At 40.7% G+C, this 72,089-nt stretch overlaps 1 protein-coding gene, 1 long non-coding RNA gene and 1 other non-coding gene across 12 annotated transcripts in view; 1 reads left to right on the plus strand and 2 right to left on the minus strand.

Annotated features, from left to right (window-relative positions):
• Window positions 1-6,151: 6,151 nt before the first annotated feature.
• LOC139165792 (uncharacterized) lies at window positions 6,152-36,135 on the minus strand. Of its 2 annotated transcripts, none has more exons than XR_011558807.1 (3): window positions 35,846-36,135; window positions 25,364-25,467; window positions 6,152-6,592 (listed from the first exon to the last, which is right to left on the minus strand). It is a non-coding gene; the product is annotated as an uncharacterized lncRNA (long non-coding RNA). The 2 variants fall into 2 exon arrangements; XR_011558808.1 differs by lacking the exon at window positions 35,846-36,135 and adding an exon at window positions 34,233-34,412.
• Window positions 36,136-66,194: 30,059 nt separating this feature from the next.
• TRNAR-UCU (transfer RNA arginine (anticodon UCU)) lies at window positions 66,195-66,279 on the plus strand. The gene is given in 2 exon segments: window positions 66,195-66,231; window positions 66,244-66,279. It is a non-coding gene; the product is annotated as a tRNA-Arg (tRNA).
• Window positions 66,280-69,629: 3,350 nt separating this feature from the next.
• DNTTIP2 (deoxynucleotidyltransferase terminal interacting protein 2) overlaps window positions 69,630-72,089 on the minus strand; it is a 16,147-nt gene continuing 13,687 nt past the window's right edge. For all 9 annotated transcript variants that reach the window (XM_070746500.1, XM_070746499.1, XM_070746504.1 and 6 more), the window contains one exon: window positions 69,630-70,090. In XM_070746500.1, coding sequence (XP_070602601.1) covers window positions 69,997-70,090 — 94 coding nt within the window. In that variant the 3' untranslated portion in view covers window positions 69,630-69,996. The remainder of the gene's footprint in view (window positions 70,091-72,089) is intronic.

The following is a 72,089-nucleotide window of genomic DNA, read 5'->3' on the forward strand; positions in this document are numbered from 1 at the left end:
TCAGGTTAACAACTCTGGAAGCCTTTTTGGCGATATCCCTGATAATCTGAGACATTTTTGCATACCCTGAAAAATAGTAGTGAAATCACTGCTTCACTATCCTGTGATTTCACTGCTAGTGAAATCACAGGGTAGCAGAATTTTATCAGTCTGACAAAATAATTTAAATTATTTTTCACATTAAAAAATTGGTTTCTTACTTCTAGCCAGGGGTGGGCTGCTGCCCGAACAGGAGGGAATGCAATGGGGTAGCAAAAATGGAGCTCCACCCCAGAGCACCCAATGTGCACTGAAAGATGTTGAAAGAAAATGCAGGGCGTCCTACATAAGCCACGCCCACAGTGTGGTAATAAAAAATTTGGTAGCCCTTCACTGCGTCTAGCCTATTACATTGGACATCAAGAGTGACAGAGCTTGGAAAAACATTTGGAGAGAAATGAGATGCCTCCTTAAGATACTTTTAGTTCATAAAACAACAACAACAAATATTTTGTTAGCTTCTAATTAAATGCAAGAATATACATGCACAATAATTATTGACTGATTTTGGTCATGCTGGCTAGGTCATACTGACAGGTATATTTCAATTCATTTGAAGGACATATGTCTGAACTTCTGAATCTTCAAAGCAGAACAAGTAACACAGCAAATGGAAGAACTAACACAGAAATGGTGAAGAGTGAACTGTTGCTAATGCCACTGCTGGCTATTTACAGGATTTCCAGGAGCAGGAGAATTCTCTCCCATGTTAATATATATATTTAACCAGATAGGAAATGGTCAAGAAATGAGCATTATTCCCTAATAGAGAGTTTGGATTGAATTATTGCTTGCCTGCTTGATATGTAACGATCCTAACAAAAATAATTACAATGGCTAGATTCTGCTACAGCAAGCCAGACCAAAACAAAGCCTAGTATAACATCATGTGATGTATTGATTCTATTTTATGGGTGTCAAACTCATGTCGACATGGCAGCATTATATAATATATCTGGACTGTTTTCCTCTTTGCTAAACCAGGTGTGGGTGTGGCCAGCATACGGCCCATCTGGTCCGCAGACTGAGTTTGACAGCTCTGATCTAAATATATCTGTGCACATTTGCATGAATTCCACCATATTAGCAATATCTGCTGAAACACAATCTTGTTTCTACTTATGTCTCTATTAATACCATGTGTATCAAGCTAATGCAATCCATCAGAAATACCTGAGCAACATCCCCTATTCTTGCTTCCTGCTGGGCAGATGCACTGGTGAGACCCAAGTGGTGTTGCCCTTCCCTGTGGAAGTGAAGGGGGTTTTCTTGTTGAAGGTGTAATAGAAATTATATTCTAGAGCAGCGGTGGTGAACCGTTTTTGGGTTAGCTTGCCAAAAGGGTCTTTGTGTGTGTGCTAGCACATAGGCACATACCCACACCCATTTTCTCCCCCCCCCCATGCATGCTCACACCCTGTGCTGCCCAATCCCACAATCCCCCCGGCCCCATCCATGTGCTCAGACCTCAATGATGCCTGGCACAGTGAAGAAACAGCCAAACGGGCAAACCTGAAGTTCAGAAAAATGGACTTCTGCTTTGCCCGTTGTGCTTCCTGAAGCCCTGGAGTGCAAAAAACAGCACAACGGGCAAACCGGAAGTCCATTTTCCATACTTCCAGTTTGTCCATTGAGTGGTTTTTGCACTCTGGAGGGTGAAATGGCCTTTCCCAAGGCTGCAAATCAGCTGGCTAACGCATGTATGTGCACTGGAGCTGACGTAGGGCAACGTATTACGTGTCCCCCAATATGGCTCCATGTGGCAACTGTGGCAGGTGTGCCACAGATTCGCCATCACAGGTCTAAAGCAATAATTCTGAAATATTTTGGCCTCTTAAAGCCTTCCTAAAAATTATTGCAAACCCCAAGGAGCTTTGTTTTGTGTGAGTTATATCTGTTAATACTTATTGTTTTGAAATTAAAACTGAGAATTTAAAAAATATTTATTTATTGACTTCCTGAAAGTTCTCACACTTTGAGATTCTGTTCTTAATTGTGTCTATCTCAAAACCCAAGAACGATAGGTGGTGATTTTTCCGAATGAATTTCTTTACTGTTCTACACCGATAAACAGAATCTTGTCAGATTAAAGTCCTCTGCTCTCTATCTCAAGCATATACTCTGTGAACTATTAGGGAGCAACTGTTTTCACCCTCTTTCTTTCACACGAACTTTCTGATCTGAGCTGCCTCTTATTCCTCTGGAATGTACCTCCTATACCATCACCAATATATTCTCCCATCTAGTCACAGGCAAATATTGGCAAAACATTGGATGTTGCAAAGTCCACAGAAGAGCAATGTTAGCATTTGGAGCTGGGCTGTTGTTGTTTTTTCTCCCTCCCTGGTCTGGAAAATCACATTAGTGAAAAACCATGACAATTGTGTCCAATTAGAATAGAAATGATAATAATTTTTTTATTTGTCAACTATGTATGGGTTATACATAAAGAAATAACACTTTATATACATGATATTGGTGCTAATAAGAGAGAAACCTAGGACAGTGACGGTAGGCACGCTGATGCACTTATACACGGCCCTTACTGATCTCTTAGGAATCAGGTGAGGTCAGGGGTTGGTTGCTGCCCGGATGGGGGGGGGGGAACACAGTGGGGTAGCAAAAATGGAGCTCCACCCCAGAGCACCCAATTTGCACTGAAAGATGTTGAAAGAAAATGCAGGGCATCCTGCATAAGCCACGCCCACAGTGTGGCAGTAAAATTTTTGGTAGCCCTTCACTGGGTGAGGTCAATAGTGCATAGTCTAAGGGTAAAGTTTGGTGATGAAACAACAGAGTCCAGTAGTGAGTCCCATGCATTAACAACTCCGTTGCTGAAGTCATATTTTCTACAGTCAAGTTTGGAGCAGTTTACTTTGAGTTTGTATTTGTTATGTGCTCGTGTATTGTTGTGGTTGAAGCTGAAGTAGTCTTTGACAGGAAGGACGTTGTAGCAGATGATTTTATGAGCTATGCTTAGGTCGTGTTTAAGGCGACAAAGCTCCAAGCTTTTTAGGCCTAGGATTTCAAGTCTGTTTGCATACGGTATTCTATTGCAAATAGAGGAGTGGAGGACTCTTCTTGTAAAGTATCTCTGGACGCTTTCTAACATATTTATGTCCAAAATGCGGTATGGGTTCCAGATAAATGAGCTGTATTCAAGGATTTTGAATACGAAAGTTTTGTATGCTCTGGTTAGTAGTATGAGATTACTGGAAGAAGAAGCTACATAGGACTACGTTAACAACTTTTGATGCCTTTTTGGCAATGTTCTTGCATTGAGCTTTAGCACTTAGGTCATTTATTATTATTTTTTATTTTTTTATTTATTGGATTTGTATGCCGCCCCTCTCCGCAGACTCGGGGCGGCTAACAACAATGATAAATCCAATTTAATAAAACAACTCATTTGATATGATTATTCCAAGGTCTTTCACGGAGTGAGGATTGTCTGTAAGGTCTTGTTTATCCAGCTTGTATTTGATGCTTGGATTCTTTTTGCCAATGTGTAGGACAGAGCATTTTTTGGTTGAGATTTGGAGTTGCCGGATGTTTAACCATTCAGACACAAAGTCAAGGTCTTTTTGGAGGGTAGTTGTGTTGTTGGTGGTGTTAAAGAGTTTTACATCATTGGCGAAGAGAACACAGTTGTTTGTAATGTGGTCGCAAAGGTCATCTATATAGAGTATGAAGAAATAACGCAGCAGCTTTTTCTCTACCAGATATAATTAAGCCAGTGCCATCTACTGCTTCAACCGTATAACAATACTATCCACAGAGAGGCGCTTACCTGGGCTTTTCTTCTGCTGTACATGAAAGTCTAATTTTCCATGAGCAAAATTAGACTTCTGCTGTGTTGCCTGATTAAAGATTTCTCTCTTTTTGTCTGGCCTCACAGATTTCTGCTTACGGATGTACAAATCCCCCAAAGGATTATGATTTCTCAGCAAGAAAAACCCTTGTTCTAACCTGCTTACATGCTAAATATTTTACGCACATGGTTGCTCAGGGTCTGATGTCATATGATGATCAGTGTGTCAGAAAGAGAACCACGGAAACGTGCCTGCCAACCACATTGCTGAGGTTGTGCATTTTCAACAGACTCGAGGAATGGAGAAACCTCAAGGAAAGCATGACATAATGCAGACTCAAGACAACTTCAAGTGGATGGATGTTTTATTACTGGAAAACTCAAACAAGCCTTTGAGTAAAAAAAACAACCCCTCTTTGCAAATTTTTGAAAACTAGCATGGTTTTCGTCTTGAACTCACTATATTCACATCATTTTTATGTCAACTGCCGTTTCTGGATTCTAAGAGAAGCAAACAAATAAAGCAGATCTTACACATTAAATTATCTGGACTAAATCCTTCAGAATAGATAACAAAATGCCTCCTAATGTAATGGCTAGGAAGCACAAGAAAGAGAAACCCTGAATATTAAAAAGATCATTGTGGAAATTGTTATATAGCGCTGTATGCAAATTTTTGCTATCTGTTGCTTGTCGCAAATGTCTGAGGCCATTCCAAATGAAGATGGGGATGTATTTGATCCACAATATTTGGGGTGAAATTCAAAAAATTTCCCTACTGGTTCTGTGGGTGTGGCTTGGTGGGTGTGGCAGGGGAAATATACTGCAAAATCTCCATTCCCTCCCTGTTGTGGTTGGCTCTGGCCCAGCTCCTGCCCCAGGGAATGTGGAGGTGGATGCAGGGGAAACTTCAACATGTCACAGGCCTGTGTTATTGCCGACAGAATCAGTTCAGAGTTTAGTTTCCTCGGACGAAGAAGAAGGTGGGAGTGACTCGGCAGAGGGGGGCTTGGCACACAGCCCAGGCAGTCAATCTCCCTTATCTTCCATTGATTCAGATGAAGACGTTTTGAATCCACGCAAGCGCAGAATTATGCGTAGAAGAGACCAAGTAAGAACATATTACAGGAGATAAGTGAGGCCACCTGTTTTTGGGTGGGGCTCCAGTAATTAGGGCTGCTGCTACAAATAGCAGCATGTGGGTTTGGTCGTTGTGGAAGAGTATCTGATCGCAGTTCATCAGGAATCCTGTGTTTTCTGGACTTGGTTGCTTTTTCACGCCTTTGAAAACAAAGCAGAGCAACGTGTGTGTGCGTCTCACTTCGTTGGAAGAAGAAGGGGTGTGAAGTTTCTTCACAGCTGCTAGCTAAGAACTTAATGATTGCTTAAGGGAAATTGTACAGACTACCCGGTTGTTTGGGGGCGAGTGCTCTTTGCAATACAAAAAGGGTGCTTAGTTTATTTTGAATTTTGTGATAAAGAACATTGTTTTGAATTTTCAAACGTATGTGCATCTGAAATTTGTACCCTTGAATTTTCAGGAGGTTCCTACCAGAGAGCCTGGCAGAACACTCCCCTCTCCTGGGGCAATGGCATTGCAAAATCTCCATTCCCAGCCCACTATGGGGCCAGCCAAAGGTGGTATTTACTGGTTCTCTGAACTACTCAAAATTTCCACTACTAGTTCTCCAGAACCTGTCAGAGCTTGCTGAATTTCACCCCTGGCAATATTCCAATAAAGTCCCATATTCCAATAAAGTTTTATTGCACTCCAGTGATGTGGAGAACTCAAAATCCGCAGTGATCTAATGCAAATGTTTTAAGATAGCAGGCTTCCATCCTCTCCCCATCTTCATGTGACCATGTGAAGAAATCTAAGGTGCTAGCATAGCTTCTATAAGAAACTTAATTTTCAGGTGTGTTGGCAAGATGTTCGACGATTACAAAAATTAGAGAACAGACACATGGTATGATTAGGGTTGCTACTGCTACCTATATGACGAATCTGGCCTAACCCAAAATTGTAAAGGAAAAACCCTGAAGCCATAGAAATGTTCATGATTCACCTCTATTAGTCATTGATACTATGGCAATGCCAAATCCAGACAGCAAAATCATCCAACTTGGATCAGTAATTTGTTCCTGATGAACCCAACTGTATTCATTCTACAGCTCAGGAAGAGGAAAAGGCTGAGGCTACAAACTTGAGTTGAGAAAATGTCCTATAACTCAGACATCCATCATCCCCCCTCCCCCCCCCCACTTTCTTTCTCTGAATGTAAAACAAAAGAAATGCACTTTAGCTGGCTAGACAAAGCTGACTGATGAATTTTGGGTGTTGAAGTCCACAAGTCTTAAAGTTGCCAAGGTTGGAGACCCCTGGTCTAATGCAAGAGTGTCTGAGGAGGATGAGAAAGAAACAGGAAAAACTTTAAACATGACAACAGATGGGAGAGGACTTTTGTTTGCAGCTGCTTATCTCATAAGCTTCAGTCAAGGCTGAAAAAGTCCAAAAAGAAAAGATTCAAAATATTCAAGAGATTCCTCCTTAATGAACTCATCAATAAAATCAGGTCTGGAGGTTCCAATTGCAGTGTTCAAGATTCTGTATCTGACCCCTAAAACTTGCATTAAAAACTCCCAGCCGAGGCCTGTGGTACTTGATTCCTTGACTGTAGAACATGGCATGATAAGAGAATCCTTCTGTGCTGTTCTTCAATTTGTCCCCTACAATGGCTTCTTCTGAAAAGTGGAGAAGGATGGTCAAAAAAATGAGGAACAACATCTACAATTTCCAAAAAAAAATATTCACTCCAAGATACAATTTCTTGATCTCCTTTAGCATGTCTATGAATGTGAACAAGGTTAAGTGGAACCTTCCCTTCCCTAAGGTTCTGAAAACCCACCTTTGCCGATAGGCTTGGTCGAGCTGCTACTATCTGCTCAGCTGCTAATATCTAGTCCCAGCCAATGATTGAATGTATGTATGGATGTGATTGATTCATTTAAAGTATTGGGGTTTTAAGACAGTATTTTAAATATAGATTTTATTGTAGATTTGTAACATGTTTTGCATAAATTTGCTGTAAGCGGCCCTAAATCTCAGAAGAAGGGCGGCATAGAAAACGAGTAAGTAAGTAAGTAAGTATGTAAGTAAGTATGTAAGTTAATAAGTAAGTATGTAAGTAAGTAAGTAAGTAAGTAAGTATGTAAGTAAGTAAGTAAGTAAGTATGTAAGTAAGTAAGTATGTATGTAAGTAAGTAAGTATGTAAGTAAGTAAGTATGTAAGTAAGTAAGTAAGTATGTAAGTAAGTAAGTATGTAAGTAAGTAAGTAAGTAAGTATGTAAGTAAGTAAGTAAGTATGTATGTAAGTAAGTAAGTAAGTATGTAAGTAAGTATGTAAGTAAGTATGTAAGTAAGTAAGTAAGTAAGTATGTATGTAAGTAAGTAAGTATGTAATTAAGTAAGTAAGTAAAGTAAGTAAGTAAGTCAGTATGTAAGTAAGTAAAGTAAGTATGTATGTAAGTAAAGTAAGTATGTATGTAAGTAAGTAAGTATGTAAGTAAGTATGTAAGTAAGTAAGTATGTAAGTAAGTAAGTAAGTATGTATGTAAGTAAGTAAGTATGTAAGTAAGTATGTAAGTAAGTATGTAAGTAAGTATGTATGTAAGTAAGTAAGTATGTAATTAAGTAAGTAAGTAAAGTAAGTAAGTATGTAGGTAAGTAAAGTAAGTAAGTAAAGTAAGTATGTATGTAAGTAAGTAAGTAAGTATGTAAGTAAGTAAAGTAAGTAAGTAAAGTAAGTATGTAAGTATGTAAGTAAAGTATGTATGTAAGTAACTAAGTAAGTAAAGTAAGTAAGTAAATATGTATGTAAGTAAGTAAGTAAGTAAGTAAGTAAATAAATAAATAAATAAATAAACATAAAGCTGTCAGTTAGATTAAGAGCGTTATTGCAAGAAAAAGTGATAGTAGGCACCAAACCAACCATGCTTACATGAGCCCTATTGAAGAAAGCTTGCCTACTGAGCTGGTTTTTCAGAAAAATACTTGAAATACTTTAGAGCAAACCTTTAAGAAATGCAAGTTAAATACTATAAAATCCATATAATTTTAAATGTAGAACTTTGAAACAAAGTGAGTTGGATAACCCAAAGGATCATCTAGCTTGTCATTCTTCTTCCTATAGACATCAACTGACTCTCGATCAATACATGAGCAAATTCATGCAGATTTCTTGGAAAGAAAATGGAAGTGATTTGCTACTGATGGTGTCTGGGATATATTTTTGGAGTGTGTAGCCTCGGATTTTCCTTTTGCCTCCCAGTCAATCCTTAGTTTTCAAACCCAGACAAATACCTGCCATGTCCATCACCTGAAATTTTACTCCTCTGCTCTTTTGGTTGAAAGATTTCACTTCCCCATGTTAACCTTAATTCTTTTTAAAAGGATTATCTCCCTATGGGAGAATTAGAAAGCCCCGAGCCACCCAAATTCTCATCTCTATCAAGAGTGAAACCCAAGGTTGTCATAAAAAATTCCCAATCAGTCAGCCTTTTGACATTCTTGCCCTAAAGCATGTCATTAAAATAAATTTTAAAAATTAAGTTATGTCGTATAAGCCTCTCAAATGCTGTCCTTCTCTTATCCTTTTCTCTTCATCCTAGTTCAGAGAGTTAAGCCTTCCAGGTATGGAGCATGTCTTCATCAATAAAGTGTTTCAGGCCTTGATCCAGCCAAACACTTTAGAACATGCTTAAAGTACATCCAGAATTTATGAGATTTGCTGCTGACTCTGTGATTTGGAAGAGAAAGTGCACATATTGATAAAATGTAAGGTGCTGAATTCCACTGTAGGCTGCAAAACTCTGGGCATTAAAAATGCTAATCAAGTCAAATTCTTTATTATAGATCTTTGACCAATGATGGGCTCCTACAGGAACGGTCAGGAATGCAGTTCCGGTAGCAAAATTTGGAGATCCACCTCAGAGCACCCAATTTGCACTGAAAGATGTTGAAACAAAATGCATAAGGCACGCCAACAATGTGGTAGTAAAAATTTTGGTAGTTCTGTGACCCTCTCCCAGACTATCAATCAATCTGAATAGAGGTGGAAGGGACTTTGGAGGTCTTCTAGTTCAGCCCCCTGCTCAAGCAGGCAACCATATACTATTTCAAATAAGTGACTGTCCAGTCTCTTTGAAACCTCCAGAGTAAATAGAACTTACTAAATAAAATGACAAAATACAACTTACAAAGCAGAAGATACAAAATGAAATAGTTGTTGTGGGAGATAAAGCAGAGGAATTGTCCTGGAGGTTTTGTTTGTTTTGTAAGAGTATTTGAGGGGGTAGGGAGTTAGCCTATTTTAGGTGTGCATTAAAATATGTACAGGTATTCAATAATAATAATAATAATAATAATAATAATAATAATAATAATAATAATAATTTCTTAGATTTGTATGCCGCCCCTCTCCGAAGACTCAAGGTGCAACCACAATGGAGTCCAATATTTATGTTGCTAAGTGATACATTTGTTAACATTTAAGTTTTGCCTCTTTCTATGATATTTCTTGCCACCGGTCATTAAGAGAATCACTGCAGCAGTTAAGTTAATAACATGGTTGTTAAGTGAATCTGGCTTCCCCATTGACTTGGCTTTGTCAGAAGGTCGCAAAAGGTGATTGAGTAACCCTGGGATTACTGCAGTCATCATATACAGTGGTACCTCTACTTACGAACTTAATTCGTTCCACAACCAGGTAGAAAAGTTTGTAAAAGGCAATTTTTCCCATAGGAATCAATGTAAAAGCAAATAATGTATGTGATTGGGGAAACCACAGATGGTGGAGGCCCTGTTTCCTCCCAGGAGATTCCTAGAGAGGCCCTACAGAGGCTTCTCCCTGCCTTTTCTGGGCCTGTTTCCTCCCAAGAGATTCCTAGAGAGGCCCCACGGAGGCTTCTCCCTGCCTTTTCCAGTTACAGTTTCAGAGGCTCAGGTTTGTAAGTGGAAAATGGTTCTTGAGAAGAGGCAAAAAAATCCTGAACACCCGGTTCTTATCTAGAAAAGTTCGTAAGAGAGGTACCACTGTATACGAGTCAGTTGCCAAGTATCTGAATTTTGATCATACGACCATGGAGATGCAGCAAGGGTCATAAGTGTGAAAAACCAGTCACAAGCCATTTATTTCCAGTGCTGTTGAAACTTCGAATGGTCACTAAATGAACTGTTGTAAGTTGAGGACTACCTGTATTCAGAAGGTAGTCCTCAACTTCAGAATAGCTAGACACCGAAAATGGATGGTATGGTTAGAAGCCCTTATAGGGGTTATAAATAATTCACTCTTGGCTTAGAATCCACGTAGATAAAACCAGAGCTTTGATATCTGTTTCATCAGTAGTGGTGCCTAGGGCTGAAGAGACAGATAAAACTTAAGAGATGCCTTGTCTCTTCAGCACAAGAATGGCTATAAATAAACAGGAGTAAATACACCAGGGTACCATGGCTACTTAGAATGCTAAAAAGATGGAATGTACAATATTCGATGATGAAGTAGAATGATTTATTCGAAAGTATTCCAAGAGGGGGAGGGGTTTGAGCCGCTTGTCAATGTCATTAAATACTGACCAAAACATAATCCTTAGAAAGTGTTTGAAGTGGCAAATCTAAGGCGCGTGACACACACTTCGCAATTAGGACTTACTGCAGCTTGTTTAAAAACATGCTGCACTTTTAACCCCGGGACAAAGAGGAATCCCAGAATTCAGGCCAAAAAAACAAGAGCAGAGCTGAACAAGTAACTAATAAACAATCGCTATCTAATCGGCTTGGACCGGCTGCATTTGCTCAGCTATAAACGCTAAAGAAAACCCAAAGGCAAATTTAACAAGAATTGTACGAGTAGACCTCATAAAGTACCAGCATCTGCATTCTTAACTAGTTTATTTCAAGTTTTAACAGAGCTTTATTTTCTGTATAAGCGGCTTAACTATGTTCAAGGCAGGCTTTCTTGGGATAAATATTTCTTCTGGAGCTAAACAAACAGGGCTAGATGTTGATTTCAACTCTGAGGGGTGGTTTGATTTTGCTGCCCTTTAAAGGCAAAGAATAGCTAGATGAACAATGTTAATCAGAGATAGTGAGGATCTACCATAGTACAGTGATACCTCATCTTACAAACGCCTCATCATACAAACTTTTCGAGATACAAACCCGGGGTTTAAGATTTTTTTGCCTCTTCTTACAAACTATTTTCACCTTACAAACCCACTGCCACCGCTGGGATGCCCCGCCTCCAGACTCCCGTTGCCAGCGAAGCACCCATTTTTGCACTGCTGGGATTCCTCTGAGGCTCCCCTCACTGGGAAACCCCACCTCCGGACTTCCGTTGCCAGTGAAGCGCTTGTTTTTGCAATGCTGGGATTCCCCTGTAGCATCGCAAAAACACAGAAGTCCGGAGGTGGGGTTTCCTATGGAGGGGAACCTCAGGGGAATCCTAGCAGCACAAAAATGGGCGCTTCGGCTGGCAAAAGGGGTGAGTTTTGGGCTTGCACGCATTAATCGCTTTTCCATTGATTCCTATGGGAAACATTGTTTCGTCTTACAAACTTTTCACCTTAAGAACCTTGTCCCAGAACCAATTAAGTTTGTAAGACAAGGTATCACTGTATATAGTTATGATGGCACACATGTCACAGCTGGCAAGCAAAGCCCTCTCTGTGGTCACGTAAGCCGTCAGCCAGCTTAGCTCCACTGCACATGCGTGCGCATGCCTCCCACAGGCCAGCTGACCTGGGAGATGCACACATATGAGGGAATCACATGCGCATGCTTGGGGGTTGGGTTGTGTGTGCATGCACATGATGGGGGTAGTGCGTCCCCCATGGCCCATTTTTGGTGCCACGAGACTTTAAGGAGGCCTACTAGGCCCAAAACAAGAGGCAGGAGGGTCGCATACGTGAAGGATTGGGGCGGTCACATGTGCATGCATGGGGTAAGGGAGCATGGGGGTTGTACGCACATGCACAGCGCCCGCATTGCATTAGGGGTTCCAGCACACATGCGTACTATTACACACACTTTTGGCATGCAATGACAAAAAGGTTAGTCATCACTGCTATATAGAGTATAAAATTTAATATACTGCTCAAAAAATAAAGGGAATACTCAAACAACACATCCTAGATATGAACGAATGAAATATTCTCATTGAATACTTTGTTCTGTACAAAGTTGAATGTGCACAACAGTATGTGAAATTGATTGTCAATCAGTGTTGCTTCCTAAGTGGACAGTTTGATTTCACAGAAGTTTGGTTTACTTGGAGATATATTGTGTTGTTTATTTTTTGAGCAGTGTACATTTAGAGAGAGAGTAGGGAATGGAGAGAGTATAGATGTATAAGCATAGAGGAACAGAAGTAACCAACAGTCTTCATGCTGAACCTTCTGAAAATCTTAATGCAAGATTCCTTCAGTGCTGGTATATGTCCAAGAACTGCAAATTCAAGGAGTGCAATAATACTGTATAGTTTTTCAAAAAGTAATTTAGCCAGTTCAATTTTAGAAAAAAATGCAAAAAATTGATTACAAGTTTTTACTTTTGATTAGATCCAAAGTTGCATTTCAGACCTATTAAATTTAGTATGGATTAAATGCAACCAATCTTGATCTAACTCTTTATATTCATGTCTATTAAGGTGGCAAAATTAGTTAATATTCTAATCTTTTCCCTGGAGAAAAGTCATTTGGTTTATGTGGTCTTTATAGAATATTTGTGGTTTAAAATAAATTTTGAGAAGAACTGGCTGTCTTTTAAACTAGTTTGGATAATTGATGGCTGCCAAACAATACTGATTTGGTTATGTAAGTTTTGTATATTTTCAGAGTATATTGCTGAGTGAATGGTGCATTGTAAAACTAAATTATATTAAAAAAAATTATATGCAGAGTAATTTACATCATGACTTCAGAAGACCAAGTGATATTCAGATTCCTTCAACAATTTGAAATCTCTTTCCTGGCCCAAATTGTACGATCAAGTAGTTGATCTTTATGCTGTCATAAATATGAACCAAGTAAGCTAATTTAAATAAAGAAATTTCATTTACTGTGAGTAAAAAAGAACACCTTAAAAAAATGAAGTAACCAACAGTAGGCGGAGCAAAATAACTCCTATGGGAGGAACCTAAACTAATCCATTGTGTCATGTGATAGAATTCCTCTGGTATGTCACGCATATTGAAGTTGACACACCATAGTGTTTTGGATGATATGCTAACGTTCACCAACTATTTTCAAAAGCACATCCTGTTTTCTGTGATTTTCAGAGGCTGGGGGTGTAGTCTTGCACAGTCTCCCAGCCAACTTGAAGTCATGTGAGAGAGCCATATTTTTCTACATCCTTTCAGTCTCCAAAAATTATTTGAGTACAGCATGTGCTTTAGCTCCAGTTTTTGGAGGCTGTGAAAGAGTATTTTATGAACCTAAAAGAAAAATCGAATGCCTTGTGCAATCTGAGCAGTTCTGGATAGGTCACAGAAGCCAGTCAACAGGAAAAGAGCACTGCCTGAAGGTAAGTAGTGCATGGCAGATCCTGGTGGCCATTGGGCCAAGGGGGCATTGGTGCCCTTCCCCAAGGTTCACACACAATGTGGAATGGCATGTGACCTTTTAAGTGGCAGCGATAGTACTAGGGCTAAAGTCAATGCCTTTTTTGATGCATCACCACATTCATTTCCCCCAAGTTTTGAATGTAACTGTCCACATTACTGTGGAATAGGGTTTTTGTCTATTTTATTCTGTGCAATGTAACTATCTACAAGGATTATCCAGAAATAAAGGTTACAAGGCACATAGCTATTGCGGGGGATGTTTGCAGGAGAAGTTGATATTATTATTATGTAGCGGGAAGCCAGCGGAAGAGAATGAGCAGTGCCAGTGGCCAGTAGATCATCAACTGACGTTGTGGTGAAGGTTAGAGATGTTTCCCTCCAAATGCGAAGTGTGTGCTGTAATACACTACCTGAATGCTAAGGGCATGAATACTGCTGCGATGGGTGACCAAGAAGCTTACTGAAGTTCACAAACTCTAATAAACAAATAAAATTGACAGAGTCATGCCCACCCAAGAATCCTTGACCATTTCAACATTGAAGGTGAGGTTTTTCTCAACTGTATAGTGACAGGAGATGAAATTTGGGCTTATCACCATACTCCAGAGAGCAAATGTCAATCAATGCAGTGGCGCCATACCCATTCTCCTTCAGCCAAAAAAAATCAAAACTCAGCAATCATCGAGAATAATCTTGAGCACCCATCATGCATAAATCTTGGGCACCCATCGCAGCAGCGTTCATGCCCTTAATGTTTAGGTGGCGTATTACAATGCGCACTTCACACTTGGAGGGAAACGGAATGAGGACGCTCATCTCTAACCTTCCCCACAATGCCAATCAATGATCTACTGACCACTGCCACTGCTTGCTCGCTTCCACTGACTTCCCGCTATACGATAGTAATACCAACATTCCCTGCAAACATTCCCCATGAGAGCTACATGCCTTGTAAGCTTACTTTCCAGATAACCCTCGTATTTTGTACATATTATTTTTAATAACTTTACAGTTCATCCTTCACACATACTGAGACTAGAACAAAAGCATGCATCTATACCTATAGTTCATCTAACCCTTGTCTCAGCTGCTGTCAGATCCAGGGTTAACCACCCCAATCAGTCACCTTAGTAAAGAAAAACCCCTGGTCCATTGTTTACATCAAGAATTTGCCCAGGTTCACCTGGTGCACCAGTTGCGGCCCTATCTGGACCGGGACTCACTGCTCACAGTCACTCATGTCCACATCACCTCGAGGTTTGACTACTGTAACGCTCTCTACATGGGGCTACCTCTGAAAAGTGTTCGGAAATTTCAGATCGTGCAGAATGCAACTGCGAGAGCAATCATGGGCTTTCCCAAGTATGCCCATGTTTCACCAACACTCCGCAGTCTGCATTGGTTGCCGATCAGTTTCCAGTCACAATTCAAAGTGTTGGTTATGACCTATAAAGCCCTCATGGCATCGGACCAGAATATCTCTGGGACCGCCTTCTGCCGCACAAATCCCAGCGACCGGTTAGGTCCCACAGAGTTGGCCTTCTCCGGGTCCCATCGACTAAACAATGTTGGTTGGCGGGCCCCAGGGGAAGAGCCTTCTCTGTGGCGGCCCCGGCCCTCTGGAACCAACTCCCCCCAGAGATCAGAATTGCCTCCACCCTCCTTGCCTTTTGTAAATTTCTCAAAACCCACCTCTGCCGTCAGGCATGGGGGAATTGAAATATCTTCCCCAGGCCTATATAATTTATGTATGGTGTGTTGTGTGCATGTTTTTTAAATTATGGGGTTTTAATTTCGTATTATTAGATTTGTATTGTACATTGTTTCTACCACTGCTGTGAGCCGCCCCGAGTCTACGGAGAGGGGTGGCATACAAATTTAATAAATAAATAAATAAATAAATAATAAGAGTATAATTTACTAAGTCAAACTGGTTACAGAAGTAACGTAGCTGAATCTGGCAATTTCATGCACAAGCTAGACAATTAACTTTTACTTTTCCCTAGCCATCACCATGTTATCAGTCAATGTTCAACTAGATGCTCTCCTATTGTTTGGGTAACGTTCGTGGGCTTCCCAGCTCAGCAATCCATTGGGTGACCTTCAGAAGGCTGGCATGGCTTGGTCCCCATTCCTCCCTGCATTCCAGTCTCTCCTCTGTCCCCTTGTCAAGCTGTTAGCTTGCAATGTGAGGCTGGCAGGATGACAGCCATGACACACAGCTGGTGACCTTAAATTGCTGAGATGAGGCTTGCTGTTTGAGACCTTGGGATATTCTGTCAGTGCAGTAGATGCTCACTCAAGGATCAAAAGAGGACATGAGGGCAGTGGTGAGATTCGAAATTATAGCAGGATTTAGTGGTGGCTTACTTATCAGGATTTAGAACTGGTTCCCCCTTGGTTTCAGACTGGGCTAACAAATCAGTTTGATAATACAAGCTTCCTGTGAAAATGGATTATTTTAATCAGGGGCCAGAGGCGGTATATGAGGCAAAGTATGTTAGAGGAGTCTGCAATCCCCAAATTTGTGCAACCTAGTCTATAACTATTAAACGAGAATGAAAGTTCATCTACCCCAAAATTCTGCCTCTAATTGGATTTCAGACACATATTTGTTGCGTGCTTCATTGTGCATGCCAAAGTTGTGATCTCACCAGGAAGACTGAATATTTGATGAATTTTGATCAAAATTACTTTGTTACAAAGACTGAAATTCAGATTTTGAGCCAATGCCATCTTGAAATGCCATCTTGCAAGAGCCCATGAGAGCTATCATTCTCATATCATTCTCAGCTGTCAATCACCGCTATTATTCTTATACTGCACAGGGAGAATGAGGACAGTGTGAGACAATTCTCAATTATAGAAGAACATGTAGAGACGCTGCTTTAATCATACCGCGTTTCCCTCCCAAAAGTATACATCAGGATTTAGAACTGGTTCCCCCTTGGTTTCAGACTGGGCTAACAAATCAGTTTGATAATACAAGCTTCCTGTGAAAATGGATTATTTTAATCAGGGGCCAGAGGCGGTATATGAGGCAAAGTATGTTAGAGGAGTCTGCAATCCCCAAATTTGTGCAACCTAGTCTATAACTATTAAACGAGAATGAAAGTTCATCTACCCCAAAATTCTGCCTCTAATTGGATTTCAGACACATTTTTGTTGCGTGCTTCATTGTGCATGCCAAAGTTGTGATCTCATCAGGAAGACTGAATATTTGATGGATTTGCCCTCTGATTGGCAATGTATTTCCTTTCGGTGTGTCCTAGTAGATGATAAATTTCTTTAAAAAACAATGCCAACAATGCCTTAGAAATTTTGGCAAAAGCCAGCGGATATTAGAGTATACAATGACAAATGTTTTATATTCTAAATAAAGCATCCTGTGAATTGGCAGAAGCTGGTCTCTGAAATTTAAATGAGATAATCAAGGCCCTTGGAACAGAGTTAGCACACAAAGAATCCAAAGCAGACATGGTTGGTATTCAAGCGGTTCAGGACGATTCAGGCGAACCAGTAGTAGCAACCAGTGGGTGGGCCAGCCCAATCGCTCTGGCACTATGCCATCCCATTTAAGCACATTTTGAAGCCACATGCATGCATGCTAATCACATGCATGAGCACAGCGTATGCATGGAAGGCCACGCGCATGATTGTGCTCACATTTGCGATCTGATAGGGAAGGGAAGGGAATACAATTTGTGATCCAAAGGCAGTCAAAAGGTTGGCTCATAATTAAAACCTGCATAACTACTTGAAGGTGGAGCACTTTGAGGGTAGAGTTTGTGCTCTCTTTCATATAGAGCAAGTGGCTTTTCCTAAACTGTGGTTTTTCTTCTGGATAAGCCCCAATTGGCTTAAAACAACACATTAAATTATGCATCATGGTTTGTTTGCAAACCCACAAGTAAGCCAAACCCAAATAGACAACATTGCTATTTAGCACAATGTAAGAGCCTGTAATAAGTCTCATCGGGACTATTTCAAATACTTTCTGGCCTCATCAAGGCAAAATACCAGAAGAAGCTGAAAAGTCTGGACACCGGTAGTCTTAAATCAAACTGGTTTATTCATGGCAAGAGAGAATACAAACACTGGAACGGTAGAATTGCCGGAATGAGGGCAACGGCTAACCCGTTGCCCTTTTATACTCTTTTTAACGCGGGCTTTTACCAACTGACACACATTTAACTTTCGCGGCTATTTTCTGAATAGCCGCGTCTTAACCAATCGCAGATTTTCTGCGAATATTTTTAAACAAACACAACACCCCTCCCTCTTCGGCTGAGACCATGATTACGTGTTAATCCACGTCACATAGTCCTGCAAGCGGATTGGTGGTTTCACAGATCTCTGGGACCTGCGCAGTTCATTTTGCTGGGAGCTGCTTGCCTGGACGGCTGGCTCCGTTGCTCCGCTAAGGCTAGTCTCTGACGGGCCTGGTTGCGATGATGCATTTTGATCTTCGCCGGCCGCCAGGGGCAACAAGCAGCCATCGCTGGAGTCTCGAGGTGGTTCTGGTAAGTCCTCTATTGGTTTGTCTACAGTAGGTAAAATGTCTGGGTTAGTCTTCATTCTTTTGCGTAGTTGGTCGACATGCCGATGCCAACTGCGCCCATCTGTTAATATTACAACGTATGTTTTTAAACCTGTTTTATCCAATACTGTGCCATCTTTCCATTTATCGTTTGAATCATAGTCTTTGGCATAAATTAAATCCCCGATGTTAAACTGTCTCTCACTTTGCATTTTTATTTCTTTTTGGTCATTCTGGTAATTTGGGTGAATTCTGTCTAATTTAGAACGAAGGTTTCTGCCCATTAAAAGTTCTGCCGGGCTTTTGTTTGTTGACGCTGACGGCGTAATATGCTGAATGGTTAAAAATTCATCAATTTGTTGTTGCCAATCTCCTAGTGGTGCTTTGTTTAATGCTTCCTTTGTGGTTCTAACCATTCGTTCTGCTTGCCCATTAGCTTGGGCAAAATGAGGTGGAGTGAGCACATGTTTTATGCCCTGGTCTGCAAGAAATAGTTCCATTTGACGGGCTGTTAACTGAGGCCCGTTGTCAGATACCAAAATGTCTGGGATACCATGTGTGGCAAACATTTTCCTTAATGCCTTTATAGTTGCACTAGTAGTTGTGGATGCCATGAGTTCAATTTCCAGCCACTTGGAGTATGCATCCACAACCAGTAAAAAGGATTGGCCCCTGATTGGTCCTGCAAAGTCAATATGTATTCTAGACCAGGGCCCTCTTGGTGTTGGCCACTCTGATGGTGTAACTTTTGGTGGGTTGGGTCTTGTTCTCTGGCAGGGTATACAACCACCCACCCATGACTCTATGTCCTTGTCCAACCCTGGCCACCATAAATGACTTCTGGCAATAGTTTTCATTTTGACTATTCCTGGGTGACCTATATGCAATAACTGCAATGCTTGCTTCTGTAAGGCTTTTGGAATAACAACCCTGTCTCCCCACAATATACAATCTTTTAACACATTTAATTCAAACTGTCTATTCTTAAAAGGTTGAAATTGGTTTGGTTGTTGTTCAATTGGCCATCCCTTTAATATCCATTGTTTAATATATTTCAAAATTGGATCTGCTTGTGTCTGATTGGCTATTTCTGTTGCTGTTAATAACGTTTGTTTACTAGATTCAATTAATAAAACGCTTGAGGCAGGGGCTGGATCATTGACTAATTCTGTTTGGGGGCACCTGCTTAATGCATCAGCATTTCCTATGTCTTTCCCCCCCCTGTGGATTAATGTATAATTGTAAGCGGCTAGAAAAATAGTCCAGCGAGTCATGCGAGGAGAAAGAAAGGCGGGAGTTTGTTTGTTTCCCGCCAAAATGCCTAAAAGCGGTTTATGGTCGGTGATTAACGTAAAGGGCCGACCACAAAGGTAATAATGAAAACGTTTAACTCCAGCGACAAGGGCTAACGCCTCCTTGTCGAGCTGGGAGTAATTCCTTTCAGCTGCCGAAAGAGTTTTAGAATAATAGGCTATTGGGGCTTCTGTGCCGTCCGGAAAGGTATGGCTGAGGACGGCTCCTATGCCGAACGGTGAAGCGTCGCAGGTTAGGGATAAGGGCATAGCTACATTATATTGCACTAGGACACTATTGGAGGAAAGTAAATTTTTTACTGCTTGGAAAGCGGCTTGTTCTTTTGGTCCCCACGTCCAGGCAGAGTCTTTCTTTAGGAGGTTATGAAGCGGTTCTGCTACCGTCGCTTTCTGTTTAAGAAAGACGGAATAAAAGTTAAGGAGTCCTAGGAATGCTTGTAAGTCTGTCTTATCTGAAGGGGTGGGGGCATTTCTTATGGCATCAACTTTGTCATTTGTGGGGTGAATCCCAAAACGATCTATTGTAAACCCCAAGAATTCAACTTTGGGCACAGCCCAAGAACATTTGTCTGCTTTCAAATGGAGTCCTGTTTCTTTAAATTTGGTTAAAACGCGCCTGATTCTGTCCCATAACTCAGATTTGGATGTGGCAGATATTAATACGTCGTCGAAATATGGAACGACCCCAGGAATATTATTTAAAATGCGTTCCATCAAACCCTGAAAGATACCTGGGGCGGTAGAGACTCCAAACTGGAGCCGGGTGCATTTAAAGGCACCTCTATGAGTTACGATTGTCTGGGCTTCAGAGGTGTCTTGATCTACGGTGAGCTGTTGATATGCCTGTGCCAGGTCCAACTTCGCGAAGATGGACCCATTTCCTAAGGTGTGCAAGAGTTGTTGCACTACTGGGATTGGATAGGCATTATGCTGTAGTGCTTTATTAATCGTGGCTTTATAATCTGCGCAAATTCTAATAGAGCCATCCGGCTTAACGGGCGTTACAATAGGAGTTTCCCATTTAGCGTGGTCAGTGGGAACTAAAATGCCCTGAGCTATTAATTTGTCCAATTGTTCATCCACTTTAGGCAAAAGTGGAATGGGGATTCTGCGGGGCTTTAATCGGATGGGCGAAATATTTGGGTCCAAATTAAACGAAATGGGGCTGCCTGTATATTTACCCAGAGCGCTAGAGAAAACTTCGGGAAATTCTTTCAATAAATCATTTGGGTCAAAAGAGTCACATACATTGTTAACCCCTGAAATTTCAATACCTAAAGGTTGTAACCATCGAAGTCCCAGTAATGAGTGTTTAGGACCGTCAACCACTAACAGAGGTAAAAACCCTTGAAATTTTTTAAACGCAATAGGAACATTTAAGCATCCTAACACTGGAATTGAATGGCCCTGAAAATCACTCAAACCCGGTTCCCACGGTTGCAAGTCAGTTTGTTTTACACGAGGTAAATATAATTTAAGTTTTTCCCAAGGCATTATGGAATGTCTGGACCCGGTGTCTAATTCCATTTGGCAGGGGTGGCCGTTGAGGAAAAGAGAAACAAATAGCTTGTTTTCCGCAGCGGGAAAATTGCAGTTTACGGAAGAAGGGGAGTTACCTCGTTGGTTAGAAGAGGGCGAGTTGTCAGCCGGGCGGGAAACGTTGCGCGAAAACGGTGGTCGTCGATTCCTCGGTGAAAAATAGGGTCGTTGGTTTTGTTGAGTTGCTGGAGTTGGGTTGGCGGCGCGGCAGACTTCGGCGATGTGGCCGCGGCGCTGGCAACGGCGGCAGTAGGCGTCCTTGAAATGGCAGCGAAAACGAGGGTGGTTTCCGTTGCAGCCGGCACATCTGTCTGCACGGGAGGCTTCTTTGGCGTCGTGGTCGGAGGCTCTTCGGATTTGGAGACAGGTGTCGTCTGGAGTAGCGGATTCTGAGTGTTTTTCATCAGAAGGGCAGGCGTGCCAAGGTGATTCATCAGGAATGTGATGAACGGTTGAGGTTGCGCGTTTAATTTCGGCAACAGATGTTTCAGATACCTCGGAGGCTTTTGCTGCCTTAAGAATGTCTTGGAGAGAGGCATCCTCATCAACTAAGTATTTCTTCTGGAGCGTGATATTGGTTAGACCGAAAATAAGGCGGTCCATGAGCTGTTCCTCTGGATCCTTGTATTTGCACTTCGGGAGGAGTGCGCGTAGGCGAGTTATAAAATCGTTGGTGGATTCTCCGTCCGCTTGCCTCATCTGAGCGAATTGATGGCGGTATACGCGGACAGGAGTCGTCGGCTGATAATGGGCGGCAAGTTTTGCTTGTAGAGTTGACCATGCGACGGTTTCCAGGGTGTCTGGGTCAACGAGTGTAGAGGCTAGGCTGTAGACTTCTGTGCCGCAATAAGCGAGGAATATAGCTTTCTTCCTCTCGTCATCGGCGTCATGTAGATTGCTCGCTTTCAAGAAAAATGTAAATTTGGACATATACGAGGTCCAAGCTTCCGTCTCGGAGTTGAATACGGGCGGCGGTGGAGCCATGGCCGAGTTCATGGCTGCGTTAGCGGGAGTTCGACCTCTTCGTCGCCACTGAAAAGTCTGGACACCGGTAGTCTTAAATCAAACTGGTTTATTCATGGCAAGAGAGAATACAAACACTGGAACGGTAGAATTGCCGGAATGAGGGCAACGGCTAACCCGTTGCCCTTTTATACTCTTTTTAACGCAGGCTTTTACCAACTGACACACATTTAACTTTCGCGGCTATTTTCTGAATAGCCGCGTCTTAACCAATCGCAGATTTTCTGCGAATATTTTTAAACAAACACAACAGAAGCAATGTTGGAAGTATGAATCAGAGATTTTCTAGGACTCAGAGGCAGCTGAATATTGTTGTTGAAGACAGTGATGGTGAGTTTTAATTTCCCTCTGCTGCAGGTGCTCCAATTCATACCCACAAATGAAGCATGAACCAGTCTTAACCCTGCACTATTATACCTAATACAATAATATGGAGTACAAAGTGTTTGATCAAAATTACTTTGTTACAAAGACTGAAATTCAGATTTTGAGCCAATGCCATCTTGAAATGCCATCTTGCAAGAGCCCATGAGAGCTATCATTCTCATATCATTCTCAGCTGTCAATCACCGCTATTATTCTTATACTGCACAGGGAGAATGAGGACAGTGTGAGACAATTCTCAATTATAGAAGAACATGTAGAGACGCTGCTTTAATCATACCGCGTTTCCCCCCCAAAAGGACATATCCTGATATTAAGCCCAGCAGGGCTTTTCAGGGCATGAGTTGAAATAAGCCCTCCCCCAACATAAGCCCTCCTCCCAACTACTTTCCAGGGAAAGGGGGGACATGCAGCTGCTCCTTCACCTAGTGGCTACCCCCAGTGCGAGGGTGAGCAATTAACAACTTCTTGCAGCGAAAAAATTACTGTATTTTGCAATGTGTTTTCCCGCACAGACCGGCCGAGAGATGTCATGGAGCTGCCAAACTCAGGTAAGATGCACATTTCGCAGCCCTCCTCACCCCCAAAAAATAATAACACCCCCCCCCCTGGTAATAAGACCAAGGCCATACTTTGGAGGTCAAAAAAATATAAGACAGGGTCTAATTTTCAGGGAAACACAGTAACAGTGCTGCATTCCTGTCATTGGCCTAGAACCATGATGACAAACTTGTGGCATGTGTGCCACAAGTGGCATGGAGCGCTCTCTCTGTGGGCATGTGAGCTGTCACCCTAGTTCAGCTCCACCACGCATGTGTGCGTGCCTCCCACCGGCCAGCTGTCATCAGGTTTCTGGTGTATATGTACAGGGGTTTGGTGCATGCAGGGGGGCCCACACACATCTGAGAGTGGTGGGGTGCGTGCAGGGGATGCCCATGTATGTGTGGGGCTGAACACATGCACAGGGGCCAGGGGAAGACAAAAAAGTAAACATCTACACAATGGTGAAATCCAATTTTTTTACTACCGGTTCTGTGGGCGTGGCTTTGTGGGTGTGATGTAGCTTGGTGGGCATGGCTTAATGGGCGTGGCATAAGAACATAAGAAGAGCCATGCTGAATCAGGCCAAAGCCCATCGAGTACAGCATTCTGTGTTACACAGTGGCCCACCAATTGTACATGGGGATCTTGAGCAGAAAGAGAAGGCAAGACCCTCTCTTTCCGTTGACCCCCCAACAAATGGTACCCAAGGGAATCCTGCCTGCCTCAACCAACATAGAGGCAGCACATGGATATCCGTTTCAATAATAATACACTTGGCATCCATGAATCTGTCTAATCCTGCCTTGAATCTATCAAGGCTGACAGCTGTCAGGATCTCTTCTGGAAGTGAATTCCATAAACCAATGACCTTCTGGGTGCAGAAATATTTCCCTTTATTTGTCCTTGCTTTCTTAACTATGAGCTTTAGGGAGTGCCCCCTCGTCCTAATACTGTGTGATAGAGAAAATAATTTTTCTCTATCCACCTTTTCTATCCCATGCATGATTTTATATTCAATCAAGTCACCCCTTAAATGCCGTCTTTCAAGGCTGAAGAGACCAAGGCTTTGCAACCTGGTTTCATAAGGGAGGTGCTCCATTTCCTTGATCATACTTGTTGCCCTTTTTTGCACCTTTTCCAGTTCCAGCCGAAGGATGCTGCAAAATTTCCATTCCCCCCCCACTCTGGGGCCAGCCAGAGGTCTGTATTTGCCAGTTTTTCGACTCAAAATTTCTGCTACCAGTTCTTCGGAACCAGTCAGAACCTGCTGTATTTCACCTTTGCATCTACAGTTGTGAACCTCACTGGGAAGAAAATTAAACATCAGCCATTTGCACCCAGTTGTTGCTACCTATTTGTTTCTTCTTTCTTCAAGTGACTCAACCTACGATTACTAGATTTCCAATGCCATTAGCAAAAAACAGAAAACAGTACATTTCACACGAAATTGCTGAAGAGAGGGAGGCTAATTTTCCCTCTCCTCCTCAACAATTTAATGGGAAACCAGCAATCTGCTAGCAAATTGCTGGTGGAGGGTGGAAACTTGTCTCTTTTTCCTTTTTTCCTAATTACTATCCAAGAGCGTCTGTTTGTGACAGAAATGGTAGAGGGGAAAAAAGTTATTTTGATCAATGAGAAACAGAGAAAACAATCATGTATGCAGGAGGAAGTGGTACTAACGCAGCCCTGAATACTCAGCCCAAAACCCTGATTAATTCTAAGGTCCAAAAGTGCTGCCCTGTGCGAGTCTACAGAGAAGGGCGGCATACAAATCTAATAAATAATAATAATTATTATTATTGTTGTTGTTGTTGTTGTTGTTGTTGTTGTTATTATTATTATTATTATTTTGTGTTGCAATTTCCACTGGCTCTACTAGTTGGAGGAGCATGATGAAAACCATAGTTTAACTGGGTCTGAAAAGACCCAGAGAAAGCTATATTTATAGCAATAGCAATTAGACCTATATACTGCCCCATAGTGTTTTGAAACCCTCTCTAAGCAATTTACAGAACCAGCTTATTGCCCCCAACAATCTGGGTCCTCATTTTACTGACCTCAGCAGAATGCAAGGCTGAGTCAACCTTGAGCCATTCAGAATTGAACTCCTGAGAGTGGGCAGAGTTAGCTTGCAATACTGCATTCTTGCCATCCACCACCACCAGGGCTCTAATATTTATATTAAAATTTTAATACCATTTATTTATGGCTATTGACTGGTCTGTACTAATAGAGACACGGTGTAAAATCATTTACACAGCTCTTAAGTATTTTTAAAGGGTAACATAGTCATAAAGGCATTTTTTGTCTACCAGGCCATAATCTAAATCAATACATTTTCCTATAAGAGGGCTTGCGGGGGTAGTAAGGATGGGATCACATTATTGATCACATTTCGAGGGTACCCATATCCAAAATGTCTCCAGGTGGCATCACAGGACTGAAAAGCAAGAATAAGCAATAACACTTAGACTTATATATGACTTCACAGTGCTTTACAGCCCACTCTAAGCAATTTACGGAGTTAACAATCTGGGTCCTCATTTTACCGACCTCAGAAGGATGGAAGGTCGAGTCAACCTTGAGCCTGGTGAGAATTGAACTGAGCAGTGAGTTAGCCTGCAGTACTGCATTCTATCCACTGCACCACCACAGATCTAAGAAGAAGAAATGTAAGAAAGCATAGATTTACTCCAAGGAAACTGATTTTAAAATGTTAAATAGCATGTCCCAAAAGATCCTGAATCGAAATTTACATTGTAAATTCCTTTGGACAGAGACCTACGGCATGTTTTAAGCTACTATAAATCAATATAAAAGTCTGCTTGGTACTGAGTTTGAGGCCTGGCAATGTTGGGTTTAAATATATATATATATATTGAAAACACAAACACTCCCCCCGCCCATAAAAACAGCAAGGTCAACAAGCTTAATATAAATTCACATTTGCATTTATGTTTCTACAATTTCCCCTCTTTTTTAAAGTTATTTTAATTCCTTTTTCTTTTCAATGCACAAGAACTTCTTCTTGTTTATTCTGTAATTCCAATATAAGTTTGCTTAATTTTGCACAATCTAACATTTTTTCTGATCACCATCTCTTCATTTGGTATGTTTTCTTTTTTTCCAGTTTTGAGCGAAAACCAATCTCCACGCTGTTAATATTTATACTATGGCCTGGCAATGTTGTGGGTGTTTCCATATACAGTGTTCCCTCGATTTTTGCGGGGGTTGCGTTCCGAGACTGCCCGCGAAAGTCGAATTTCCGCGAAGTAGAGATGCGGAAGTAAATACTGTACACTATTTTTGGCTATGAACAGTATCACTAGCCTTCCTTTAACACTTTAAACCCCTAAACTGCAATTTCTCATTCCCTTAGCAACCATTTAGATTATTACTCACTATGTTTATTTATTAAAGTTTATTAAAAAAAATATTTATTAAAGGTGGACAAAAGTTTGGTGATGACGTATGACGTCATCGAGCGGGAAAAACCGTGGTATAGGGGGAAAAACAGCAAAGTATTTTTTAATTAATATTTTTGAAAAACCGTGGTATAGCCGTTTCGCGAAGTTCGAACCCGCGAAAATCGAGGGACCACTGTAGTTCCTTGGCAGCAACACCGAAGTGAATTGTCACTGCTTTTTTTTCTGAGATATCATTTTCAATTTCTCAAATCTAATCCACACTTGTGGTGCTTCCATTTCCAGCTAGCCTCCCAATCAAACACTTAGTAGTTGGAACTTTGCTTAACTTTTTGAGTTTGTCCAAGGTCAGTTAGGACTGTTCATATAAACATAATGCCAATAAATCAAACTTTGGGCCAAGGCTGAATTAATTCTGGGCAAGTATTTTGGAAACTGATGTGCTTTCTCACTTTGGAAATGGTATGGAAGAACAGTAAAAAAAAACACACGACTGCCCTTTAACTACTTAACTATGCAGTAGTTTTAAAATATTGCTCTTGCAGTCACTTTGGCTACAACTGCTGTTCCAGTAAATAACGGACATTCTCAATATTTCTTTTCAATTTATTCAAATTGCCCAGATCAGTGAAGTCCGACTTCCCATAAAAGCATATTTATTTTTTCAGAGCTGTCTTCCTGAAGCAAAGGGTCATCTCTTAACTACCGTGGCCAGAATCACATTTGCGCAAAATTGGAAACTAAATAATGTTCCATCAACTTTAAATATAATAAATAAAATCTATGAAATTGCTGAAATGGATAAATTGACAATGGAAATTTGACAAAAAGATAATACAGAATTCTACCAGACGTGGAAAAGATGGTATAACTGGGTCGACCAAAAAAAAACATTTAAAACTTTAAACACAATGCAGTCAAATATGTTATTTCCTAGCACTCTTGTTACCCGTTGTTATTCCTTTATTATAAAATATTGGATACAAGAGTGAAATATACATGACCAAGATTCTTGTAAAAATATGAACATAGTAAACAATAGTGAAAGCTGTAGTAACAATGCCAACCTGTAGGCTGACAAAAACATGTTTTGTTATCATTTATTAAGTGTTTTTCTTTCTTTCTTCCCCCTCTTGTGTACTGTGTGTATTGATTTATTGTTTCCTTTTCTTTGCATTGTATTTGTCTTGTTTCAGTGTAAATAATTAATTTTTTTTAATTTTTTTTTTTAAAAGAGGCCATCCCTTGATAGAATATAACCCTTATCATCAAGAAGGAAGAAAAGGAAGAAGTAGTTGGTGCTTTGACTCAAATTTCTGCAGGTATACACCAAGAGCCCTTCACTCCTCCACTCGAAACAGAATGCCCTACGAAAGCAGACTATCAATCCTAGGTCCAGAAAGCTTAGAACTACAACGCCTAAAACACGATCTAAGTATTGCCCACAAAATCATATGCTGCAACGTCCTGCCTGTCAATGACTACTTCCACTTCAACCGCAACAACACAAGAGCACGCAACAAATTCAAACTTAATATTAATCGCTCCAAGCTTGACTGTAAAAAATATGACTTTAGCAATCGAGTTGTCGAAGCGTGGAACTCATTACCGGATTCAGTAGTGTCAACCCCTAACCCCCAACATTTCTCCCTTAGACTATCCACGATTGACCTCTCCAGGTTCCTAAGAGGTCAGTAAGGGGCGTATATAAGTGCACTAGCCTGCCTTTTGTCCCCTGTCCAATTGTCTCTCCTTATCTCATATATCTTTTCTTCCTTTCATATATCTTCTCCTCTACTTTTATATCTTTTCTTTATATATAATGCTTTATGTCTATCCTCTTCAATATGTATTGTGTATTGGACAAAAAAAATAAAATAAAATAAAATAAAATAAAATAAAATAATAAAATAAAATAAAAACTCCTGTTCAACATGAAAGAATTTTACCAGTTTGCATCAACCAAGGTGCAAATATCTTGTGTCCCAAGCTTGTTTCTGCAAGGATATGCCCCAAAAAATCAGGCCAAAAGTTCACATCCTTGCAGAAACTCTTTTTTGGGGGGGAGGAAGAGGGGGTGCTCGGTTCTTTGCCCACAGAATTCATAACAATTCAGCTCCTAGAACTGATTTACATGTGAATGCATCCCTCCACTTCATCTGAGTGGACTCCTCTGTTTAACCAGCCGCTTCTCCAAGAGCAAAGATGGTCACAGACATTATGCAGACTCTTCAGTCTGAAATGAGACAACAGGGTTGTTGTTGTTGTTTTCTTCCCTCTCACAATGGACACCGGATCAGTCTGAAGGAATACTTCAGCCTGCTTACAAGGGGCAGATAATTCACTGAAAGGGCCATCAATGCCATCAGGCTTTTATAATCCTAAAACTTACTTTGTCAAAATCAAACAACAAATTGTTCAAAAGGTTCTCTGATGGGAGTTAAAAACACAAAACAACTTATTATTATTTAGTGGATATATATGCGGCCCCTCTCCAAGGACTCTGTCCTCTGTCCCCGTGCATACGCACTGGCCTCATTGAAGCCGGGGATGGTGAAAAAAACACCCAACCGGGCAAACCGGAAGTTTGAAAAAACCGACTTCTGGTTTGCCCGTTGTGCTGTTTTTCCCACTCCGAGGCTTCATGGAAGCTTCCCTGAAGCCTCCGGCGGGCAAAATGGCCTTCCCCATGGCCAAAAGTCAGCTGGCTAGCACACATATGCACACTTGAACTAACAGGGCAACACCTTGTGTGTCCTCTAATATGGCTCTGTGTGCCACCTGTGGAATACTGGAATACTGACCACTTTTGGAATACAGTGATCCCTCGATTTTCGCGGTCTCGATCTTCGCAAAACGCTACACCACGGTTTTTCAAAAAATATTAATTAAAAAATACTCCACGGTTTTTTTGCTATACCACGGTTTTTCCCACCCGATGACGCCATACCAAGAGTCACTTCTCTGTCTCTTTCTTTCCTGTCATTCTCTTGCTCCCTCTCTCATCTCTTTCTTTCTTTCCTTCTCTCTCTTTCTCTATCTCTCCCCCTCTTGCTCTCGAGTGGTGAGTGAGCGGCGGGTGGCCGGGCGAAGGGCAGGTGAGCGGCGAGCGGGCGAACGGACGAGCGGCGAGCAGCAGGCGGGCGGGTGGGCGAACGGACGAGCGGCGAGATGTTTATTTTATTTATTTAGATACTGTAGATGTTTATCTAATATTAGTTGCACTTTCGTCGTTCCCCGGCTCCACCATCTGCGCATGCGCGGCCATGGAAAAAAGGGCGCGCATGCGCAGATGGTGTTTTTACTTCCGCACCACTATACCGTGGAAAATCGATTATCGCGAGAGGTCTTGGAACGTAACCCTCGCGATAATCGAGGGATCACTGTACTGTGTTCCGTTCTGGAGACCTCACCTACAAAAAGATATTGATAAAATTGAACGGTTCCAAAGACGGGCTACAAAAATGGTGGAAGGTCTTAAGCATAAAACGTATCAGGAAAGACTTAATGAACTCAATCTGTACAGTCTGGAGGACAGAAGGAAAAGGGGGGACATGATCGAAACATTTAAATATGTTAAAGGGTTAAATAAGGTCCAGGAGGGAAGCGTTTTAATAGGAAAGTGAACACAAGAACAAGGGGGCACAATCTGAAGTTAGTTGGGGGAAAGATTAGAAGTAATGTGAGAAAATATTTTACTGAAAGAGTAGTAGATGCTTGGAACAAATTTCCAGCAGATGTAGTTGGTAAATCCACAGTAACTGAATTTAAACATGCCTGGGATAGACATATATCCATCCTAAGATAAAATACAAGAAATAGTATAAGGGCAGACTAGATGGACCATGAGGTATTTTTCTGCTGTCAATCTTCTATGTTTCTATGTTTCTATAGGTTCACCATCATGGGTATAGGATTTCCTGCTTCAGGAGGGAGTTGGACTAGATCACTAGAAGACCTCCAAGGTTCCTTTCAACTCTGTTACTTTATTCTATTCTAGTTGCATTTCTGAAGCTCTCAAAGAGACACTTTTAGGGTGGTTTGCTTGAGCGGACTAGAATTCCTTGAATAATCATTGAAACATTTTGAGTTGGAATCTGCAATTTACAGCAAAAGCTTTGTTCTTCAAAGTTAAGTGGAACCACCAAGCACCCCACCCGTGTCTGGACTATGTTTTGATAATAATACACTCACACCCGCCCAGCAATTACGCACTGTTTGGATCAGCAAGTCCATGTCCAAATTAAAATTAAGGTGTAATCATAGAGCTACGTACTTGTCTCAGAGAGGAGTTATACTCCCTTTATCTTGGTCATGTACAAGCATGGCCAGTTGCTCCACTGCAACTTGGCTTCCCAACTCTGTCATTAAAGAAGGAAAGTAAGAATTTCTTTGCCAAGGCACCTGTAAGAACCCAATGGGTTGTGTGGTATCAGAATATCCATGTTGGTAGCATGGGGTGTGTCATCCACTACAGGTTGCAAGGACAGAAGCACCAGCCTGAAGATGACGAGTGGGACCTCGTCAAAACATCGCCAGAAATCACTGAATCCTATACGGGAAGAAACCCGAATATGCCAAGAACCTTCATACCTGTACCCGTGAAATATATATACAGTGGTCCATCGATTTTCACGGGTCCGAACATCGCAAAACGGCTATACCACGGTTTTTCAAAAATATTAATTAAAAAATACTTAGCGCGTTTTTTCCCTATACCACGGTTTTCCCCACCCGATGACGTCATATGTCATCGCCAAACTTTCATCCACCTTTAATAAATATTTTTTTTAATAAACTTTAATAAATAAACATGGTGAGTAATAATCTAAATGGTTGCTCAGGGAATGAGAAATTACAGTTTAGGGGTTTAAAGTGTTAAGGGAAGGCTTGTGATACTGTTCATAGCCAAAAATAGTGTATTTACTTCCGCATCTCTACTTCGCGGAAATTCGACTTTCGCGGGCGGTCTCGGAACACATCCCCCGCGAAAATCGAGGGAACACTGTATATATATATTTGATGATTACTAGTTGTCGAAACAAAGACAAGCTTTCAAAGGATTGATATATTGGTTTGCAATCATTTTATAACCTACAGTATATTATAACATGCATTTTGAAGAGAAAATGAAGAAGGAACAGTTATGCCAACTCCAGATTTTCTTTCAGCATACATAGTTGGTGGTTTATCACCCCTTTGGGGCAATCATCTTTGAAAATGTATGGGTCATATATGCCTTGTCATTATCTAAAACAAACTCTTTTAGATATAAAGTTCTAACAGATAAATGGGACCTAGATATGATTACTTTCAGGTAATTACTTTAAGATTTGCTGGTAATTACTTTAAGGTTACTTTAAGATTTGCTGATTATGAGACAATGATTTGTCTCATATGTACCGTTTTTCCCCGATAGTAAGACACCCCCGATTGTAAGACATATCAGGGGTTTCAGGGGGGTCGGCTAATATAAGCCGTACCCCGAAAGTAAGACATATGTCTTACTTTCGGGGAAACACGGGGGTATTGCCACCTCCCTTTCATCTAGCTGCCTTGCCGCAGTCGGAGCTCCCGCTCATGCCGCAGCCAGAGCCGCGCCGCTTCGGCCAGGGCCGCCGCCTCGCCCGCCGGGTGGCTCAAGCTCTGGGCGCAGCGCGCCACCGCCAGCTGGCACCAGGCTGCGTAAGGGAGACTCTCCTGGGCGCGCAGCTCCCTCGCCAGCGCCACAAACTGCTCCAACGCCTCCGACACATTGGGCTTGCGCAGGAAGCGCTTGCAGAGCTTAGACGACACCAGCCGGTAGCGCGTCAGGAAGTCGCCGCCGGCTCCGGCGCCCGAAGAGGCCTCACCCAGGCCGAAGCCCGAAGACGAGCCGGCCCCGGTGCCCGGGACAATATAAGACATACCCCGAAAGTAAGACATAGTGGGGCTTTTGGGGATAAAAAGAAAGTAAGACACTGTCTTACTTTCGGGGGGAAACACGGTAACACTAAGCCATACTGAAGTGATTCCCAAAATATATGAAGCCAACAAATCAGAATACAAGATGGCATAAGGCTTGAAGTTAAAGTATTTCCTTACTTGTCAGAATTCAATGATGGGACATTATTATTCTTATTCTTATTCTTATTTAGATTTGTATGCTGCCCTTCTCCGAAGTCTCGGAGACATATATAACCCATGGAACTATGGTTTGTTTGCCCATGGTTTCTTCAATAAAATATCATCAAACAGTTTCACAAGAACTTTAAGGTATAATTCATACTGTGGTTTGTTAATTACTTGACAAACCACAGTAAATGGAAGTGTTCAAAAATAGGCTATGCTAAGACTGGAACTATCAGTTGGGTTGCCAAAATCCAAATGGCCATTTCTGGTGGCAACTAAGTAATGCCAACTGCATTACTGCCTTTGTTGCCAGTTGGTGGTCACTGAGAGTTTTGCAGCCCAGATGGGCCGCCATATCATGGCTTGTGTGAACCTAGCCAAGTAGAAGACTAGTAGACAATGGCCATCAACAACTACAAACAGGTCTGAGTTTCCAAACATGGGGTGACAACATGAATTCCAACACTTTACATGGTGAACCATATTAGTTCACCAAATAAACTTGATGAGCTTGAGGACAATCTTTTTCAAGGTCAGCTGGCATGTGGTAGACTCACAGATGCTTCCCAAAGAAGTCAACTTACAGCACAGGTTTCTATGCCATTGAGTTAGTTGGGCTTCTGTACAGCTCTGTCAGTATCTTCAGGATATGAAGTTTGTAACTCTTAACTTATTGGTTACTAAGGTGGTAGAAGATGTTCTAGTCCAGACAGAAGAAAGATTCTAACTACACAATTGCAGGTCCCGTTTTGACTTTACACACAACTCCTTGTTCAATCTGGTAGTGCATTCCAAATGCCAGGTTTCCTAAAGTGGCTTGGATTCAAGGCATTAAGGGCTTTCAAGATAATTACTAGCACACTATGAAACAAATTGGCAGTCAGTATAATGTTTTTAATACCTGAGTAATTATGTTAAAAATGACTCAGGAGACTGCAGGCAGACTGCCACCTTTTGAAATGTTTGAGTTTAAATTAGCTGAAGTTTCTAGACCACTTATAAAAAGGTTTATGTAGCATGCGAGGCTGGATACAAGTTTAAAGCCAGACTATGCCATCAGATGAACTTGTTTAAGTCCCTTTTATAAAAGCTAATGCAGCTGAGAAATTTTTGGGTTACTGTAACCCAGGGATGTCCAACCTTGGCAATTTTAAGGCTTGTAGACCTCAACTTTACCCTTAGATTATCTACGGTTGACTTATCCAGATTCCTAAGAGGTCAGTAAGGGGCGAGTACAAGTGCACTAGAGTGCCTTCCATCCCCTGCTCTCCTGTATCTCCTATAACTTTCCTCTATTCCTATATCTCTTCTTCTATTCTTTCATTGATATATTCTATTCCTATATCTTCTTTTCTATTATTTCTTAGATATATTTTACTTTGAGTATCTCCTCTATAACCTTCATCATGTATTTTACTATGTTTATTGTGGGTATTGATATATACCCACTAAAACCCTCCTTGTGTATTGGACTAACTAACTAACTAAATAAATAAATAAATAAATTCCCAGAATTCCCTAGCCAGGCATAGTGACTGGGGAATTCTGGTAACTGAAGTCCACAAGTCTTAAAATTGCCAAAGTTGGACATCCAGATCAATTTATGCCTTTAGAATAGGCATAAATAGCCATAATATGGCATTTATAGACTTATATAAGGCTTCATAGTGCTTTACAGCCCTAAGCGGTTTACAAAATAGTATCATGTCCCTTCAAAGGATAATGTGATATAGTTCTTGCAGAAACTTTTCTTGCAGAAAAGATATCACATTGATATGTTTTCCCCCCTTTCTTTGATTTTATATTTATATTATTTGATGCAGCTTTCAGTTAATTTTGTAGCAAACTGCAAATAAATATGTGAAATAAATAATTTAAATAACTACCTCTGCATTGCTGTGGCATAGTGGTTGTTAAAGTTCCCTCTTCCAAGAAATTGGATGACCATAAAATGCCTTCTAGGGGTCATCTGGATTTCTGTAACCCAAATATGACAGCCCTACATTAAGCTTAAACATCTTATCTTTCTGCCTTCTGCTTTGCATTCAGAAAAAATGTGGATTTTTGCATCTTCTTGAAGAGGATTTTTGCGTCCTTTTGAAAAAGCAAAAAGCAAAATTAAACAAGATAAAGTACGCATAGCACCTCACATTGATGCAATCATGGTTTACTTTTACCATTATTTGATGAATATGCCACACAAACTGGATTTCCAAATTCAAACCATATATCTTGGTTTGAAAATTTAAAGACAGGGTTTACATAACATACTAAATTAGAATTGAATCAGCCACATCTAAATATAGTATGGGGAAGAACTGGAAATTGCAAAAGAAAATATGATAAGCTGGGGAATGAACTTTGGCTACACAATTGAACTAGAAAAATGGGAAAAATTATGGACTAATAATTGGCAGATGACAAAATCGACTGCATTCAAGGAAAACCAATTAAAAATGTTTTACAGGTGGCATCTATCACCAGAAAGACTCGCAAAAATGTTCCCAAAACCCTCCCCACTATGCTGGAAGTGCAAAAAAGAAAGAGGCACCTTCTATCATCAAAGGTGGACATGTATACAAGCAAAAAATTTCTGGAATAAAATAACAGTCTGGCTAAAAGAAATAATAAAAGAAGAATTCGGGGGGAAAACGGAATTATATTTATTGGGTATTTTTAACAAAAAAATGGAAAAAGAGGTAAGATATTTAGTTATACACATATTAACAGCTGCCAGGATACCATATGCCCAACAATGGAAAATAGATAAAGCACCAGAAGAAAATATAGTAATTAAAAAAATATTGGACTGTGCGGAAATGGACAGATTATCCAAATAATTAGAGGGAAAGGAAGATTCAGATTATTATAAAACATGGGCAAAATTTTACGACTGGTTAAAGGAAAGAACAGCGAAGAATAAAAATAAAAATTCAAGCAAAGCAACACATCAAATAAAAGAATTAAAGAACCAATATTATGTGAAAGCAGCTAAATTCTCTGATTGAACACTCAAAAAAAAGGTGGGGAAACTTTCGTTTCCCAAATGTTGTATGTATATGTTTTGTGTATGTCTTTTTTTCCCTTTCTGTTATATTTGAAAAAAATAAATAAATTTTACAAAATAAATAAACAAACAAACAAATAAATATAGTTTGGGGCCTCTTCTTTACATGGTTAGTTCATTACCCATTTTAGAAATTGAGTTCACCAAGGCTGTCGATGTAAAACAAGCCAACATGGTTAATTTGACAAAGGAAGGGAAAAGGAGAGTAGGTGAAAAATTTAAAAACAAGAAACAAGGAGACTGGGATTTTTACATCTAAAACAAGGTATACTCTTGCAAACATAAACAATTATCTTTGGATCTGGTCCAAATACAATAATACTTGGAACAGACACACCAAAATCAGCTAGTCTTAAATTAATTGGTTCAGCATAATAATTACAGGGAATGATGTCATGAGTCATCCCTATTTTTCCCATTTTGTTTACATACCGTAAGCTCATTCAATAACATCTGCAGTCTAAAGCTGTTCTTCAATAAATTATTTCAACAGCCAGGAATGTAATTCAAAGGCTATTGAAGCTTAAGAGGACCTCCTACTGCCTGCAGGGGACATTGGACTCAATTACAGATGATAAAGTATAGCAATTTTAAAAAAAAAACCTCTTCACAGTAAACCAAGTGGGGAATCACAAAGCAAAATGGAAGAAAAACTTCCTAGCTGCATAGTGCAAGGCAGTTTTCTAAAGCACATTTGAAAATAATCCAGAAAGGAGATTTCCAGATTGTCTTCAGGTTTGCTGGGAAAATAGGAAGCTACAACATATAAAATGAGGGAAATGGCTAGGGAATTCTGGGAGTTGGAGTCCACACATCTTAAAGTGAACAAGTTAAAAAAAAACACCTGATTTGGTCAGTATGGCCCACTCTGACTGGAAGTTGAAATCTGGAGAAAATATGACCATATATGTTTGAAGATGTATATATCCAAGAAGTACACCTTAAATTTGTCAATCTTTCAGAATATATTTAATGATAAAACAAAATTTTAAACTAGATGTATATTTTCATGCTATTACATTAGAATCCCAAGCAGTGCTCAAATGATTTCCGATAGTTTTTTAAACTGAATGCAAATTACAGCATCCTCATTTCAGATTCTCGTCCTATCGCATCAACCCTTAATAATTTCCATCATTTTCTCACAACCAATTAAGTTAAGTTTGCAAGAATATTTAATAATTTGATTGCTTGAATCAAATTTAGTTTTAAATTCTTTTAAAAACCTTGCAGGAATCTCCAAATAAGGCAAATGAGTTCAGATAAAATAAAAGGTTTAATATTTAAACAATGTCGGTTGGCGGAGCCATTTGGCAGGGCCTTCTCTGTGGCGGCTCCAGCTCTCTGGAACCAACTACCCCCGCACTATCCCCATCCTCCTGGCCTTCCAGAAGACTGTGAAAACTTGGCTTTGCTGGCAGGTCTGGGGCCAATGAGATATACCATATAGCTCCGACTAAAAGGATATGAATGATTTATTTTGGGGGTATTAAATTGTTATTACAGTATATTGTTTTAAACTGTTGTACACTGCCCAGAGTCCGGAAGGAGTTGGATTAAATTAAATTAAATTAAATTAAATTAAATTAAATTAAATTAAATTAAATTAAATTAAATTAAATTAAATTAAATTAAATTAAATTAAATTAAATTAAATTAAATTAAATTAAATTAAATTAAATTAAATTAAATTAAATTAAATTAAATTAAATTAAATTAAATTAAATTAAATTAAATTAAATTAAATTAAATTAAATTAAATTAAATTAAATTAAATTAAATTAAATTAAATTAAATTAAATTAAATTAAATTAAATTAAATTAAATTAAATTAAATTAAATTAAATTAAATTAAATTAAATTAAATTAAATTAAATTAAATTAAATTAAATTAAATTAAATTAAATTAAATTAAATTAAATTAAATTAAATTAAATTAAATTAAATTAAATTAAATTAAATTAAATTAAATTAAATTAAATTAAATTTAGTTGAGCTGTTGTTTTGCTTAATGTATTAAATCCAACCTCAGGAGTGTTAAAATATACATCCTAAAGCCTTACTTTCTCTTTCTGTTGTGAGCCGCCCCGAGTCTTCGGAGAGGGGCGGCATACAAATCTAATAAATTATTATTATTATTATTATTATTATTATTATTATTATTATTATTTATTGTTCCAGGGGCATCACAAACTTTTCATAATAATGAGAAGCCAAAAATAGATGCCTGTAACATACACTTATAATGTTAAGTGCTGGCCTACAAGCTAGGAGATTATGAATTTTAATCCTGCTTCAAATATGAAAGCTAGGTTGACCTTGAGTGTGTCACTCTCAGCCCAATTCACCTCACAGTCTTATTGTGGTGAGGAAAATATGAAGAGGAAAGAGTATTATGGATGCTTTCTGCCTTGAGTAACTTATAAAGTAATAGAAGTGGGATGACAAATGAAATAAAATAATAATATTGGGAATAAGCATTCCTCACTCCGTGCTTGGTAGCCATTTCATGGTCAATTCATTAAATTTCTCTCTCCTTCTCCTTCTCCCTCTCCCTTTCTTTCTCTTTTTTTGAGGAACAAGTCAAATAACATTTTCAGGAAGCATAATTCTTTTAACTTGCTTTGGATTCATAGTGGTAACCATGAGATATTTCTTAAGATTTGCTTTTTGTTTTTTGTTCTTATTTTAAAAAGCATCCAGCTTTCCTTGAAATGCAATAGTGCAGGCTTGTCAAAATGGTGGTTGGCCACACACATCCTGGCACCGCAAAGGCAAAAAACATTGAAATATGTCACCAGCGATCGGGTGAAACAAGGATGCCCATCATTGGCAACTTTGAGATCTGCGGACTTCAACTCCCAGAATTCTCCAGCCAGCCATGGAGTTGAAGTCCACAACTCTTACAGTTGCTAAGGTTGGACGCTCCTGGTGTAAAATCAATTGGGTTGAGTCCAGACATAAACTTAACAGAGTGATATTTCTAGAAATAAGAGGAGGATACTTATTATTTAGATCTAATGCAAACATCAAGCCTCAAAATCAAACTGTGTCCATGAATAGATATGGAATGAATGAATGAATGAATGAACGAACGAATGATTTAGTCATGGGTACACTTTTTTGCACATTTGCATAGGAAAAACAAATTCAAAATCAAAAATTGATGCAGAAATTAATTAAGATGGATTGTCCAAGTCTAATAACAATTTCAGGAATTGGTAAATACAATTGGCAATGTATTGTCAACGCTGAAGTGATTTTTGTAGCTAATGTCTTTCCTTACGCAAATTCAAACAAGAACAGCATTATTAGCTCTTTTATATTTTAAACCCTTTTTAAAGATACTAAAGCTCAGACAAACCTTAGTCAATTGCCTTCAAAAATTAATGTGGCACAAAATGACCAAGGATTACTTTCACTCTTTGGTTATGTTCAGCCAATAAAACCTCTGAGGACCCATGTATTTATACATGGACATTCAACTTTCATAGAAGAGATATGCACAATTAGTTAATCCACACATGACCATGCAATTTATTGGTGACTTCCTGTACTATTCTGTGGTTGACAACATGTTTCTCCTATTATGTGACAATAGGGGCCATTTCTGCAGGGGATATTAGTCTTCCTTTGAGTTTATATTATACTACAGCTCCCCCTTATGGAAAGTAAGCAGTGCTGTGGTGAAAATTATTCAAGAAAAGAATAACTGGTTAAAAACACTCTGCACACTGTCTTCAAGGAGGGTGAAATTGTTAGACGAATGACTGAAATATTTCTCTGAGAAAAAGAGAAATCCCCTTTCCTTCATTATGAAAAAAAAAGGATTTAAATGGAGATGTGTGGAAGATTATTCAGAGGTTTCAACTTCAGTTGAAAATCTCTGCCTGAGATTATGGGGAAAACAGTAAAAACACACATTATTTTAGCTGGATTTACAACTGATGAGATAGCTTTGAAAGCATTAATATTTGACATGCAAGAGATCAGATCCATAAAGCAAGGTGCACACATATCCCTTTGTCTTAGATCCTTAAAATAAATTAAATATATGTACTGTACATATATTTATGTACACAGACACACCTTTAAATAATTTATCTATCTATCTGTATATTTGTTTGTTTGTTTGTTTGATTGATTGATTGATTGATTGATTGATTGATTGATTGATATGCCACCCCACTCCACAGACTCGGGGCAGCTTATAGCATATTTTAAAAAACCCAATATAATACAATGTCCTAAATCCAATTAATCTAAAATCCCCAATTATTAAAAGTCAGGCATTACTTATGTACATGTTGTGCCTATAATGTATTGGTAAGTCACACCATTGTCTAAATAATGAAAAATACTTGTACTAGAGGTGCAATATAGACGTTTTCAGTATAGGGCTATCAGGTTTGCTTATTTATTTGTTTGTTTGTTTATTTGTTTATTGGTTTGGTTTGATTTGATTTGATTTGATTTGTATGCCGCCCCTCTCTGTAGACTTTGGATTACAAGAATTCAGATAACTTCTGAGGGACAGCTAAGACACCACTTTCTGCCATCTTGTAGTTGCCTGGATTTGTGCAACTCCGATTTGATACCCTTTCCAATTAACACTTTCTATCTTCTTTCAATCATATAACCCAAAAACATATTTCTTGTGTGTACAGTTGATCTAATTCCACACCATCTCTACCCACTGCAATTCCTTTGTAGAAGGTTTACCAAAACCTGTTCAAAGGTATAAATCAGTGATATGTATGTCTATATTTTCCTCTAATTTGTTCGATTTTGCTAATGCAAAAGTAATTTCCTTTCTATCCAATGATTTAAGCGGATACTTTGATTCCTAAGCAAGAACAAGATGCGGTTCATTAAAATTATTGCTTTGCGTCTAAATAGCACAATGCATTGAAGTACAAAGGATGTAATTATACAGTAAACACATAGCTAATATTCCATTCTGTTTTCAAATTCATAATAATGAAATAAGGTAAGATCTCCCGAAACAACATTTCAGTTCTGAAATAGACAAGCTAGCTTAGGAGCTTCGCCTAAAAGCAATAATTATACTCCAATTCATAATACCCTTTATAAATATTTTTAATATAAAAATATATTAAAATCTCAAGGCTTTCAACATTAAGCCTGATGACTTCCATAAAAACCAGGAGTCCAGGAAGCCAGGGTATATAGTCTATGAAGGAAGAGGTGCATCTTATGGACAGTTGTGTCAAATGTGAGGAATGTGTGACAGGGAGCTGATGTCCTCCGAGTGAGGTAAAGAGGGTGTGGCTTAACCAGAGTAGTCACAAAGTAAATATTCCAGTTGTCTGAATGGGTTTAATATCTTTCAAATGGGAATAATCTCTTACTAAAAGGGACATTCCAGAAAATCCTACTGTCTTAAACAGAGTAACAATCCCACTTGAAGCTATGGACAGAAAGAATAGCTAAGTGTTGGTTATGACCTATAAAGCCCTTCATGGCACTGGACCAGATTATCTCCGGGACTGCCTTCTGCTGCACGAATCCCAGTGACCAGTTAGGTCCCACAGAGTGGGCCTTCTCCGGGTCCCGTCAACTAAACAATGTCACTTGGCAGGACCCAGGGGAAGAGCCTTCTCTGTGGCGGCCCTGGCCCTCTGGAACCAACTCCCCCCCAGAGATTAGAATTGCCCCCATCCTCCTTGCCTTTCGTAAGCTTCTTAAAACCCACCTCTGCCATCAGGCATGGGGGAACTGAGATACTCTTTCCCCCTAGGCCTTTACAATTTATGCATGGTATGTTTCTATGTATGTTTGGTTTTGTAATAAGGGTATTTTAGTTGTTTTAATATTGGATTGTTACATGCTGTTTTTTATCACTGTTGTTAGCCGCCCCGAGTCTATGGAGAGAGGCGGCATACAAATCCAATTAATATTATTATTATTATTATTATTATTATTATTATTATTATTAATAATAATAATAATAATAATAAGTGTGTGACTTAATAGATTTATACCGTAATCCATCTTTCCTCCAGGTGCTTATTACAAGTTATAAACCGTGCCTACCTACAATTTTATTTTCATAAAACCGTGTGAAGAAGGGTGGTTTGAGGGTGATTGGTCACTCACCCAGGAAGGCCATGAATTTGTATCTCCTTGGATTGTAATGAATGAGGATCATCCTATTCAGGCAATACTCAGCCTTGAATGGGACTGCCAATATTCACAAATCTACAGCTTATTTACTGTCACACATCTCCTATAATAAACACTGCACTTGACAATATCCTTTTGTCACTTAACCAAAGCCCATGGACTTTTAACATTTTAAAATAACAATAACAGTCGAAGGAACAATGGACCACTTTATTTCAGTGTAATGTTAGAATGTAGAAATATGACCTTCTGCGAGCACATTAAAAATAGGCCTTTCATTTCACAAAAAGAAGCCCTTGTTGCATTGCTATCTACACAGAGCGGCTTTGAATATGTTTCTGAACTGCCTCGTATTGTTGTTTCCACAGACCAATGAATTTCTGTTAATTTTTTTTCTGGAGGAGAATTAAGAAAAATTTGACACTGCTCAGAATTCAACATTTTATTTTTATTTTGTCCAATACACAATAATACACAATGAAGGTTATAGAAGATATAGTAGAGAAGAAATACGAGATATAGGAGAGACTATAGGACAGTGGACGGAAGGCACTCTAGTGCACTTACTGACCTCTTAGGAATCTGTAGAGATCAACTGTGGATAGTCTAAGGGTAAAATGTTGGGGGTTACGGATGATACTACGGAGTCCGGTAATGAGTTCCACGCTTCAACAACCCAATTACTAATGTCATATTTTTTACAATCAAGTTTGGAGCGGTTAATGTTAAGCTTGAATCTGTTGTGTGGTCTTGTGTTGTTGTGGTTGAAGCTGAAGTAGTCTTTGACAGGCAGGACATTGCAACATATGATCTTATGGGCAATACAGTGATCCCTCGATTTGCGCGTTCTCGATTAGCGCGAAACGCTGCAACGCGGTTTTTCAAAAAATATTAATTAAAAAAATAAAATATTAAAAAATAAAAAATAAGTCCACGCTAGTTCTCTCTCTCTTTCTCTCCCTGTTGCCGGCGTGGTATATGAGAGAGAAAGAGAGAGGCAGAGGTCGGGCGCATTACCGGGAGGTGGAGGCGGCGTGGGGACGCTGGGTGCCGGGGACTCCGAGGAGGGGGTGGACGTCTGTTCCCTGAATGGAGACCGCCGGCCGCTCAATCGGGCCGGCAGGGAACAGAATGGAGCCTTCCGCGGCGGGGCTGGTAAGGGGGGGAGCCGAGGGGGGAGCCGAGCCCAGCCCCGTGGCATTCGCTTTCCTCCCGCCGGCAGCCGACTGATCGTGGGCTCCTTCGCAACCTCGGAGAGCTTCCTGGTTTTCGTGAGCTTTCATGCCCTGGAAGCTCTCCGAGGTTGCGAAGGAGCCCACGATCAGTCTCGGCTGCGGGTGGGAGGAAGGCGAATCCCCCGTGGGCTCCGTTACATCTTCCGCTGCCAGCCAGGCCATGCTGGCGGCAGCGGAACAATCGCTGGCTGTCAACTTTTCTTTTTAAAACTGGGCAGGAGCTGACTTGCCTCCCCAGTGCTAAAAAGAAAAGTTGACAGCCAGCGCTGCGACTGACGGAATGCTGAGCCTCCCGTTTTCTCTCCCCCCCCCCTCGCCCCTTCGCCTCCCTGTGTTCCTAGGAGAAGTGCTGGGGATTGAGGCAAGACAGACCTTCTGCTCCTCACCAGCACTTCTCCTAGGAACAAAGGGGGGCGAAGGGGCGAGGGGGCGGAGAGAGAACGGGAGGCTCAGCATTCCGTCAGTCGCAGCGCTGGCTGTCAACTTTTCTTTTTAAAACTGGGAAGGAGCTGACTTGCCTCCCCAGTGCTAAAAAGAAAAGTTGACAGCCAGCGCTGCGACTGACGGAATGCTGAGCCTCCCGTTCTCCCCCACCTCGCCCCTTCTGGTTTCGGCGTTCGGCAACGGAGTCCGGCGCTGGGGCCATGCGGGGCCGCTCATCCAGGGGGGCGTGGACTGGCAAGCGGCAAGCGGCAAGTGATCTGGCGGGAAGACCAAGGGAAGGTTCCTTCAGCCGCCCAACACCTGATCCGCTCCGCAGCGCGGCAGCAGCGAGGAGCCGAAGATGGGGTTTCCCCTTTGCCTTTACCCCATCTTCGGCTCCTCGCTGCTTCCGCGCTGCGGAGCAGATCAGCTGTTGGGCGGCTGAAGGAATCTTCCCTTGGTCTTCCCCGCCGCCCACACGCAAACTCCACCATCTGCACATGTGCGGCCATGAAAAAAATGGCGCACATGCGCAGATGGTGGTTTTTACTTCCGCATCCAGTATAACGCGGAAATCGGTTAGCGCGGGAGGTCTTGGAACGTAACCCCCGCGCTAACTGAGAGATCACTGTACTTAGATCATTTTTAAGGTGTCGTAGTTCTAAGCTTTCAAGACCCAGGATTGAAAGTCTAGTTTCGTAGGGTATTTTGTTTTGAGTAGAGGAATGAAAGGCTCTTCTTGTGAAGTATCTTTGAACATTTTCAAGGGTGTTAATGTCTGAGATGCGATATGGGTTCCAAACAGATGAGCTGTATTCGAGGATGGGTCTGGCGAAAGTTTTGTAAGCTCTAGTAAGCAGTGGGAGATTTCCAGAGCAGAAGCTACGTAGGATTAGATTAACAACTCTTGAGGCCTTCTTAGCGATGTTGTTGCAGTGGGCTTTGGCACTTAGATCTTTAGTTATTAGTATCCCAAGGTCCTTGACCAAGTGGGGATTATCTGTGATAATTTGTTTATTAAGTTTGTATTTGAAGTTCTGATTCTTTTTGCCGATGTGTAGGACAGAGCATTTGCTGGTTGAGATTTGGAGTTGCCATGTGTTGGACCAGTCAGAAACTGAGCCTAGGTCTTTTTGGAGAGTAGTTGTGTTATCAGTGGTGTTATGTCTGTTTCCCCGCACCAGCAAGGTATATAAGGTGCGGCATTAGCCAGTAGCTCGCAGTCACTTCCTACCTGCGAGCTGGTCACTTCAACTGTTCCTGAATGCCAATAAAGAGCTGTTAACCTTCCTCAGCCTCCAGCCTCTGATTTAACAGTGGTGGCGAGGGGTTCGAGCCTCCACGTTCCAGAGATGGCTTCAGCAATGCCGCATGCATTGCCTTTCTTCAACCCGGACGAAGATACGTGGACGGCTTACATGTCCAAATTCCGCATCTTCCTCCAGGCAAGCAACCTAAACGACGCATCGGACGACAGAAAACGAGCCATATTCTTACATTACTGCGGTCCGGCGATCTACAACTTGGCAACCTCACTCGTGGATCAAGAAACGATCGAGAGTGTAGCGTGGTCAACGCTTCAAGCAAAGCTCAAGAGCCATTTCAAACCAACGACTCCTGCCATTATCAGCCGAAACCAATTCTCTCAATTGAAGCAGGCTGATGGGGAATCTATGAACGACTTCGTGACTCGACTGAGAGCCCTCTTGTCCAAATGTAAATACAAGGACCCAGAGGAACAGCTAGTCGACCGTCTGATATTCGGCATGAGCAACCTAACGCTGCAAAAGAAGTACCTCATCGACGAGGAGGCCACCCTACAAGACATCATAAAGGCAGCCAAAGCCGCTGAGGTCTCCGAAGCATCTGCCGCCGAACTCAAACGCTTCAAGACTGGGAAAGGAAGAAGTGAGAGAATGATCCAGATATAATATGGAAAGTGATTGAAAAAAGAACATTTTCTTCTTTTATTATAGGAGACACTGCCAAATCATAGAAATAATGCCTTTATATAAAATAACTGTCCATATTTTCATATATTTGATATACTGTATTTTTTGAAATATAAGACACAACTCCCCCCCCCCCAAATGAGGCTGAAAATTTAGGTGTCTTATACTGTATTCTGAATGTAGCTTTTTCTGAAGATTTTTTTTCCAGCCCTAATGAGGCGCCTCACGGTCTTACCATCTTGCAGGCTTTTTTCATAGCTAATCACTCTGAAGAATGTTACTACAATGGTTGTAAGTATGAAAACTGATCATAAGTCACGATTTTCACTGTCATTATAACTTTGAACAGTCGTTAATTGAAGTCCAGCATATCTGTATGCCTTAAAACCCTCTCCTCCTGGAGGATATCAGAATAATCTCAAATAGATAATGGTAATTAGCAGGAAGACAAATCTACTTTTTGCTTACTTATTACTACTCCTCTTAAGCAGCATTGGGAATTGACACTCAAAAGCAGGGATTTGGTAAGTATAAAACATAAGATGATAAACTATGTTGGTTGAAGATATTGAATATTCATGTCAATACATCCAGAGGCATATGGTTAGGAAAAATGGAGAGAGTTGCTTGGAAAAATTATTGAATTTATCTTTTACAAAAATCTGTCTTTTTGTGCTTTCCTTCCAAGAAGAAAGCAACACATGCCATTTAAAAGTTGCAATCTATATTGCGAAAGCCAAGTGATTTACATAGAAAAATAAAACCTTCCACCAATTTGAGAACCTCAGTATTTACCTCGGTTGTGTATTGAATATGTTTATGGACTAATCAATGGGGTTTTAATCGATGAATGTAAATTTCCACCTGAGACTGAGAATTAACTTTCCGTTGCTTGATCAAAGGTGGCCTTTTCATAAACAAGAAATGCCAATTTTTACTACATTGCAAATTTCTGTTGCTCAAAATTGCTCCAGTATACAAACACCTAACAGCATATTCAATAATGTTCATATATTTTAAAAAAATCTATCTAAATGGACACTAGGAGTTAACACTCAGATATTGGCACATAATCAATCAACAAATCTTTTACACTTAAATTCTGATATTTAATGGCTATTACACCTCCATTTATTAACTGGAGATTTATTTCCTAATTCTTTTTACTTCATGCTAAAAGATAGGTAAAAACTGTTCTTATAATTTTCTGCTATGAATCTTTTTAATTAGGGTTTAAGAATCAGGAATATTAAATTATGTTTTGTTATATATTTTTCTTGTTTTATATTTTATATTGATTGATTGATGCCTTCAAGTCAATGTTGACTTCTGGCAACAGCCTGGACTTATCTCAGCAGTTTCCTTGGCAAGGTTTTTTGGAAGCAGATTGCCATTGCCTACTTCTTAGGGACAAGAAAAAGTGATTGGCTCAGCATCACCCAGATGGATTCATTCCTTTAGTTGCGGCGAAGGCGGAGTAACACTTGGACACAGAAAGTTTGGGTATAATGGGGTCACTTTATTAATTCATTATCAATTAATTAATTAACCATTTAAATCACGTGACCTGCAGGGGTGAATAAATCAAAATGGGGGCGGAGTCAACTTTCACAAACCTTTTCTGAGCAACTCTCAGGCAAAAGCTCCTTGCCTGGGTGTAGGGGAGTGGAATCCTTACACCTGCCCCCTACCTGGTCTCTGGGAAGCCCCAGCCAGTGAGCCCCAGGTGCGGCCCCCTTCCCATACCCAAGCCGGTCAAGTCCTGTAGTACGAGAAGGAGGTCGTCCCTCACCTCACTAGAGGTGCCCCTAAAGGAGATCACACAGTTGCTGCTTGCACCCATTTCCGCCCCCTTTTGCCCCCCCCAGTGACCTTGGGGGGGAACTAGCTGGTGAGTACACCCCCTAACCACACTCCCATGCACAGAGTGGAGTAGGTGAAATAACAGCCACAGTTAGGCCAATCTACTGTGACTGCCAAAAATTCCTACTCGGCCCCCCAAGGGGTGACCTATCATATGCACCCTGTAACAGAGGGAGGGTGGGCGGGTGTCTCCGCCTGGAGACAAAGGAACAAAGAGGAGCGGCACCACGAGCAGGCCCCTTATGTAGGGTGCCTCCCCGGCCGCTCCTCGACCAATCGGTGCCCCACGCACAGCAATGACATTACTGCGGCTCCTGTTGATGACGTGGGGCCGCAGGCTCCGCACCCAAAATGGCGGCCTCCTTCCCCGCCCACGCTGCAAACACCGCCGGTAAGAGGCCGATGGCCCTAACAGAAATTTGGGGCTCAATTGGGGCTGTAAGTCAAGGATTATCTGTAAATTAAACTCACTCAAAACTTTCACAAAATCACGAACATTAAAATCATGAATCAGGACAGTGGTACATTGGAAATATGTATATTATAGGCAAAGATTATATATTCACTTGATATAAATACCAAGGAGACACAAATTATAAATGTACTTAAAAAGTGGGACGATTGTCCGCAAATTGGAATGTAATATAAAAATGTGTTGTAATGTAAAAAATTAATAATAAATATTTTTTAAAAAAATAAACTCATTCAAAACTTTTATTAACATAAGTGAATTGCATCAGATTCCTAGGAAACAAAGTGTGCTTTCTGCATTAGCTTTTGTTTAAACATTTAATTTCCTATGAAGGAATTGATTTTTTTCCTTTCTGGGATGCTCAAAATTAGGTCTTCATTCTTGTTACTGTAGATGGGGCATCCGAGTGAGAAGAATTTCCATGCTTGAGCAGTCTCACAAGTAGTGTTGGTATTCCTCGGCAAAGTGGAGGATTGTAAAACAAAGCTAGGAATGCATTTCATGTTATGTTGGGTGGGTTGGAAGGAGAGAGAGACGGGGAGAGAGTGTGGGCGATCCAGACAAAGGGAAGCATTGCAAGAAATGCTGGCAGATGCGGATAGGAAGAACATACAAGGTTATAAAATTCACCTAACAAAGTGAAGAATATGAATCCTGGTATGTCCTGAAGAAGCTGGGAAGTTTTCACTCTAGTCCTGATTGGTTCCCTGTCAGATTGGCTCCCTATTTAAATCCTCTGCCTTTTTTATATGGCTGCTGGAAGTTACTCCCTATAACTTAATAAAGAGCTGAAGTCACTTCACCAGTCTCCTATCTCTTCGGTATCGAAACTCAACAAATCCCAGAAGGGTTGCTGTGTGTCCTATTTCATGGAGGAGCTTGTATATATATACCCACTAAAACCCTCATTGTGTATCTCTCTCTCTCTCTCTCTCTCTCTCTCTCTCTATCTATCTATCTATCTAGTCCAATACACAATGAGGGTTTTAGTGGGTATATATCTATATACACATAGTAAAATACATGATGGAAGTTATAGAGGAGATACTCATAGTAAAATATATCTAAGAAATAATAGAAAAGAAGGTATAGTAATAGATTGGACAAAATAAATAAATATAAATAAATAAATAAATAAATATTTGATGGAGTATTAGGGAAAGGTACCTCTCTGAAGGCCTCTTTTACTTGCTCTTGAAAGATGAGGAATCATAATAAGGGAGAGCAAGACCTGGAAGCCCTTCAAAGTTAACAACTCTTTGTTAACAATACAGCAGTCAGCAAGTCATTGTTTCCCTCTAGTCTGCACAGTGGCATCTTTAAAACTTGTGAACTTCAACTCCCAGAATTCTCCAGTGAGCTATGCTATGCTTTAAGTCCACACGTCTTAAAGTTGCAAAGGTTTGAAGACCTCTGCTGTATGCAGTATATTTTCCCCTAAATTATGGTATATTCATTCTTCTTAAATCTGCATCGTATCAGGACAGAATGTCCATATTTTATGCAAGTTTGTTTCTCTCTTCTTCTTTTTCGTTCTCATTCTTCTTTTGGAGGAAACCATATACAAGGAGCTTTCATAAGCATTTCAGGGGTTTTTTTTTTGTTTGAATAGAAGTCATTTGTATCATTCTTTCTAGACAACCCTTGATGCAGTGGGTTATTCTTCTTTCCACACATAATATAGGCTCAGGCTGTTTGTTCTCCTCTCACTACCAACCAGGTGAAGTTATCTCCTTTTAAGCTGACCTGTGGAACTGCCTGCCACTTTGCTGGGGAGAAGGCGAACAATAGGAGCTGAAAACTGCATGTCCTCAAGCCCCCCTTCTCATTCCATGGAGGAAGCAGGCTCACCTATTAATTGCCGGTGCTCCTCCCATCTTCCTTTGTGCCATGCAATCCAGTTTCCTAGGATATGTAATTGGAAGATACAGCACTGAAATGGCTTTGCTGAATTTCAATCTCATGCAAGTCATAGGTTCCAGATTTTGGACTCATTCTGAAAGCTGCCCCATTTGAGAGACACTGATTTGAAAAATTGTTGCTCTAGAATGCACCACTTTGCTCAGTTGAAGGTTACGGGAACAAGAGCTTTAGGAATATATAGATCGATCATTGCATGGGAATTTCTGACTGATTACTGCCCTTCAAGTTTACTTTATTCTCGTTTATTTATTTATTCCAGGAGACTGAGGAACCAACAGGAAGAGCTTTGGGGTCCATAAGGAATTTAAGCCTCCTATGGGGAGGAGGGTGTAGGATCTTAGATTTGCAAACAGGAGAGGGAGGAGAAGAATCAAGGATTGATTATTTATACTAATTAAATTTATATGCCATCCATCTGTTGGTTTGAGTTGACTCAGAGGCTTACAACGTAATATTGTTTATGATATTTTTTTTAAAGCCTACTTTTTGGCACCTATAGGCTTCCGTTGACCTAGTGGAAAGCCTACCACTGTTAATTAACAAGTTCGGTCCTATGAATTTAATTACTGTAGCTGCGTCTCACTTACTTTGGCCATGTCTCATGGGGGAATTCTGCAATTATGCTTGGAAGAGTTAGTGGTAAAAGGAAATCAGTTTGTCAAAGACCACAGAGGTTGGACACTATCAAAACAGATACTAGCCAGAACAAAGAAAAACTCAAAGAAACAGTGAAAGAATGGAAGATGTGGAGCCCATTGAATCGCCAGGAGTCATGTTTGATTGAACAGATAACATGATTGTCAGGCTGAAAGCTGTCATGTGGACTTAGAGGCTTTGGCCTGGCACAGTAGCACAGTATTAAGGGAATTGGAAGGCATAGTTGAATGAGAGTAAAGTTACTAGCCACAACAAATTCCTTTCTTAGAGTCCAAGGTCATCTTTTGTTCTGCATCAACTGAACAAAAGAGGAAGTCAGTGGTATCCCTGCTCTTGGACTGGTCCTCGTGATAAACTTGTGGGTGTGGGGATGTGAGATGAACCTTAACCTGGGTGGAGTACTGGAAAGAACTTAGTATCGGAATGGCCATTATATGACCAACATGGCTCTGCTAATAAATCGAACCTTCTATGAGAGAACTGGAGTGGAAACTGATTTATTTCTCAGATGCTATTTGGGGCATTGACAACCATCATAATCGATGATGATTTTCATCATCATGAAAAAGCACCTTCGGGACAACCATGTCCTGATGACTTAAAATATCCATAGACATCATCACCAATTACAGTAGTTGATTAGTCCCCTCTGATGGGCATGACTCCTGCCTGAAATTGATAAGGCATGTTACAAAGGCTTTTGCATCCTAACCTCTCTAGCACATTCCTGCAATTGAAAAACCAGTTTTCCTGATGCTAGAAAAAATAATTTCACATACATGTAGGTCTTAGAAACATCTTTTCTATTGTTGTTTTTTTTGTTGTAATTTTTGTAATGGGTGGCAAGATAGCTAAACAGTAAGGGAGCCCTTCTTTTTCCCCCAGTTCTCCTTCTCAGCTGTCTCTGCCCTCCTTTGCTTGTTCACATATCTAATAACTGTACCTAAATAAAGCTTACACCTGCACAAGAGCTTCTGTAGGTATCCTTTTTCCTATTAAGTCTTTCTCCTTCCTCTATCATTTCACACACACACACACACACGAGGCTAATTTTAGATTGTGTGTCACTGGAGGTACTTGTCCTCTTTGTATTATTCGACAAAGTAAAAATAGCCAACAAAAGTTAGCTTTTTGAACTGAAGGGCAAGATGACATTGCCTCTCACCAATATAACTTCACAAGAAAAGCTGACTGCATTTAGCCATCAATATTGTATGAAGAACATCTTTTACAAAGACTACCTGAGGCAGCAAAGGACAGTTTGCACGCGATCTACAGGGTGCAGTTAGCTTTATAGTTGAACACAGCAGATTGAAAATGTGGGAACTTTGTCTCCCAAAATTCCCTAGCGAGCATACTCAGGAAACACTGCTTTAACAGATGGGAATGGGAATGGCTAGCTAGATAGGCAGTTGCACCTATTGCCCAGGCTCTCTTCATTGTCTCCCAACTGAGATAGTTTCCCAGAAGGGGACTACAGGTAGACCCCCAAATTGAGCCCCAAATTTCTTTGTTAAGCAACACATTTGTAAAGTGAGTTTTGCCTTACCTTTCTTGTCACTGTTCGTTTATTTATTTATTTATTTATTTATTTATTTATTTATTTATTTATTTATTTATTTATTGTTTATATGGCACCCACTCCAACAGGACTCAGGGCAGCTAACAATAATGGCACCATAAGAAATACGACAATAATAAAACAGCAATGATATAAAATATATGAAATGTAAAAAAACCCCACACATACACACAGTCATGCCTAATTCCAGGCCTGCTGGAAAAGCCAGATCTTAACGGCTTTTCAGAAGACCGGTAAGGTGGAGACAGTGCGAATCTCCAGAAGCAGTTGATTCCAAAGGGTCAGAGCCACCACAGAGAAGGCTCTTCCCTGCGGCCTCACCAGCCGACATTATTTGGCGGATGGGACCCAGAGAAGGCCAACCCTGTGGGCCCTTACTGGTCGCAGTGAGATATGAGGCAGGAGGCGGTCCTGTAAATAGTTGTTAAGTGAATCACTGCAGTTGGTAAGTGATTAACCCGGTTAAGTGAATCTGGTTCCCTCATTGACTTTGCTCATCAGAAGATCACAAATGCAGGTCACATGATCCTGGAACACAGCAAAGGTCATAACTGTAAAGAACAATCATGAGTCCCTTTTTTTGAATGCTGTTGTAACTTTGAACAGTCACTAACCAAACTGTTGTAAGTCGAGGACTACTTATATAGCCGTGATGACAAATCTATGGCACATGTGTTATAGTTGGCACGTGGAGGCCTCTATGCCGGCATGTGAGCTGTCATTCAGCTGAACTCTACCGCACATGCTTGCATGCACCTCCCGCTGGCCAGCTGATTTTCAGGTCTCCGCAGTGCTGTTGTTTAATCAACACGCAGTTAAAACACTATACAAGCCATTGCGAATGTAACTGTATATCCAATAGGAACAGAAAGTGCCGTACAGGAGAAGATAGAGGTAAATCCTAGAGAGGCAGGAAATGCATGACTGAACAATGGAGATAAATGCTAGAGAGGGATAAAGCTGCATAGAAGGCCAACATAACACCTGTAATAGAGTAGGCATGCATGGGGGGGGGGAGGGTTGGGGTGTGTGGCACAGGGCTGTTCCCTGCGCCTCTTAATTTTCCCAGGAACTTCAGGGAGGCCTGCTAGGCCAAAAATGGGGCAAGGGGGGGGGAGTCACAATCACATGCACAGGAGGGGCGGGGAGGAGCATGCGTTGTATTATGGGGGTGGGCACGCACATGTTTCCTGTCCTATGTGCCCGTGTACTTTTGGCATGCAAGGACAAAAAGGATCCCCATCACTGCTAAATCGAGGTTGGCTCTCAGATCCTCGCAAACACTGACCGCAGTGTATAGAGCAACGGATCGTATATAAACAAATAACCTCTCATAGATGTCTTACTTAAACAACCAACCCTGTTCCTTCTTCATGGTAGAATTTGTCCTGGCAATTCCATTGATTCCCCTGAAATAAAGGCAGCAACAGAGATTTACGCCACCCTCAATCAAGATGCAATTGTGAGAGGGAGAATGTCGCTGAGCCAGTTTGATGGTGGATTGTTTGCTTCACCCTGTTTCACATCGCTGATCCAAACGACTCCCTTTTGCTCGCCGCACTGCACCACTCTCTCCCCATCCCGGTCCCTGTTTAGTATGTGCAAACTGTTCACAGAGCGCATGGATGAAGGAAGGGGAAAGAGAGAGCTCTGCCTTGGGAAAGAAGGTAAGCCTTCGCCTCTGTTTCCAGCTGCAGTCTCTTCCTTCGCTGCTGTTTTTGCAGCTTTGCTCTTAGCCACTTGCATTTTGGAAGGCAGGGGAAACTTTCAGCCAGCCCGTTTTAGCCATGTATGCTGTAAAAGAAGCAGGAGACCCTTTCTGCTCGCTTGTTACATACTCTGCAAAACACTGCCTTCCACCACCCCTGCAATTGTCCTCTTGCCTTTTTTGCCACCGCATGCTGACCTAATACAATATATTGATCGAAGTCGAAGGAGAAAGAGATGAGAGTATAAATAACCAGCTAAGAGTAATTTTTTTGGAAAGATTGACAGAACGTTTCCAGGGGAAACCTGAACCCTGAGGACTGATTCCAAGAAACATGTGGTTGGTCAACAAGCTGTGAATCCAATTTTGACATCCCGCCTTTTACTGGTCCTCAGCTCCTCCTTCACACTTAAATAAAAGGGATGATTGACTGCAAATGGATCTCTGGGGAAGATATATCCATCTTTGTGGAGGTCTATTAAGATTCCTTGAGTTTGGGGGAGAAAACAAAATGTCAACTATATTTGGTGATAGAGAAAACAGACTTTGCATGCAATGGCTTCAACTTCAATTTATGGCACCACCCATTTAAAATCCATTCCCTATGACCTAGAGCCGACTCTGCCAAGTCCCTCAAGCAGCATTTTATTTATTGCTACCTCTCTTCTTTTGTCTCTTTTCTCTGCCCCTTTATGTTTACTACCTACTTATTTTTCTATGGCTCCCACAATGCAAGAATATTGAAAATTAGCAGAGTTGCAGACAGCCATAGATCTGCAGGCCATCCACCATTGGCTAAGATGGGTCTGTATAAGGCTAGCGTGGCTTGGTTGGCTTGATTTACACATTGTGCCAAGTCAGATGTGGTTTGCTTGGTTTGTGTTTAACTTGTATTTCAGAGAATCCAGCCATTGTGGCTTATAAATACTGTTATTGTGGCTTAGCTTATTGAAGGAAACAGATTTATTAAATGAATTTTGGCTTAACATGATGTATGAACTGTGTTATTCATGTTTCTAAATACATACACACAAACATACATATAGTAAAATGTATTTTTTGTAAAAGAAAAACAACCTGACCGTGGGGGTCTCACACTTTTAATCTGTAGTTGCATGAGTAGAAAAGAGGTGAGGTTTGAATCATGCCGTAATCTACTTTCATTGGACACAGACACAAACACCCAGACACACGCAGAGAGAGAGACAGAGAGAGAGAGACAGAGAGAGAGAGAGAGAGAGAGAGAGAGAGAGACTGACAGACAGACAGACAGACAGACAGACAGACAGAGTTTTTTCCTTCCTGGAAGACACCACTGCCCTTTGCAGAACCTTTACATGAAAAAATCAGTTATGATTTTGCAGAACCTTTATGCTATGCAATTTTCATCAGGATTGTGATGCTGGATCAAAAACGTCTGCTTTTCTTTAAAAATGCAAACAGCAGTATCAACCAAGCCTATTTTTTAAAAAAATAAATACAATATCTGAATATTCTGCCCCATAGTTCAGCACTAGCTCTGTTAAAAGTTTCATGTGTTTCTGAGTATGCATATTGATGGTATGTCAGGAGCAGAAGAGATTCATCAATCTGCATTTCCATAGCACATCCCAGAACAAAATTCTTGGAGCCGAGTTATCAGAAGTGAAATTCCGCCATGTGAAAATTATAAAATAAAGGGATATTGACTGAGTGTCACTGAACTCAGTAAGAATTACACTGTTCTAACAAAGCAAATGTTGCAAGAATTAAGACAGCAGCCACAATAAACAATGGAATTAGGACTATTTTAAGTACCGTACTACACATTTCTTTCAACAGGAGTACAGCCAGCAGTTTTAGCTCAGCTAAACAAAATGCTTTGCAAGCAATCGATTTTTATTGCCTTGTGAAAGGGATACAAAATTTTCAGCACTTCTGTAATTAAATGATCTGTCCACAACAGCAGTAACAGAAAGAAAGATGGTGTTGTATCCTGAAATGGCTACCTTGTAACGCTGTAAATAGTTTGTTCCTCTTTTCCAGCGCTGTCTGAGCCCAAGCAGGAAGTCGCTCCTGATTGGCTCAGACGCGGCCGGCTCTCGCTTTGGCGGGAACCGCAAAAGTATAAAAGAAGCGGCTTCTCCCTGCAGAGCCAGTCGGTACTCGCTGAATCGTCACTTTACCTTGCTGAGCTGTCACTTATTCTCTGAGCTGAATAAAAGTACCGATTGCTCAAACCCTGTCTCTGGGTCTACTTCACTGGCGACGAACGAACGGAAGAACTTCGCGTGCGACATGGACAAAATCCAGATCGGCCAGGCTCCAGAACTTTTCGATGCCGAGAAAATGACTTGGGACGAGTACATGGCCACCTTCGAGATATTCCTCGAGGCGGCGGGAATGCAGGACGCCGGAGCCGATCGCAGACGGGCTATTTTTCTAAACTACTGCGGCGCAGAGATCCGTAGACTTGCCCAAACTCTCACCGAACCAGAACAAGCAAGAGCCACAGCGTGGGACGTCCTTCAACAGAAACTAGCGAGCCATTTTAAACCAACCAGACCAGCCGTGGTTTACCGGCATCAATTTCACATGATGGCTCAGAGAGAAACCGAGTCGATAAGCCAATTCACAACGCGGCTTCGAACGGTACTCGCTCAATGCAAGTTTCAAGATCCGGAAGCTCGCCTCACCGACGCCTTGATTTTCGGCATGAAGAACCACACAGTGAGAAGTAAACTCCTCACCGAAGATGAGCCGACTCTACAAACCGTAATCAAATTAGCGCAAACCGCGGAAGCAGCCGACGCAGCGGCAAGAGAATTAAAAGAGCACGGAAGGCGAGAAACCATTGCCAAAATCGACGCCGAGTCTCCCAGCGCCATGGGAACAGACGTCCGCGGCCAGCTAACTAGCAACGGGGACGACTGCCTCCTCCTGCAAGACCAACCGAGACACCCTAGAGCTACTCATCCAGCCCCCTGCGCGGGCTGCCGGGGAAATCACCAGCGCCATCGATGCCCGTTCCGCGACACCACTTGCCGCCGTTGCAACCGGAGAGGCCACATCGCCATCGCATGCAGGGCAACGGCACCAGAAGAAACTTTTGCCACACAACAATACCAGCGACCCCAAAACCACCCCCCCCAATCGCGAGAAAGGAGACCGTTCCGCAACTCGGGTCAAAGGAATTACCCCACCGCTAACCGAGACTACAATAGAGGTAACTCTCAATATTCCGTGAATAACACGGCAACCAAAAAGGGGGCTAAAATTGTTATCTCGTTGTTGCTAAATAACCAGCCTTGCTCAATGGAGCTAGATACGGGTTCGAGATATACCATCATGCCCTGGGAAAAATTTAAGCTATATATGCCTAATGTGTCTGAGGCTGACCTAATTCAAACCTCTTTGGTGATCAGAGACTTCCAAGGGGGGGTAATCTCGGTCCTGGGAACTGCAAATGTACCTATTGTATTTAAGAATGTCAAATGTACCCTTCCCATGCTTATTGTGACGGGGGCCAAACACTCCCTGCTAGGGCTAGCATGGATGGAACCGTTGGGGATTGAAATTTCGGGTGTGTGTAATGTAAACTGTGATATTATGCCTAACTTTGTGAAAGAATTCCCTGAAGTGTTCAGCCCCACCTTAGGATTGTATAAGGGAACCCCCATATCTTTCTCTATTGACCCCAAGGTCCCACCAGTTAGACTGAAACCTCGCAGGGTTCCCCTCCCGCTTCTCCCCAAGCTAGACTTACAGCTGGACAAACTCATTAGTCAAGGTATCTTGGTCCCTGTGGAACAGGGGCCATGGGAAACTCCCATAGTGACACCCCTGAAGCCAGATGGCTCCTTAAGAGTTTGCGCTGATTACAAATCAACCCTGAATAAGGCACTCCAACACCACCCCTACCCCATTCCGGTTGTGCAACAACTCTTACACTCCCTGGGGGAGGGGAAAAGGTTCGCAAAGATCGACCTGGCGCAGGCTTACCAGCAACTTCCGGTCGATGAACAAACAGCAAACGCTCAAACAATTGTAACGCACAGGGGGGCTTTCAAATGCACGAGGTTACAGTTTGGGGTGAGCATAGCCCCAGGGATATTCCAGAGCATCATGGAACGCCTATTGTCAGGGGTAAATGGGGCCATCCCATATTTTGATGACATCTTAATTGCAGGGGAAAACCAGGAACAAGTGAACAAAAGAATAAGGGAAGTACTTAAGAGGCTACAGGACAAAGGGTTACGAATCAAGCCTGATAAATGTGTCTGGGGAACTAACAGTATTGAATTCCTAGGATATAAAATAGATAAGGAAGGTATCCACCCCACAACTGAGAAGCTGAGAGCAATTAGAGAAGCCCCAGAGCCACGAGATAAGAGTGAGTTGCAGGCATTTTTGGGCCTCCTTAATTTTTATTCCGTTTTTTTAAAGCAGAAGGCAACAGTAGCAGAGCCTCTCCATCGTTTACTCCAGAAGGAAGCCCGCTGGACATGGGGGAAAATTGAACGTGAAGCCTTTGCTCAAATAAAAAATTTACTAACTTCTAAAAGTGTAGTAGTCCAATATAGTGCCTCACTACCCATTAGGCTCACGTGCGACGCTTCGCCGTACGGCATAGGAGGAGTCCTAGCTCACGTTCTACCTAATCAGACAGAGGCCCCAATAGCATTTTTTTCAAGAACCATGACCAGCACGGAGAGAAATTATAGCCAGTTAGACAAGGAGGCTCTGGCATTAGTGGCAGGGGTAAAGAAGTTTCACAATTACATTTTTGGAAGAAATTTTGAGCTAGTCACTGACCACAAACCCCTACTAGGCCTGCTAGCCCCCAACAAGCCCACTCCACCTTTTATGTCTCCAAGACTAATCAGATGGGCCCTTTTCCTCTCTGGGTATCAGTATGAGCTCACCCACAAGGGGGGGAAGGAAATCAATCATGCAGACGGCCTCAGCAGATGCCCCATAGCAGACTTGGTAGAAGACCCTGTTCCAACCACAGACGTGCTAATGATAGAACTCGAGGAAAACCCACTAACCACAGCAAAAGAGGTAGCTGCACACACGCAGCAAGACCAAATCCTGAAACAAGTAGTGAACTGTGTTCTAAAGGGATGGCAAAATGATATTGTTAAACCTGAATTGTGTGATTTTAAGAACAAAAGGCTTGAATTGTCATATGTAAAAGGTTGTTTGCTGTGGGGGGATAGAGTGATCATCCCCAAACGCCTAAGGGAAAAGGTACTCAGAATGTTACACGTGGGCCATCCTGGGATTGTCAGGATGAAGAGCCTAGCAAGGGGGCATTTATGGTGGCCAGGGCTTGATGCTGATATTGAAAGTTGGGTTTCAAAGTGTGACCCGTGCCAAGAGTCTAGGCCCAATCCCCCCAAAACAACTCCGGCTGAGTGGGAACAGCCTGCTGGCCCTTGGTCTAGGATCCACATTGATTTTGCTGGCCCAGTGGGGTCTCAGTATTTCCTAATAGTGGTTGATGCTTTCTCCAAATGGTTGGAAATAATAGCAATGAACAACATAACCACAAGTGCCACTATCAAGGTATTGAGCAGACTGTTTGCATCCCATGGTTGCCCTGATCTATTGGTGTCTGACAATGGACCACAACTAACAGCCAGGCAATTCGAATTATTCCTAGATGGCCTGGGGGTCAGACATGCCCTCATCTCGCCTTACTCGCCCTGGGCTAACGGGTTGGCAGAACGTTACGTAAGGGTGGCAAAAGAGGCATTGCACAGGTCAGGCCCTGGAGATGTGCAACAGAACTTGGACCAATTCTTATTAACCCAGCACATTACCCCTAACTCGCACACACATGTAAGCCCTGCAGAGTTATTGATGGGGAGAAAGTTGAGGTCACCACTAGACAGGTTAAACCCAAGGTTCTGTTTGAATAATAACCAAATGTGCATAAAACCAGAAAGAGAAATGTATTTGGGTCAAAATGTATATGTAAAATGCTTTGATGGAAATGTAAACTGGATGAAGGGAATTATTGTTAAGCAAAATGCACCCAAGACTTATATTGTTAAACTGGAGGATGGTCGTTTGTGGAAACGACACATAGACCACATTCGGAAACGAACTGAAAACCAATTACAACAACCCGCTGACTCGGACTCTCCCCCCTCAACAGACTTTTATACATTGCCCGAACTAAGAAACACGCAGAGAGACTTATCGGGCCAGGGGGAACCATCCAGCGACGCCGAGCCATCCTCGTCCTCCGAGGCCTTCGTTGGGCCCGCCAGGCCTAGTCCGCCGCACCGGGAGAACAGCGGCGAGCCATCCTCCACAGTCAGTGGCGAAGGAGAAAATGGACTGCGCAGGTCGGCGCGAGAGTCTCGAAGGCCTCACCGATTGGACGACTTCGTCACGTGGCTTTCTTGATGGATGGGTCCAACTATGAGGGGAGGGGTGTTGTATCCTGAAATGGCTACCTTGTAACGCTGTAAATAGTTTGTTCCTCTTTTCCAGCGCTGTCTGAGCCCAAGCAGGAAGTCGCTCCTGATTGGCTCAGACGCGGCCGGCTCTCGCTTTGGCGGGAACCGCAAAAGTATAAAAGAAGCGGCTTCTCCCTGCAGAGCCAGTCGGTACTCGCTGAATCGTCACTTTACCTTGCTGAGCTGTCACTTATTCTCTGAGCTGAATAAAAGTACCGATTGCTCAAACCCTGTCTCTGGGTCTACTTCAGATGGTGTCAGAGGTATGCTTATACTGTACTCCAAATGTTTATACCGCAACAGGTGGTCAGATTCAATTGTACCTGCAGTGCAAAGGCCTTTCAAATATATAGCTTTAAATATTAGCACTTTGACAGCACCGTGCGAAGTCGCGTGGCGAATTGGTTTATCGACTCTGATTCACGCTGTGCCATTCTGGAAAATTGGTGTCTGTAGACTACGGCAGGTTTCGTTGGTTTGAAGTGATTTGCGAGTCTTGCTTGGAGGTCGTCCCAAGGAACAGATTTAGCCGGGAGCGGGTCGGTCAGAGTTTGAACGAGGTCGAAGATTTCTGTACCGCAATAATTGAGAAAAATCGCCCGCTTTCTGTCGGCTTCGGCTTCTCCCATTCCTGCCGCTTCGAGGAAGATTTCAAATTTTGCCATGTAGGCGTCCCATGACGATTTCTCGGGATCGAAGTAGTCGGGAGCCCGGCCGATCTGGAGGTTATTCATTCTTGACACGTGGATCCTTCGGTTCTCTCGTCGCCAGTGAAATGAAGCAGACCAAACAAGCACTTTGAAAGACGGTTCCTTTATTAGCTCTTTTTGCAAGTGACTCCAGCATGGAACTCGTCTGAGCTGTCAGTGTCAAAACAGCTCTATTTATACTCTTTGAGGCTCGCGCCTAAAAGGAACTGTCATGCGTCTTAACCAATCAGACGCGACCTTGGTTTATTTACATTCTCTGCCCGGAGACAGCATTTTTACAGTATTTTTCTTTATACAGACTTAACAGAAATGCTATGAGCTTCCCTTTTTTAGGAACAAGATAAATTGGCATTATCTATGTGTCAAACTACATCAGGCCTAATTATAATTATAAGGTTGCAACTTCGTTTTTTCCTTTGTAGAATTGTATCTTTGAAACATTTGGATGTATACTTTCTGAGCTGCAATCTTATGCACAAGTCTCTGAGGATAAGCACCACTGAATTCCATGGAACCTATATTTGAGTAGACACACAAAGATCTACCAGGATCAAACTGACAAACCGAGAAACTTGGAGTGGAAGTTGACTGCTAATGATGCTTCTGTTGTGAATGAAGGTGATTCAGAGAAGTTATAAGAAAATAAGAGAATAAACTTTTGTCCTAAGAGTTAGGACAAAAAATCCTATTTTAACAACTTGCTTCCAACTGCAGGAGGGGTGGGATCTGGCTTACCTTGCTGCCAGTTTGCTTCCTCACACACCGTGTGAGCATGTGCACATGCGCAGTGCTAAAACCCAGTTTATGTGCATGCACAGAAAAGAGCTTCTGCATGCGTGCACAAGCGAAAAACAAGATGGTGCTGCCCCTGGCACTGCTGAGAACCAGTTCAGGGGTGTATCCAGCCAGCCATCACTACTAGTCTGGTGAGCAGAGGAAAATCCCCACTACTGGTTCTATAGAACCAGTCTGAACCAGCAGGAACCCACCTTTGAACTGCAGGCATTCAAGTATCTTTGGATGCTCTCAAGCAGGTCATTGTGAATACATTGGTTTACACAACATTCAGCGCACATATGCTCCCCAACACCCAAACAGAGTCCTTCGGGAATGGACGGCATACAAATTTAATTAATTAATTAATTTAAATCCAGACATTGCACACTAAAATTTAGCAGGATAACTGGGAGCCAATTTTCCAGGGATGTGTGGATATATATTTACGAAAAGAGTTGATTTTGAGGATGATAATAATTTGCCTCACATACGTCTGCTCACGTTCACATCTTTTTAAGCTCCGCGAATCGACCGTATTTTGGATATTTGAGAGCTTTCAAAAATGAAAAGAAAAAATAAATAAATAAATGCTTACAACTCTTTTGGGGTTTTCAATCATTTCACTGAATTACCTACTAATAGTCAGTTGCATCACCAAGCTCTTTTGGAATAGTCTAGTCCAGTCTATTAAGTGATTAGATGGCAAAATCTAGTTTAATTAATATAGGGTAATTAATTAATTAAATCCAGATCTAGATAATGGATATCTAGATATCTAAATATGGTAAATGTGGAATTTTTAAAACCAATTTTTGTATCTTTCGTTTGTTGTGGCTTTAATGACCTGATAAAAAGCCTCTGTTTTACCTAAATTTGATACTTAATATTATCTTTTTCCAGTATTTGATCATAGAGATGGGAAGGGAAAGAACAGCCACAAAACGGGACAACTCCAATGACTCCACATTCTTGTCTATTCTATTCCTCTCTATCCTTCCCTACTCTAATATAGGCAAAGAGGAATTAAGGAGAAACCCAACCAAGTTACTGTATTCCCCCCCCCCCAAAAAAAAATAAAATTAAAATGCCCTATTTGTTTCTACACAAATATGAGGAGGAAGGGAGAACAGAAAAATGTAATGTGGGAAAATAAATATAAAGCCTTCAAATATAATTATTATGTGTAGAGTATATATAAATAATGCACTTTGGTAATATAAAATAAGGATTTTATTTCTTTCCTAAAAACATCATGTGCTTTTCTGGAAAATATGAATATTGTGCTATTTATATAAAATCAAGATATAAAACAAATGGTCATTTATCACTCATACAGACGTTATCTCACTAACCAGATGGCAATTTTAGATTTTGTATCCCAGTAATATGAAATGAATTGGCAGGATTAATATAATGTGTAGTTAGCCAGACTATCAACCCTCCTAAATGTTTACACATACACATGTACATAATATTAGATAATATTAGATAACATGCTGCCAATGAGATTTAAAGAAAAAACCACAGTTAAACAGTCCATTTAAAAAATTCCTTCTTCCCTCTATTTCTGTTGCTTAATGAAGCAACAATTATTCTTACTATGAATTCTGGGTTATTCTGCCATCTTCCATAAGAAATATTGTAAGTGAATGATACTCTGAAGAGACTGTAGACTAAAAATCTGGTTTCAATTAAAATACAAAATTCTTTCTGTAGCCAAATGGTCACTCTAAACTAACACTTATCTCTGCTGAAAAAAAATGCACTGATGAAAAATTGTGAGGCCTGGTTTATGGTTTTCTGATTAGGCTAGACAGCTTGGAATCATGGCTAGATAATTTCATTGCCTCTTCTAGGAAATTTGGCATCTCTTCAGAATATCAGCAATTATGGGCAATTCCTTTGAAAAGACGATGAGGCTGGAGGCCATTCATGCAGATGCTAAGAAATGTGTAGACAAGAGAGAAAAGCCTTACTGAGATAGACAGGTTGGAACAGATCTAATACTTCTGAGAGATTTAGCCTGTGAGTAATTTTATTACATCTGCAGCAATGCCATCTTCTGGCCAGACAAGTATTATTTTTTAAAAATAATTTACTGTATTTAAAAAATTTTTTAACAAGATAAAAAAATACAAATATTAAAAAAGGAAAAAGGAAAGAAAATAGGAAAGAATAGTGAATAAGAAAGAAAACAGAAAAGGGGATAGGCATAGGAAAAGGAATGGAAAAAAAGAAAAGGACAGAAGAGAATGAAAGGAAAGGAAGAAAGGAGGAAAGGAGATAAAGAAGCAACTTTTGAACTTTTTGACAGCAGTTATACATGCATTTATTTATTTATTTATTTATTTATTTATTTATTTGTTCATTCATTCATTTGTTCATTCATTCATTCATTCATTCATTCATTCATTGGATTTATATGTTGCCCCTCTCAAGGTAAATTATATTTTACGTATCATGTATGTATCACTTTATGTATCGTTTTAAAAAAAGATTATTTCCCCATACATATAATGAGACCTGAAAGATTGACTGGTTCAGCAGCCATCTGGATAATTTGTGCCAGGATATATTTATAAGCATCCTGGGCAGGAAGGACAGCATTAGTTAACAAAGTATCCCACAAACCCACATGAAAGTTGTATCTCTGGTTTAAAGCTTTTTATTTGTTTGGGGGGTTTTAGATCAAAGAGACTTGGAGATTCTTTACTCGGTATTGTCCAGAGGTCTCCTACTGGATGACCCAGAGCAAATTGCATTAAGCAATGCATGAGAATAGGAGATGCAGCTAAACATCCTTAGCTGACTTTAAAATAATTAAATCCCTTGCTTCTTTAGTTTTGAGCTCAGTAACTGGTCTATGTAAATCTGAACTATATTGCTCTCTGGTAGTGTTTACTATTCCATAAAAGGGATGAAGCATTGCTGGCATCTGATTGTGGATTGTGGAATATGCAAAGATCCAAATTAAAAAAACTTAAAAATAACATTTGCACCTTCTCGACTATTATCACAAGAAACAGTTTGTTAAAACGTACCTGAATACTCATAGCTGAGTATTCCAGACTTTTTTTTAAAAAAATTGGGCAATATGAATCAGGTCCGTAGTATTTCTTGATGTGGCTAAAATTAGTTGTGTGGATTGAAACGTATGTTATTAATTGCCTGAAAGAAAGACCTAAATAGCAAATGTTATGACTATATGACAAGAGTTCAACTGGAACACCTGAAAACCACATTTAAACCAACATCTTGTTTCCACAAGTTGGCTAAGAGAAGTTTATAGGCAAGATTAAAAAATAATGGGACTTTTGAAATGTCAGGAATCAATTATGACATAATTGAACCCAAAATTTCTGTTGCTAAACAAGATATTAGTTAAGTGAGTTTTGCTCTGTTTTATGGCTTTTTTTCACAGTTGTTAAGCAAATCATTGCCTTTGTTAAGTTAATAATATGGCTGTTAAGCGAATCTGGCTTCCCTATTGTCATTGTTCATTTGAAGGTGGCAAAGGATGATAACCTGGGACACTGCAATTGTAATAAATATGTTGCTGAGGTCCTGAATTTTGATCACATGATGATGGGGTATTGCAATGGTTATGTAAAAAATGTTCACACGTCATTTTTTTCCAATGTTATGGTAACTTCAAATGGTCAATAAACGAATTGTTGTAAGTTGAGAACTACCTTTAGTCATACAATAATTTATTAATGTTTTGGTATTGTGAATTACTACAATGTATTTGTAGATTTATGGAAAACATTTTAAATGTAAATATATTATTGCAATGCTAAATTATTATATACCAATGTTTTAGAATCTGTTTATCATCAATTGTGGTTGTATTGAGCATGAGGGAATGGCAAAAATAACTATACTGTATTAAGAAATTGGAAAAGTGATATTATTCCAGATATCAAGGAATAATCCTTGGAAAGATGAGATGGGAAAAAACATTTTTCTCATAGAAAGATGCAGCAATATGTCTGTATTCTGGCAGAGGTTCTATAATATCTTATAATAACATCCTGCATTGTTCATGTTATAGTAATTAATTTTTTCGTAAACTGGGGTCTATGGATAGCCTAAAATGTAAGGTAGATTTTTTCCTTTTTCTGTCTAATTTGTATTTTTAATTTGTATTTATTTTTTTAAATAATGCCACCATGTTTTACATGTTAGAAAATGAGTTGTACTGAAAATGAAAGCAATGAAATGAAATGAAGGTAGCATTTATTCATTGTCCAGGTCTCAATGAGAGCCATATACTCTACTACCAGAATCCATCTGTATCGAGTTACATTGTGATGTACTGTATATGTATGTTGTTTTTTAAATGTTTTATAAATAAAAAACCCTTTTTTAATAATAACAAAAAAGAAAATTACTAATATTTGAAAAATTATTGGAAATTCAAAAACTTGCAACTATATGTAAGTCTTAATTCGCTCTAATAAAGATACTGGTAGTCTTTATAGTTTTACCTCACAACGCAACGGTGCTTGCTTACTCCAACACGGGCAGAATTTACACCCTCCTTTTCTCGTAGAGCGAGTTTACAGAACATGCTAAGCCCCGTTTGTGTCAAAATGCAACTTAAAGATTTCAGTCACGTTCAACTATGGAAAAAATAAACCTCGGTTCTTTGAAAGATTGACAACGCCATTCGATTGAAAGAGGCTAAGAAACGAAAGAAAGAGCCGAACGCGGGCGGGAATAAGCAGCTTTTCCCGGAAGCGAGTCGGAAATCTTTAAAGATCAGCCCTGGCAACTTTAAAATCGGATCTTCCAGGGATCTTTTTCTCGCTTCTTGAACCCCGACGAAAAGTCGATCTCCGAAGCCTTATAGCAACTGTGCCAAGAATCCAACAGGTGGCTCCGTGGCGCAATGGATAGCGCATTGGACTTCTAGAGGTTGAAGACATTCAAAGGTTCCGGGTTCGAGTCCCGGCGGAGTCGGGAACCCTAATTTTATTTACCTTCCTCTTATTTTTAAAAGTGCTTCCTGGATGATGGGAATCCAAGGCAATTGTTTGCCGAGTGGCCGAAAAAAAAAAGCGGCCGATTTTTTAATTGCTTTGCAAAGCGCGACGTGGAACCGCCCACTTTTGCCAAGGCCACTCTTTCTTTCCCTCGGCGCGCGCCGCCTAGTGACTCGGGCAGGGAGGCGTTCGGGCCTGATGGGCGGGGAAATGCCGGAGGGGCGGGTTTAGGCGGGAAGGCGGTCGTGATTGACGGATCGTGTTCCCTCAGCGCCTCAGAGGTGGGGACCCGAGAGCACGAGAGAGCGGCCCTTCTCCACCTCAGCAACCTTTAAGAGGCGTGGACTTCAACTCCCAGAATTCCGAGCAGGCGAGACCCTCTGAAGGCATTATGGGAGTTGAAGTCTCTAATGAAACGTTGATCTGGGAAACGTGGCAGGCAGCGCTCATGACAGGCTTTCAATAAAGGCAAATTCCAGCATCAGTGCAGCAATTTATTCCGGATCTCGCGCTGAAATACGCATCGCAATTGGTCCTGCGCCTAAGCTGTCGAGCCAACCAAGCATTCATCAAATATTTTATCTTTTTCGACATTTTTACCAGATTTGACCATTTCTATTTTTAAAGTTTTTTTATTTTTCTCTACATTAAAACACATACATAACAACATATATATACCTTCAATGCCAATCCATATGCTTTTGTTATCCCTGATAAACACTAACAAAGTAGCCTAAATTGCATTCCAAGTTACTTCCATTATTCACTTGGTCCGAGTGTTTATTTCAAATAGCTAAATTTAATAGTATTAAATGACTGAAAAAAACTTCTCAATTTTTACTCTTTATAATTACAGTCCTAAATAACAACAAGAGTTGGAAGGGTCCTTGGAGGTCTTCTATTCCAACCCCTTGTTTAGGCAGAATGAATGAATGAATGAATGAATGAATGAATGAATGAATGAATGAATGAATGAATGATAAATCTTTATTTCTATTGCAATTCTATTGTAATTTAAGATTTGATCATTTCTCTTGAGGTTATTTGGCTGTAAGCCTGTAACATTTATTTCATAATAGTATCCAGCTGCCCCGACTCTACCCCAATAAAAACTATAACATCATAAAAGGGGGGTGTTGTATTATGACAGCAACTTAGCCTCCTCTGCTGGGTAAGAAAGCACAGGTCGTCCTTGATGTATGACAATTAAACCCAAACTTTCTGCAGCTGAGTGAGATATTGTCAAGTCACCTTTGCCCCATTTTATGACCTTTCTTGTCCCAATTAAGTGAATCACCAGTTAAATTAGTAACATGCTTGTAAAGTGAATCTTGATTCCTGATTGACTTTGCTTGTCAGAAAGTCGCAAAAGTTGATCACGTGAGCCCAGGATGCTGCAATCATAAATATGAGCCAGTTGCCAAGTGCTTGAATTTTGATTATGTCAACATGGTGAGATTGCAATGGTCATAAGTGTGAAAAAGTCATAAATCACTAGATGAACGGTTATAAATTAAGACTAACACATTGCTGGGCTGGACCCTCAGGCTTCTGAAGTGAAGATTCATAAATAATTATCAGGAATATGGGTGTGCATAACTTCTTACTGCAAATAAATGATTAAGGCTGTATGTCCCAGATGAACACACTACCAAGCAAAGTGCCCTCTGTTCTAAGATGGCCGTTGTGGGTTCAGATGGATTATTAAAGATGCTAGAGTTACGGCACAATGCCATACACAAATATCCTACTTTTGTTAATTGAAGTACGGTATTTTAAAATAAAATCATGAGTGTTTTTTCAGATGTGAAAGAATATATTTTACTTTATATTATTTGTAATTATTTATATTTTAAATTATAATTATTTATAATTTATATATTTTATTCAGGATCCAATCTGGGTCGGTCACCAGGACCAGAGGTTTTGTTTTCTGAGCATTTGCAGTCACGTTGAAACCCATCTTCAGTGAAATTTTCTCTAGCCTTCTATCTTTAGAGAAGTTCCCTGAAGATGGGCTCCACTATTTGCCATTATTTGTTATATAATTTATCATTAAAATACATGTGTTGTTTTTAAGTGGTGATCTCAACGGTTATCGGCCCATTGGGTGGCATGCCAAAAAAGCCTTGGACAACACTTAGAAAGTCTGTGCATTGACAAATTTTCATATCTCTATTGCAAAAGGCCACACAGCTCTGACCTGCCTGTATACTACAACGCCATAATACAGCATCCTAGATTCTTGGAAAGAATTAGATGTGAATGAAAACCAACATCAGCTGAAGGATCAGCAGTTGTGATTTCATGCTGTGGGATATGATAATATTGCCCAATTCTCGGTGACCGTGGGTGTTTTATAATTGCTAGAAGTATTTAAGAATGAAGAATACAGGAAACATAAAAAAAGCACAAGACTAAAGAACTATGCGAAACGAAACAAACTCAGAGGAACAAAAAGGAGATGTCAAATCATTTTCTCCAATGGCCTTGATGAAGAGCCTTCAAAATACCCGTAAGGTTGAAGCTGAATAAATTTCAGAGGTATAGAAAAATAGAGCCTTGAGGTGGAATCAAGAGAGGAAGTCCAACCCCTCTTGAATTCAACTCTTTTTTTAAAGTTAAGTTATAATATAGCTTAATTAAAAATACAAAAGAAAATAATAGGAAAAATAAGGTAAGGGAAAAGTGTAGCAAAAAGGGGAAAACCAAAGAAAAAGGCATTTACATCCGACTCCCTTTGGTGCAGTAGAATAAGTTAACATCAAACCTCAACTTTTTACTTTTGTATAACAGTATTCTAAGTACCTCCCTCCCTCCCCGTCTGTCTCACTTGTTGCTGCTGCTGCCCCGCAAGGTGAAGCAGGTGGGGGGGGACAGAGGTGATGCCATGCCATGCTACCTGCATGCTTGGCCCCTGCCATCCGGCGTCCTCCAGCTCTGCCCCACCCGTGATGGCCCTGGCGAACAGGAAGGGTGGAAAGCCCGTCCCCAAAAGGCAGCCGGGACCCCTCCTCACCTTGCCCCTCTGACTCCTGCTTGGATGGACGGCCTGGTGGTCAAAGCATTTGGACTCATCTGCACTGCAGAGGTTGCACAGCCCCAGTGTCCCAGCCAAGGGGCCACTAGGCTGCAACTGCTGGTCAACATTGCCAGTCCCTGCATGCTTGCCACCCCCACCGCCCGAAGGCTGACAATCTTAACTGGAAACTTATTTTGGGGGTAGAGCTTATACTACAAGCATCCTGAAAAATAATGTTAGAGCTTATTTTCTGTTTAAGTCTTATTTCCAGAGAAACACAATATATATTAAAGAAAGCCTATGAATTCTTACAAAATATTTTAATAGATATACAAAGAGGATATACCTCTAACAGCAGCCACATTTCAAATATAATCTTATATGATTTTTTTAAAGTTACACTCATTGCCATTTTACTTTAAATAGAGAGTTTGATTTTAAGCTAGATTGTTTCTTCTAAAAATTTTAATGTCATCCTCTCTGCTGCATATTTTCATCAGTATGTAACAAAGGGTTTTATATTCAGTTCCCAAATCTTAATGGAAAAAGCCCTACATCCCTTCTTGTCTTCTTGCTGTAAATGTGATCAACCTAAGCTGACCATTTGTGCAAAATTTCAAATAATAAATTCACCATTAAAAACTAAGTTTAAGCGCAATTTGCTTTCAAAATCTATTTGTGAAATTTCTTTTTCTTCCGATTTTTCTTTCCTGCTGCGAAGGCTTCTTTCTCAGCAATTATGTCTTGGTACTTCCTTTTATTGTACCTGAATAAGAGAAACCATTTCTGTGAAGAATGAATGCAACCAAACACAGAATCCAACCCCCTCCCACAATCCTGAATACAATTGTTGCTTTAAAAATTCATCAAATTAAATTCCAACTTTGTGAAATTTAATCATAGCAATTAAATATAGCTACTAAATGAGAGTGCATCTAAAACCCAGAAGCATGGGGAAAAAACCCAGAAGCATGGGGAAAAAACCATTTGGTTAAGCTATTCATGTACATATAGCCCTTGACTTAGGACCACAATTGAGCCCAAAATTTATGTTGCTAATTTGTTAAGTGAGTTTTGTCCCATTTTGGGACTTTTCTTGCCACATCTGTTAAGTGAATCATTGCACTTGTTTCATTTGTAACACAGTTGTTAAGTGAATCTGGCTTCCTTCTCCATTGACTTTGCTTGTCAGAAGGGTGCAAACGGTGATCACATGAGCTTGGGACACAGCACCAGTCATAAATGTGAACCAGGCATCTAAATGTAAATCATGTGGCTGTGGGATACTACAATGGTCATAATTATGAAAAATGGTCTTAAGTAATTTTTCCCAGTGCCATTGTAATTTTGAATGGCCATTAAACAAACTGTTGTAACTCGAGGACTAACTTTATGCTTCTTGGCTGACCTCTGTCGGAAACAAGATATTACATCAGACTCTTGCTACAATCCAACAAGATCACTGCAACTAATTATTAGCGCAAGATTAACTACATGCCTAGAGCACTGAGAGATACTTTTTGAGGGCACTTGCAGGCATGCTACTGTGAATATTATTTGTCTCTCAAGCTCACTGGTATCAAGACCTATATTTGCTTTTAATTTAAGGAACATTTGCTAACAATTATATAAGAAATATGTAATAAATAATATTGAAAAAGGTATACAAATAAAAAGTACTCCAACTAATGGAAACATCATAAAATTGACCAAACAAGATAGAACCAAGGCCCCAATTCCCTATAAAACCTCTTTTGAGGAGATTCTATAGATAGATGTTCACCAGGTGGCTGTCTCAAAGAAATGGTGCAGTCGCTGAAAAACTGAGCCTATCTAAGTCCCAGCTATGCAATCTCATGAAATTTCGATTACTGCCCCATCTATCTTCAGTTCAAAGTTCATTCAAAAATAAGATCATCCTATGTACGCTTATAAAAATTTAGCTTTGGGGGCTTGGATATAAAATTGAACCCACTTAGAATAGGGATTATGTTATATGTGAGCTGGCATCAACTGTTATCAACTATTTTGGATTTTTAAAAAAGTTCCTATTTTCAATCCAATTACCATGTTTTCCCCAAAATAAGATCCTGTCTTATATTTTTTTGACTCCAGAAATGTGGCCTACATTATCGGGGGGGGGGGGGGGGGGTATTTTCAGTGTGCAGCCATGAAGCAGGTTCAGTGTGGCATTGAGAGGATTGGGTCAGAGCTGCTGCTGCCCAAGATCAACAGGCCAGATTCAGTGACCTGGACACACAGGAGGCACTTTGAGAGAGGCCATTTCTCACATTCTTCTCTCCCGGATGGCAGCAGCATGTTCAGTTCCCCAAATCTGGCCTGCCAATCTCCATACGCACAGGTGCCACTCAGGAGAAGAGAAAGGAGGCCCTGCAAGGCTTGGGAGAAGAGAGAGAGGTAGTTTCCCCTCTTGCCGGCCCAGATAGGGAGGCCAGATGTGGGGAGCTGACTTCCAGCTTATGTCATGCCTGGCGAGTGGGAGAAGAGACTCCAAGGGGAGCCCCTCCTCACTCCATGTGTCTCGTTTCTCCGCTGTCCCACCCCTCCTCACTTGGCACTCCCCTCTTGCAGGCCAAGATCAGCAGGCCAGATTCGGGGAGCTGAACATGCTGCCTCCGAATGGGAAGAGAACTTGAAATATGGGCTTTCTTGCAGCACTTCCTCTCTCTCTTCTTCTCCCAAGTGGCAGCAGTGCATCCGGCTCACCGAATCTGGCCTGCCGATCTCTGAACACATGGTTGACA

This window comes from Erythrolamprus reginae, chromosome 3 (assembly GCF_031021105.1).
Source record: "Erythrolamprus reginae isolate rEryReg1 chromosome 3, rEryReg1.hap1, whole genome shotgun sequence".
In the NCBI taxonomy this organism is placed as follows: domain Eukaryota; kingdom Metazoa; phylum Chordata; class Lepidosauria; order Squamata; family Dipsadidae; genus Erythrolamprus; species Erythrolamprus reginae.